This window comes from Lactuca saligna, chromosome 6 (genome assembly GCF_052625555.1).
Source record: "Lactuca saligna cultivar CGN05327 chromosome 6, ASM5262555v1, whole genome shotgun sequence".
NCBI lineage: Eukaryota > Viridiplantae > Streptophyta > Magnoliopsida > Asterales > Asteraceae > Lactuca > Lactuca saligna.
This window is the reverse complement of record NC_136422.1, coordinates 152039689-152111777: the sequence shown is the minus strand read 5'-3', so window position 1 is coordinate 152111777 and position 72089 is coordinate 152039689. Positions and strand designations below refer to the sequence as shown.

The 72089-nt window shown below is 37.3% G+C and overlaps 2 protein-coding genes across 2 annotated transcripts; both read left to right on the top strand.

The window, feature by feature from the left end:
- The first annotated feature begins 24040 nt into the window (after positions 1-24040).
- On the top strand, positions 24041-24932 carry LOC145003024 (uncharacterized). Its single transcript, XM_078962187.1, has 2 exons — positions 24041-24271; positions 24375-24932. The coding sequence occupies exons 1-2, from the start codon at positions 24041-24043 to the stop codon at positions 24930-24932; spliced, it is 789 nt and encodes a 262-aa protein (XP_078818313.1).
- Positions 24933-24944: 12 nt separating this feature from the next.
- On the top strand, positions 24945-26536 carry LOC145003023 (uncharacterized). The gene is made up of 2 exons (XM_078962186.1): positions 24945-25091; positions 25217-26536. Exons 1-2 carry the CDS (start codon positions 24945-24947, stop codon positions 26534-26536), a joined length of 1467 nt encoding a protein of 488 aa, XP_078818312.1.
- The last annotated feature ends 45553 nt before the right edge of the window (positions 26537-72089 follow it).

The window sequence follows — 72089 nt, the reverse complement described above, 5'->3', positions numbered from 1 at the left end:
TTTTACAAAACTGCCTATCATTTCAAACACCAATCCGGATCAGTCTGTGATTATGGACTTTTTCACCCAAATTTGAGGTCATTAAAAATCTTGATAAAAATTATGAGTAAACTAGACACATTTTTCGAACTCTCAGAATTTACGGATCTAGTTTTCGACTTCGTATGATTTTTCTATGATTTTTCTAAAACAGTGCTGAAAGACTAAGAATTAATTAACAGCTTCTAACTATCAAAACACTTTGTAACATGTTGAGCAAAGTGTTAAATCATTGATAACTTCATATTTTACATGTATTTCTTGTCATGATATATTTATATAATAGGAAATTACTTGCTGAATTTATAAGAATCCCCCATCATAATCAATAGTACAAAACAAAGCAAGTTAATCATAGTTATATCGTACTATACGTTTGCCTTACATAGAGTGGGATTCTTAAACACCACAAAGAAATATAGTAAACTATAATAGGTATAGTTAGGGTACATATACATTTCAAACATTTTAATAAACTATAATAGGTATAGTTTATGATCATTTACATAACATACTTGTACAAAAAGGGGGGTACAAATACAAAGTGCCGATTTTCATACAAAAAGGGGTACAAATACAAAGTGCCGGGTTTATATGCAAAAAGGGGTACAAATACAAAGTGCCAGTTTTTATATAAAAAGGGGTACAAATACAAAGTGCCGGGTCTTTATACAAAAAGGGGTACAAATACAAAGTGTCGGTTTTTATATAAAAAGGGGTACAAATACAAAGTGTCGGGTCTTTATACAAAAAAGGGGTACCGATACAAAGTACCAGGTTCACTTAAGATAGTTATTATGATATTAAAACTATATTGCATCTAGAACTGTTAGACTTCAACTATAATCGCTGAGCGTACATGTTTGAGTCTTATAAGAATTTTATCTCGATTGGCCTAGAATTAGTGATGCCTGCCTCATCTCCTGTTCCTTGTTTGGTTGTGGACCTAGGGCAGACCCACTATATTCAACCTTTTATCTAATTTAAACCTTATATAACTTATATACGCTGGACGATTATAGAGGAACTCTACGGGTCATTCTAGGGTTCATTAATGCATCATAAAAGAATATTTCTATTCACACTTAACTAAGAAAATATTGGATTTTCTGCAAATCAAATTATATCGATTTTACAAGGAAAAACGGTTTCTACTTCAAACAAAACTCTTATGAACTCACCAACTTAATTGTTGACACTTTTCAAAACTACTTGTATTCTCAGGAAATCAGTGAAACAGGAAAACTTCATCGCTTTGAGGATGGGACGTTAAACCGTCAACAATTTATTTTTGTCATCATAATGTAATTGCTTTTGAAACATGTAAACATATACTTTGGTGTAACTTTTTCAATTATATATATGGTGGTTGTATTTACTTTGAGCACTATTATATTCGTTGTTGTGATACTGTACATGAAGTCCTCCACCCCCGGACGTTTCCGCCATCCTTGGTTTGGGGGTGTGACATGTCACTCTCCGTCTCCCAGGTGAGATTCGGCCCATTCGTGTGTTTCCATCGGACAAGCACTAACTCGACCATCTTGCGTTGCAACTTCTTAGTCTTTCGGTCAACAATTGCCTCTGGTTCTTCAATCAACCTTTTGTTCTCATCGATTCTCAACTCCGAAAGTGGAATAATGTCGGGAACTTCCCCCGTGAACTTCCGTAAATAACACAAATGAAAAGTGTTATGAATTCCATTTGGTTCTTCTGGTAGTTCGAGCTTGTAAGCTTGGTTCCCAATCCTCTGAAGAACTTTAAACGGTCCAATAAACCTTGGACTTAATTTTCCCCTTTTTCCAAATCTTATAAGTCCCTTCCACGGCGAGACTCTAAGCAAAACCGAATCCCCAACTTCAAAAGTCATCGGTCTTCGCTTTTTGTCAGCATAGGTCTTTTGAAGATCCTGAGCCACTAACATTCTTTCCCTAATTATTTTCAACTTTTCAGCAGTTTGATGAACCAACTCCGGTCCCATAAACTGCTTTTCCCCAGCCTCAAGCCAACAAGACGGCGTACGACACTTTTGTCCATACAAAGCTTGGTAAGGTTCCATCTTAATGCTCGAGTGAAAACTATTGTTATAGGAAAATTCTACCAATGGTAAATGTTCATCCCAATTACCTAGGAATTCCAAGGTATATGCTCTCGGCATATCTTCAAGTGTTTGTATTGTTCTTTCACTCTGACCATCAGTCTGTGGATGGTAAGCTATACTTAAACATAACTTGGTACCAATTTCCTCTTGTAGACTTTTCCAAAACCTTGAGGTGACACGATTATCACGATCCGACACAATTATTAGCGAAATACCGTGAAGTCTCACAATTTCCTTCACATAAGAATTCGCAAGCTTTTCCATAGACCATTTCTCCCTGGCTTCTATGAAATGCTCACTCTTAGTGAATCGATCGACGACCACCCAAATCATGTCGTGACCATTCTTTGTTCTAGGCAGTTTAGTGAAAAAATCCATAGCAATGTCTTCCCACTTACCCATAGGTATAGGTAAAGCTTCTAAACTCTCATACAGTTTCTGATGTTGTGTCTTGACTCTCGCACAAGTCAGACACTCGGCCACATACTTTGTAACATCAAGCTTCATCGTCGGCCACCAGTAGTAGGGTTTTAGGTCCCTATACATTTTAGTGCTACCGGGATGAATCGAGTACATGGTTTTGTGAGCTTCTTCCATCAGAAGATCCCTGACTCCTCCTGTCTTAGGTATCCAAATCCAATCTTCAAACACCTTCAGTCCATGACTGTTTACACCGAACACCAATGTTTTGCCCAAACGTTCCTCCTTTCTGTCATTCTTTTCGGAAGCTTCCTCTTGAGCTTTCTTTATACTTTCCACAATGGTCGAGACAACTTCAATTCTCAACGCTCTTGGCCTTTTCCTTTCAAGATTGACTTTCCGACTGAGAGCATCAGCAACAATATTAGCTTTACCGGGATGGTAAAGTATCTCACAGTCGTAGTCCTTGAGTAATTCCAGCCAGCGTCGTTGCCTCATATTCAATTCCTTCTGATTAAAGAGATATTGGAGACTCTTATGATCAGTTTAAAGTTTGAACTTCGTGCCATAGAGGTAATGCCTCCATATCTTCAGAGCAAAAACTACCGCTGCCAACTCCAAATCATGAGTCGGGTAGTTCTTTTCATGCTCCTTCAACTGTCGAGACGCATATGCTATCATCTTTTCTCTTTGGGTTAAAACACAACCCAATCCAACACCAGACGCATCGCTATAAACAGCGAAGTCTTCGACTCCATCGGGTAGAGAAAGTATCGGTGCCTCGCATAGCTTCTTCTTTAGCTTCTCGAATGCTTCTTTATGCTTATCACTCTAAGCATAAGTAGCTCCTTTGTGGGTCAAAGCTGTCAATGGAGTAGCAATTGAAGAAAAGCCTTGGATAAACCTTCGGTAATATCTGGCTAAAAAGCTACGGATCTCTGTGGGACTTTTCGATTGTTCCCACTTCATTACAGCTTCAATCTTTGCTGGATCAACCATTATCCCTTCTTGGTTGACCACGTGACCCAAGAATTGGACTTCCCGAATCCAAAAATCACATTTGGAGAACTTAGCATACAGCTTCTCCTTCTTCAAGACTTCTAACACTTCTCGTAAATGTCTACCATGCTCCTCCTGGATTTCAAAAAAATCAGAATGTTGTCTATGAACACTATCATAGATTTATCAAGGAACGGATTACAAACTCTGTTCATTAAATCCATGAATGCTGCCGGAGCATTGGTTAGTCCAAACGACATAACCAAGAACTCGTAGTGTCCATATCTAGTTCTGAATTCGGTCTTCTCAATATCTTGCTCTCTTACTTTTAGCTGATGATATCCTGACCTTAGATCGATCTTCGAGAAATAGCTCGAACCTTGCAATTGATCAAACAGGTCATCAATTCTTGGCAACGGATATCTATTCTTTATTGTTGCCTTGTTCAGCTCTCGGTAATCAATGCACATTCTCATACTTCCATCTTTCTTCTTCACGAATAGCACCGGAGCTCCTTAGGGTGATGAACTAGGTCTAATGAAACCTTTGTCCAATAACTCCTGAAGTTGCATCATCAATTCTTTCATCTCCGTCGGTGCTAATCGATAAGGTGCTTTTGCAATTGGCATTGTTCCTGGTAACAAGTCTATTATGAACTCTACTTGTCTATCCGGTGGTAATCCAGAAAGATCTTCGGGAAATACTTCCGGATAATCACACACCACTGGAATACTCTGCATCACCTTCTTTTCCTTCTTAGCCTCAATCACGAATGCTAAATATGATGTACATCCCTTGGTCAAACACTTTCTGGCTTTCATTAGGGAAATGATTCCAGAATTCACTCGACGTTTGTCCCCATACACCATAAACGAATCTTTTCCAAGCGGGTTTACTTTAACTATCTTCTTCTTACACAATATCTCGGCATCATTGGCACTAAGCCAATCCATTCCCAACACGATATCGAAACCATTAAGTTCGATAGGTAATAATTCTTCGTGAAACTTATTCCCATTAAGGTCGATTAAGATGTTTTTCATACGATGGCTAACAGTTACAAACTTGCCACTAGCAACTTCGACTAATAAAGCATTATATAGTCGATCAACAGGCAAAGCTAGTTTTCTACCAAATTCATGCGATATAAAGGAGTAGTTGGCTCCAGAATCAAATAAAATTTGGGCAGGCAATGTGTTTACGAGAAAGGTACCTGAAGCGACATCAGCTTCATCCTTAGCAGCTTCCAGTGTCATCTGGAATGCTCTCGCCTTCGGCTTTGGTGGAATGTTGGGCTTAGTTGCCTCCTTTTTCTTCGGACAGTCTTTCAAAATGTGTCCCTCTTCATTACAACCAAAACACATCTTTTTGTTGTTCGAACATTCATTGGCAAAATGTCCAACCTTTCCACACTTGTAGCAGGTTACATCCTCGCTACATTTCCCAAAGTGCTTTTTCTTACACTTATCACACCACTTCGCTTCACCTCCTTTTCCTCCACCAAACTTTTTCGAATCAGATTTCGAAAATTTGCTTTTCTTACCGGAACCAGATGTTCCCTCAAACTTCCTCTTCTCACCAACTTCAACCTTGTCGGTGGTTCTCCCCTTGATCATGTTCTCAACAGACTTGGCAGCCCAGATAGCTGCCTCTACAGTAGGTGCTTGATGAACTGGCACTGCGTACTCCCATGGGAGTCCCTTCGCATACCGGTCCACCTTTGTCAGCTCGTCGGGAATGATACGCAAGGAAAACTCCATCTTATCGGTGAAGTTAATGGTGTATTCATCAACTGACATGCTGCCTTTCGTCAATGTCAGAAACTTGTTCTCTAGTTCCAATAGATTTTGAGCCGAGCAGAACTTGCGCTTGAACTGCACCAAGAACTCTGCCCATGACAATTGTAGTGGCTCATTAGGGCTCAAAGTCTTCCCTAGAGTATTCCACCAACGAACGGCTCCACCTCGGAATTGACGCACTGCATAGATAGTCTGCAACTTGCCTCTGCAGCCACAAGCCATGAAGGCCAACTCCATTTCAGAGATCTAATCCATCACTCCTATCGGGTCCTCCTTTCCATTGAAGGTCGATGGTTTGCAAGTTAGGAAGTCCTTATACTTGCATCCCATTCCATCATTCCTTCCATCATGGTTATCTTGCCTAACTATCGGTGGGTTGGCTTGACCAACTGATCCACTAAAGTTTCCACCTTCCGAGTGCCCTTCATTTAATTCGGGCTCTTCCACACGAATTGACAATTCTTCACGATTTTGTTGAAGCAACCGTCTAGTTTCATCCATCTGACGATCCAACATTGTTTGAATCATCATTTGCACACCAACCATGGTTATTGGCTCAGGTGCTGGTGCTACGACAGGTCTTTGTTCAATCACTGGTGGTTGATTCCTGTTTTCATCCGCATTTCGAACTCCACTTCTTGTCCTCACCATTTTTGATGTACACACCGAATAAGGTGAAATTAGATCCTCATTCACGATAGATATTCAGATCATCCTTATCACTCCGAAATGTTTACATGCTAGTTCTAATATCGTAGATGTACGCTTAGAATCCTATACACATAAAGTTTCTAGATCCGGTCGGCAACAGACCATAGATCCGAACAAATAATATCATATATGGCAACATATAACATTTAGCACATAAAGCATTTTAGGCAACTTTCCTAAAATAAACTAGTGCTCGTGTCTCAAATATAACAAACACACATCTCAAAATTTCACTTAGCATTCTAAGTTTAAGTCTAGAAATCCTACAAATTCCTAGTTCGCTTAAACTAATGCTCTGATACCAACTGTGACATCCCCAAAATCTCGGCCAGAAAAGATCGATTTTCATTTATGCTTTTAAAATAATTTCAGAGTAAATCCTTTTGATTTGAAAGAGTTGCGGAATTTGTTCCCAAAAACAAAACATGATAAAACAATGTTTACAAAAGCATTTCATAAAAGAAATGTATTTTCATTATATAATCAAAACTCGGGATGTCATGTTCCGATACAGACCATAAAGCATAAACGATAACATTACAAGTCATTCAACAAATATATACATATGCATACTCGTAAACAAAAACAACTTGATGGTTCATCCATCTTACGCCCTCGCGCCACTTCCTGTAATACAAATAAAACTGAGTGGGTCAGGCTTGGGAGCCTGGTGAGCATATAGGGTTTTCAACCCACAATAAATAATCAAATTAATTATTATCAACCAACAATAACCCAATTACCCATTCCCGTTATTCTCACTTTATGTCCCTAAAATAACTAACACAAGGGACCTAGTCTAAGAATATTTGATCGGGGTGACAACACATGCTTTAGGGGTTCCTCAACAATATAAGTCAAATAAGGCAACCATGAGGGGGATGGAATACAGCGAATGAACACCCAAGTTCATTAACACCTACAGGTTATGAGCCTGCTAGCATTCCACTGGACTGTCTAGAAAAGTCCGTGGTCGTCATCTAAATTCCGCTAGATGACTGGATCAAAACAACATCGAGGCCTCTCATCTGTTTTTTACACACCAACTATCTACCCATGTTCTACCCAACATATTAGTAGATAAAACATACATTTTTATACATATTTTCAAAACCTGTATAACATGCTCAATCAATACATTTTCCACATAACAGATGAGGCACACACACATAACACGTATTTCATATAGAAATAATCAGATCTGTAAGATAGAAGAAAGTGAATATACATTCACACACATAACAACCAAATATACACATAACACGTATCTCGTATAAAATACTTAATAATTATGCGTTAGTAGAAAGTAACCACACACTCACTTGATCAGAAGATGATCGGACAACACTACGGCTCGTAGAAGTAGAAATCCTCAGCAGATCTGGAAGATCTCTACAAAAATCGAACTTCTCGCGGGTAGAGCTTCGGCTCGGGAACCGCACTTCTCGGGATCTTCGGGATCTCGGGACTTGCTTCGGGACTCGGGAATATTACCGGGGCTTCGGGGTGGCTTCGTGGGTTAAAATGCAGAGCTTCGACACGAAATGGAGGAGAAATGAGCAAATAAGCCCGGACCCCTCGCATCCTATTTATAGGAGGCCGAGGCCTCGCGGTACGCGGGGCGTATTGCTCCGAAATCGTCACTGCATGCGTCATCCGAAGTCCTCGAGTGCGAGTGTCGACATCCTTCGCTTTACGCGGGGTGTACACGGGTACGCGGTGCGTACTTCGGATGAGTCCGGTGACTCGCTTTCGGATAATACCGAATTTAATAATTAAATTTAATTATTAATTATTTAATAAACTTTGAAAATTCATATCTTCTTCATACGAACTCCGTTTTCGACGTTCTTTATATCCACGCGAAGGTGAGACTACGCTCTACAACTTTCGTTTAGACTCAGTCGGCTAATTTTGACTTTATTTTTATTATTTATTTTTAATAGGCCGGGACAGAAAATTTCGTTATAAATTCATAATTTCTTCGTTTGACGTCCGTTCTCGCCTAACTTTTTATCGCTTTGATACTAACAACGAGATCTTCGATTCTCGTTTAGATCACTAAGGCTAAATATCGCTCTAACGTAAATTTCGCCTTTTACGTCATTCAGCGGTGTCGGTTTTGTCGCGAAACTTCGACAGGTCATAACTTCTTCGTTATAATTCGGATTTCGGCATTCTTTATATCTTCGGAAACCTTGTTTCAACTACTACAACATTATCTAAAGATATCAAGTTCATTATACACTTAAATTTTGACGCTTATTTTTATTCTTAATTAATCAAACCACATAATTAAGCAATTAAGCACAAAACACATAATACTCAAATAATACACTTCTATTATTTCAAAACGGGTTACAAAGGTTAACCTAGACTATTACATTGCTAAAAATGGCAAGCCCAGAAATACAGGCGTTACATATTGCTATGTTGTTTTTCCACGAGGTGGTACGCTTACATGGTGTTCCTTCCACCATCACTTTTGATCGCGACACTAAATTTTTAAGTCATGTTTAGAGGACATTATGGCGTCTGTTTCAAGCTGCTCTTCAGTTTAGTACCTCTTTTCATCCGCAAACAGATGGTCAGACAAAAGTTGTTAACAAAACTCTAGGTAATTTGATTAGATGTCTTTATGGGGATCGGCTAAAGCAATGGGATCAACTTTTAGCACCTGCTGGGTTCGCTTTTAATAACATGATCAATAGATCCACGGGAAAATTCTCCGTTCCAAATCGTTTACCAGCCCCCCCCCCCCCCCCAAGCATGATGTTGATCTTATTGCACTTTCGAAGCTTCCAGGCCATAGTCTTGCTGCCGAAAATTTTGCTCAGGAAATGGAAGCCATACAATTTGAAGTTAAGAATAAACTTGCCACTTCTAATGCTACATATAAGTATGCGCGTGACAAGAGTAGAAGAGAAAAGATTTTTCATGCGGGAGATTTAGTAATGGTGCACTTACGCAAGGAACGTTTTCCGGTTGGTACATACAACAAGTTGAAAATGAAGAAGACTGGACCTTGCAAAGTCCTAATGCGCATCAATAACAATGCTTATGTTATTGACTTACGTGATGATCTTTCCATCTCCCCTACCTTTAATGTCTCCGATTTATCCGTATTTCGTCCTGATGATCCTTTATATCCTACCCTGAACTCGAGGTCGAGTTTCGTTCAACCTGGGGAGAATGATGAGGTGGCTATGGTCTAGTTGGACCACATCAACGAAGAGAAAGGGTAGAGTCCAAGTAATTGGATAATTAGTTTCTTTAATGTTGAGTCTTTTTCTTTCCTTATTTATTTGTTTGTTTCCTTGTTTCAAAAGTCTTAGACTTCTACTAGGTTTATGTTTAAGAGTCTTTAAATATTTGCACCTTTATTTGTAATGTGGTTGTTCTATTTTGATTAATAAAGACTATCTTCTTCAAAATCGAGCATCTCACGTTCGATACACGTAAAGTATCACAAGTTTACAAAAATGTTTGACAATACACTTGACAAATTGTCTATTACTGTAGTTCAATCTACATCAAGACTGTATCAAAAATTTCTGAGCCTTGGCTTCATCCGTGATCATCGAAGAATATTCATTTGAAAGAACAAGAAATGAAGATTGTTCTTTTAACATTCAATCTTTTAACCCCAGAAGCAAGGTGAAGACGTTCTTGAAGATTATGTGACAGATTGCATTGAAGTCTCCTCAATCAATTTGTTGCTATCTATGTACCCGCTGAAGTAATCCAGAAGTTTCGTTCTATGTTCTCTTTGAAGATTCTCAAGCTGAAAGTGCAGATTTTCAAGAATCTTTTCCAGAAGCCTGTACACTCAATGTGCGTTCAAAGTCAAATTCTGAAGAATTGCCCATCCGTTCAAGATGAATTCATTTACCTAGAATATTCAGTTGTTTATCTTGAAGTTGTGAAGAAATAGAAGACAAAAAGCTGAAGCCAAGCTCCAAATGAAGATTAACAAGAAAAGCCAACTATATTTTTACGGGGAGTTTGTTGGGTCAAAGAAAAGAAAGCTATAAACCAATGGGGAGATTGTTGGGTCAAAAATATTGTTTATACTTTGCTTTTCTAAGTGTTTATTATTTTTTTTGGGCCGAAAATATTAATTGGTTTATTTGTAGCTTGGACCGAAAACCCATGTGTTTTCGATCTAGCATTGGGTTTGGGCCTTAAGTTTGCGGTCCATATATATATATATATATATATATATATATATATATATATATATATATATATATATATATATATGGGTAAGGAGTAAAAGAAGGAGGGTGCTAAGTGTGTGTAGATCAAGGTGTTCTAGAGAGAGAAAGTAGAGAGAAGAAGAGTGTATATGTGTGAATCTTGTGTTGGAACATCATTCTAATCATATAAACATTGAAGATTCATCTTATTCTTCCTCTATCCTTCTTCTTCATTTGATCTTGCATCATCCAATTGATTGAGATTCTACACCATCAATTGGATTTGATTGATACATCAAACAAATTTGGGACTTACAAATAAGGAGATCAATAAATTGCATGTATAACCAGACTGTCTAACAGATGTTGTTAGAATTAGAGGATATTTTATTGATAGGGAACAAAATATGTATCTCTTATAATTTCCTGATTTATGGAAACCAACCTAAGTATGTATGAGGTTAAATAACGCTCTTTGCAATAATGCTAATGAAAAAGGATACCTGTCATTTTAGTTTAAATGATCATACCGTTCAATTTAGAAAATTTAGTATGAAAAGACATTACAATATCCATATTTAAAGTTAGATTACATTTGTGGCTAATAACTGGGAACTTGCATCCGATGCAAACTAGCTGTGTTTACATGATTTTCAAACAATTCCATGTAGGTCTCAGTTAGTTCGAAACCATTATCAGTCAATTCGACTCGATCTTCTATTATTGGAGTTGTCCTACGCGTTTCTTCGACGATTTCCATTGCTTTCATAAATTGTCGTATATCTTCCGACTTGATAATAGGAAGCATTTGCATGTTATACAATGCTACTTTTCTCCGGCCCTCAGTCGGTGAAGGGAGTAATGAGATTTCTAGTATTATCATTCGTTGTTTAGCACGTTGATAATCATAAACCATTTCTAATGCAGTTGTATCAACAAGACGTCGTTGCTCGTCTTCAAGGCATGGTATAACATACTCTATAGACTCCTCATGATTGTTCGAGTTGGTGAATGTTGGAGACTGAAAATAGAATATACATAAATTATATTAATATATTATTTAAAAAGTAATGTGCATAAAAGTATTTAATAATAATAAAAAACAATTCCTAAAACATATCCTAACAAAAAAAAACATAATTGCAATTAGTCTATTATAACACGTTTGTCTGAACTTGCTCCAGTGCTATCTTTCGAGTCCTATCTGCTTTCAATTTATGTTTTAACACCCTTTTTTGATTTCTTTCTTAATTTTATGGGTGCCTTTCTTGGTTTATTTTTTTTTATCTTATTTTGAAACTCAACATCGTCTTTTTTATCTGCAAAAAAAAAAAAAAAAAAAATCAAGAACATTTTAATACATTACCGTAAAATAAATTAGAATTATAAAATTATTGTTTTCGATTTCACCTTTATCAGACGCAATTCCGAAAGCTCCTATAAATTGAATATAACTTTGTCATTCGTAAAACCCATTTTTTTAACATCCACAGTAACTCGTTTTTGGACTACCATGGGTTAATAAACAATACTTAGGAAAAAATTGGAGTATTTCGGATCATCATTCTAGAATAGATCACGAGGTTCCAGACAACGTTCATCGTATTCCGGACCTACATTACCAATCCAGAACCCCTACAATACCTAATTCCGGAATAAAACAACCGATTAAAAACACATTACAAAGTACTTACATAACATTCATACACGTACAACGAGAAAAAGATAAAAAAAAGGATAATCTGAATATTCCAAAGTGTTCCAGAGTTGTTTCTCGTGTTCCGGACCATTCCAGACCATTTCGGAATACGTAAATCGTTTCAGAAAATCAAATGCAAAGTAACTAAAAGTGTAGAACTTATTTGGGTTGACGAATCCATACTGAAAAATTGGTCTGAAATGGGGGTAGATCGTGCTTCGGATCTATTAATTTAGGAACGCATATTCTAGATTTTTTCTGCGTGTGACCAATATATATATATATATATATATATATATATATATATATATATATATATATATATATATATATATATATATATATATATATATATATATATATATATATATATATATATATATATATATATATATATATATATATATATATATATATAGGATCAAATGAGAACAAAAAAAGGTTGCGAACGCGAGAACAAAATATATTCATTTGCAATTCCGTGTATTTATTTGTGGAGAAATGATAATTTTTTACGCATTTAATTTCAATTGAAGAGAAAAAGCATATTCATGTTGATTATACGTAAAAATTTATCATTTCTCCACAAATGAATACACGGAATCAGAAATGAATATACTTGTTTTCGCGCTCTCAACCTTTTAGGTGTTCTCATTTGATTCTCTCTCTCTCTCTCTCTCTCTCTCTATATATATATATATATATATATATATATATATATATATAGTATTAGGCTTGCGCCAAGGTCGGGTCTGAAATGACTCATTCCATTCCAAAAGATTATTATTTTTTTAAAAAAAAACTTGATTATATTTAAAAAAAAAACCCAAAAAAATTGGTTAGATTACTCAATACGTTATTGTTGATGTTGTTGTTTTTTTTTAAACCTAACACAGCATAATTTTGTGAAATAGAAATTGTTGTGTGGGTTTACTTGTGACGTCATATGATTGGATGATGGTTTCCATAAACCACCAGTTTTATGCATATGTCTAGTCTCATTGTCCTTGATGCACATCACTGCATCAGCACATGCAATGGCTTTAAATTCCTCCTTTTAATATGGAATGATTCAATGTAGCATGGTTATGATTAGGATAGGTAGAATATTAGATGTATTAACATATTCTAAGTAATCATTCACCAATAATACTTTAAAATTTTAAACAATGAGGCAGAAATAAAGCAACGTAACGTGAACATATACTGTTGAGTAAAAATAATAATATTACTTTCATAGTCTCCCAACTTATAAATTGGATTTCTTTATAAACGATGGTTTTCAAGTTTTTTAGAATAGCTAATAGACATTTCTTTCCTCCATAAATTACTTAAACCTTAACCTTTTAGGAGATGATCTTCTTTTCAAACAGATACGGATGCTGATAAATCGACGATTTTGTAGTTATAAGTGATATCTAAATATCAATTGAAATTATCTGAAAAAGTTGTACTTGTTTTAAATATCTTATGGTGTAAAACGGGTTTATGTGACGATGGTATATAAATGAAAGTAGCTTTATTTCTAAGACAATCAATTAGCATATAAAACTAATCATGGATCATCCGTCGAGTCAAACAAAAATGTATAAAGGAGTCGTCACAAGTCGACACGTTTCGTATTAATTTCTACTAAAAAAATATCAAAAAGTAAATTTACACTTTTGGTAAATATGGTGGCACTCGTCTACTGATTTAGGTTGAACGGTAGGGCCTACAACGTCGTTAAGAACGGTGGAACACCGTCCTCCATAGGCATCAAATCAAGCCGCATTAATATTGTTCAATCTCGTCGAAACATATATAAATTTTAGAAGTAATTTAGTACTTCTAAAAAAACATTGCCCAACACAAGAAGAAACTCAAAACGGTCATTTTATTTTTCTCATTTTTATTCGCATTATTCTTTTTTTATTAATATTTATACAGTTTCACTTAGACACCTTATAATCATTTATATAAAAAGTCAACCTATAATCAACTTCTTGTAATCATCTTTTTCGGAAAATAATGCAATTTCAACCGATAAAAATATTTCAAACATTAATTAGGGTTGTCTAAATGGTAAAATAAGATGTACTTTTAGCCAACCCCTTTTAATATTTCTTCAACCAAACAAAATAGAGTAAAATCTAAACACTTTTTGAGGTTGATGGTTGAAATATCGTGTGAAACATAAATCAATTTTAGGAGTAATTTATTATTAAATTTGTCATTAAAAAAAAAAAACATTGTCCAACACGAGAAAAAACTCAAATGGTCAATTGACAGGTGAGGGTCATTCATTTAAAAAAATTATTATTTTTTTACATATAAATAATATACATTCTTCTCATTTTATTTTATTCATTTTTATTCACACTGTTCCTTTTTTCTTTATGTTTTATACAATTTCAATATTTCTTCTACCAAACAAAATAGAGCAAAATCTAAACACTCTCCACCGAACTCAAACTCACAATTGAACATAACATCTTTTATCGGATTCGTCGGATACAAGAGTTGTATTAACCTATTAACCACCCAAAATTTGTATAACTTATCAACAAATTTATTTCAATCTCACCCCATCTCGTTGCAATTTCCTTCCTCACGCTACTTCCAATAAAATGTTTTTTTTGGACAAGACCAAAATTTACAACAAAACTCATTTGGTACTTCATTTTCGATACTAAATATCCAAACGCAAACAACCATGCAGTCACCACCCACCCGACCATCAATAGAAATCGTTATCGAAAGGGAAGCCGAAAGTAGCAAGGGAAGGAAAGGGAAAGGGAAAACAAACACCACAGAAAGTCAAGAAATTCTACAATGGTGGACATGGATGATTAGTACTCTTTAGTGGTAGCGTGGTGTGAGACATTGAAAAATTATAAATGAAATGGTAAGAAGAAAAATCTTTTTTGCGAAGCGAGGCTCATTAAATTTCAGGCTTTCTTGAAAAAGAATTGTACCTTAATGTTGATATGTTACGGAGTAAATGACAAAAATTGAATAACAGATGCACCAAATTCAATCAGATATACAGTAAGTTATATTCGGAAAAGAAGAGTGTTTGCAATGACTTCAATTTGTTTAAATTCGCAACAACGCAATATCGAGTTAAGATGTGTCATACGTTTGAGTTTGAAAGACCACAGGAGATGCTTAGAAAAGATCCAAAATGAATCAATGTCCAACATCAGAGGATGTGCAATCTAAGACATCTCGAAACTCAAGTTTAGTTGATGTTTCCGATGCATGGACTTACATCGACATCAACGCCGACACCAATTAGATTCCATCCGACATTGAAGAGATATCCCTTCCACAAAGACTGGTAGGACACATCAAAGTTAAGCGCACGACAAAAAATACAGAGGAAGTCGACAGAAAGCAAAACATATGGAGGAAATTGAAACGAAATTTCAAGAATACATAATATTGGAACAAGGAAAAAATGTTCTGAGACATGATCATGTAAGTCCCTAATCTGCTTGTGTATCAATCAGATCCGTTTGATGGTGCGGAATCCCAATCAAATGGATGATGTCAGATCAAATAGAAGAGAAGGAGAAGAAGAAGAATTTGAATCTTGTATGTATTGATATGAATGGAGATCCAGATACAAGAGATTCGCACACACTAACACACACTCTTCTCTCTAGACCGTGCACTATCTTATGTTCATCAATCTCTACTTCTCACTCCTAACACCTATATATATACAAGGGGAACATGGGCCGGAGAACATGGGCCGTAAATGGGTTTACGGCCGTAAACACTGACCGTAAACACTTAAATGGCCATAAACACTAAGTTGTTTACGGTCCAAGACACAAAAATATAATTTTTCTAGAAAAGTAAAGTATAAACCATATTTTTGACCCAACAATCTCCCCTTTGATTTATAACTTTCTTTTCTTAAATGACCCAACAAGCTCCCCCTAAAAAGTAGCTGACATTTCTTGTTCATCTTCATTGTAAGCTTGGCTTCAGCATTTATCTTCAAATTCTTCACAACTTCAAGATGAACTTGATGAATTTTCAATGAATGAATTCATCTTGAGCACTCGAGCTTTTCTTCAAGATTTGACTTTGAACGCACCTTGGGTGAGGAGGCTTGATGTACTGATTCTAAAAGAAAGCGCTTTCAGCTTGAGAATCTTCAGAGAGAACAATGGAGAGAAATAATCTACTAGATCACTTTAGCAGGTTTAAGGTAGCAACAGATTGATTGAGGAGGCTTCAATGAAATCTGTCACATAATCTTCAAGAACAACTTCACCTTGCTTCTGGGGTTGAAGGATTGAATGTCGAAAGAATAATCTTCATTTACACCTGAAATCAGTTTTCAAGACAAAACAAAACTAAAAGAAAACTTAGCACACAAATTAAAACATAAACAAACATATTTTTGGATTTTTTTTTTTAATTTTTGTTTGATTTTTTAAAAAAAAAAATAATTTTTTTAATTCTCCCCCTAAATTTTTGCATAAAGGAAAATTATGAACAAATTTAACAAAAAAAAAAAAAAACTATTTGGGATCAAAGCTGTTGGGCAGTCCTATTCCACTTGTCGGTACCCTTATCTTCACGTCTTTGTCTGATCGATCGCCAGTATTGTGGTCCACTTAAGCACGAAACATTTGTGACTAAATTTGGACAATTTACCAATGACATGACACACACACACACACACACACACATATATATATATATATATATATATAATTTTTATTATCATTACCAGTCCTAATTCTTAAATAAAATTTTCTTATGACCATTTAACTGACTACAACTAGGGATATTGTTGTCCACTTAAATTGAGCAGCAAGATCTACAGACAATCTGTATATGTTCATTTTTAATTATACTAGAACGTGTTTCCCACTCCCTGACATGCCCGAGCCATCAAGGACTTCCAAAATACTCCTTACACTAGGTGAGCAGACAATTATTCAGAGAGAAGATAAATTTAGAATGCATATGTTGTACATCCAGGTCGGATCTCTTCCAATCACGCAAAGGATGAAACATATGACTAACTGAAGTTTTAGAGGGATTGAGAAGAGAACGTTGCATATATTGTGTACCAGGTCGGATTATAAGTCATGAAAAGGAGACAATATGTGGCTAACAGATAGAAAGAATTGCATAGAGAAAAGATGCAGAAAGATAGAATTGCATATGTTACAGTCTAGATCGGATCTCTCGATCACACAGAGGAGGCAACATATGAATAACAGACAAAATGCAAGAAAATAACCTTCTACAGACCTAGCTTATCAGAATTCCCCAGTCACCCCATCAAAACCGGAATTAAGGACAGAATCCGCACATCAAGGAAAAGTTAATCCACAGTTCTAGATACGGGTTATTTTAATGTGACCGGTAGAATCCCATGTATATCTCCCTGCTCAACCTATCCGAACATCGTGATGTCAAGCTAAACGGATCTAACTAAGTCAATGTTTGTCAAGTACATGAACTCATTAACTTCAACTCTCCCTAGTCAAGTCCATTTAAAATCTTTCGTGCCTACCAGCGCATTGAGCGTAGAGCGTAGACGATTCAATTTAGGTACGTTACGCAGATTCAGATTGTACGTTATCACTTGCTAATATCATTTCCCAAACTTACTTACTAATGAAAAAATATTAAGAAAATGAAAAATTGTCTTTAAAAACGAATCACAGTAAGATAAATTCAGGAGTATAGAGAAGAAAACGCAAACCGTAATTAATCAATTGAATTTGCATCCAGAAGGTCTGAGAACAACACGCATAATCTCAGAACAGATCCAAAAATTCTTCATGTCATTAAGCACAAACCCCATGTGATCCCTTCCTTTCTTCCCTTCCCGCAAAGGACACATACTCTCAAACAAAATTATGAGTGTTTTAGAGTTGAGAGATGCCTCCTATCATGTGCCTGAGATAGTCACTACCAACAAACCAAATTCTGATGATATGCCTCCATAGCTGCTCCAACACAGAGCAGGATCAGTTGGTCTTTGGAACGCAGTCCATTTTGAAACTGGGTCGACCTTTGTCGTCTACGCAAAATACTTTCTCCCATGACATATCCTGTTTATCACAAACAGAAGATGAAGAAATATTAGAGTCATTAGTTGATTTGGGATATTGAGCCTTCGGAACCCACTTGTAGTTGGGTTTAACCCATTTCTTTTTCAATCTGATGGGTGGCTTAGTACTTTCTTTTGATCTTGATGTCGGCCGTTGAGATGAATTTGACCTAACCGGTCTAGGCTTCACAGGAGCATCTCTTGAGCTTGGCTTCTAGGCCGACATTCCCTTCTTGTCCTTGGGATTTTGATTCTTGGCCTTGTTGGTTTGTTTTTTGGCCTTCTGCACATTCCAGTCACCATAATCTGAACGTGACCTTGAGTGAGTTCCTTTTTAAAATCTCCCACTTGGTGCATTCTGCCATCCTTGTGCGTAGTAGGGAACATATGCGCGATTAGGACAATTTCTGGAAATGTGTCCAGGTGTTCCACAGTGAAAGCATGTCTTTTTCTTCACTATGAAGTTGTTTCTTCCTGCCCCTGGTGGCGTATCCTTGCCTTGTCTCTTGTTGATCCCACATGCACACTTGCAACAAGCACTCTGTTGCGTTGGAATTGAAGGCCTGTATTTCTAAACAGCAGGTTTGTTAGGAGTAACAAAATTCGAAGCAACATATTTCGAGTTCAAGGAGTCATTGGTTTGTTCACTAGTGTTCTCCTTGTTCTCATCTTCTGCTACTTTACCTGCACATGAGGTAGAAACATTAGTATTTTCAACCTGAATACCTCCTAACACAAATCCAGCTGGTTTTCCATATTGAAGATGTGCCTCCCTGTCAATTTCTTCCTGTGTCATAGGAATGGATGTGTAGTTATGATTGAAATGTGGAGGAACACTATCATACCCTAGACCCTTGTTTTGATTATCTTTGAGTTTTGATTGGGTTTCAAATAAGGACTCGACTGTCTGACTTGACGCAATATAATTTTTGAAAATAACATCTGTTTTTCCACACTTAATTTTCAAAGTGTCAAGTTCTTCAGTTACAGCAGCAAGTTGTCTCTTTATATAGTCATAATTTTCACACTTGTTGCTATACTCTTCCTGAAGCTTCCTAAAGTCTTTGATTTTTGCTTCTAATTCAGCCTTCAGGGGTTTCTGTCCTTTCCTATGTTGATATCCTTTGTATTTTAGGTTCTCGACTTCCCTTTTTAGCAATCATTATGTTCACGGAGAATTTTAATCATATCTTCACTAGATAGTGTACATGAAACTTCATTGACCGGGATGTTTGCGGAACTCATTGATTTTCGACAATTCAAAGCGTCAAGTTCTTCAAATATATCAGCAAGACTAAGACGATTGAGATCTTTTGTCTTCTTGATGACAACTGTGACATCCCCAAAATCACGGCCAGAAAAGACCGATTTTCATTTATGCTTTTTAAAATAATTTCAGAGTACATCCTTTTGATTTGAAAGAGTTGCGGAATTTGTTCCCAAAAACAAAACATGATAAAACAATGTTTACCAAAGCATTTCATAAAAGACATGTATTTTCATTATATAATCAAAACTCGGGGTGTCATGTTCCGATACAGACCAATAAGCATAAACGATAACATTACAAGCCATTCAACAAATATATACATATGCAGACTTGTAAACAAAACAACTTGATGGTTCATCCATCTTACGCCCTTGCGCCACTTCCTGTAATACAAATAAAACTGAGTAGTAGGGGTGAGCATAATAACCGAAAAACCGAACCATAACCAAATTAACCAATATAACCGAACCATAATAACCGAACCGTTTTAAAAACCGTTGGTTCGGTTTCTAATTTTTGTTAACCGATAACAAATGGTCCGGTTATGGTTTTATAGGTTAACCGAACCATGATTAACCGAACCGCTAAGTTTATATTTTAATACATAAAAATTATAGATTATATATAAAATAATATAGTCAAACTTATTTAAGACCCATTAAAATTTCAAAATATAATTTATTAATCCTCACTAATCAGGAGATGAACGTGCAATCAAACTATCAAATGATGATCACGCAGATTGTGCTGACAAACACAATTTTCCAATCATGCATGAGTGAGTTTATTGATTAGACTCGAGGGTATGGGATGGATGTTTCCCTTACTTTTTGTGGGCCACACCACCATTTCCCTCACCTAAACCCAATGAATGGGTGAGAAACTTCCCTCATTATTTTTTATTTATTTATTTTTAAATATATTTCATACATATATTATACTCATTTTGTAGGGAATTAAAAACCATGAATTTTGATATATATTTTTAGTAGGTATATAATTTTATAAATATTAAAAAAATTAAAAAAACTGTCCAATAGCATGAAGAGAGAGAGTACGGCACCCCCTCCCCCCACCTCTTTCCCGCGGGTTACTTCCCTCACCCAAAGGATGGTGTTCTAGAGTGAGGGAAGCTTCCCTCACCCCTTTGCCGCTTCCATTCCGTCCAACCTTAATGTTGTAATTCCTAATTGGCTAATTCTATAATTTGTAAACATTATTCACAATTAGTTTAATTTTCACACTCATAATCCTAATCGGAGGTTTCTCACGCCGTTAATCCTAATCAAAGATTGTTTTGACTTTATAGTTCTATTCGAAGGATTTTTTTAATTTATAATCAAAACTTCTAGGTAAGTTAAGTTTTGGTTCTTCTCCACTTCGTGATATTTTAAGAATGTATTTTTTTTTTTAAAATTGTCTTTTTTTATTTATTGTTTTTGACTTGATCACGTTGAATGTATATAAGTGATTGCTTTTTTTTATCCAGATAACACGTAATATAAATGTTTAGCTATTTTATTTTATAGTTTTTGATTTAATTGCATTGAACGTGTATGGATATTTGACTTTATTTTAATGTTAATATCAATTATCAATATATGAAGTTATTAATGTTAATTTTTTAATGTTTTATACTTTTTATTGAATGTTTTTGATTTTGAATGTGACTATGTGTTATCTCACTTTGAGTATCAAAGGTACACATTTTATTCTATTACTATAAGCTAAGTTACAAACATTGGCGTCAATGATTTTTTGTATTCTCTTTTCATTTTTTTGTGCTACTATACTTTCGCATTTATATTATTTTGAACGTTATGGTTAACCAATATTAACCATTAACCGGAAAAAATCATTAACCATAACCAATATTAACCATACACAATGGTTATCAAAATGTATTAACCAATCATAATGGTTATGGTTCGATTTTGACCAATAACCGAACCAAACCGCCCCATACACACCCCTACTGAGTAGGTCAGGCTTGGGGGCCTGGTGAGCATATAGGGTTTTCAACCCCCAATAAATAAATTATATTTAATTTCACCAACTAATCACTATCCCGATTACCCATTCCCGTTATCCTCACTTTACGTCCCTAAAACAACATCTATCTCAAGGGACCTAATCTAGGATTTTCATCGGGACGGACATTACTGCTAAGGGGTTTCTTCAACAATAGATATCCTAAAGGCAACTATGAGGGGGATAGAGTACACCAGTGAACACATCGTTCACAACACCTATAGGTTATGAACCTGCTAGCGTTCCACGAGACTGTCTAGAAGGAGTCTGTGGTAGTTATCCATACTCCGCTGAATAACTAGGTCAATAACAACAACATCAAGGCCTCTCATCTGTTTATTACACACCAACTATCTACCCATGTTCTATCCAACATATTAGTAGATAAAAATATATATTTTTATACATAGTTTAAAACCTGTATAGCATTTTCATCCAATACATATTTCACATAACAGATGAGGCATACCCACATAACACGTATTTCATAGAAAACAAATCAGATCTATGAGATTGAAGAGAGTGAATATACATTCACGTACATAACAACAAAACTATACACATAACACGTATTTCGTATAAAACACTTCATAATTATGCGTTAGAAGAAAGTAACTACACACTCACTTGATCAGAAGATGATCGGACAACACTACGGCTTGTAGAAGTAGTAATCCTCAGCAGATCTGGAAGATCTCTACAAAAGTCGAACTTCTCACGGGCAGAGCTTCGGCTCGGAAACCGCACTTCTCGGGATCTTCGGGATCTCGGGACTCGAGAATATTACCGGGGCTTCAGGGGTAAAAATGCAGAGCTTCGGCACAAAATGGAGGAGAAATGAGCAAGTATGCCTGGACCCCTCGCATCCTATTTATAGGAAGCTGGAACCTCCCAGTACGCGGGGCGTGATGCTCCGAAGTCGTCATGGCGTTTGTCATCCGAAGTGTCGACACTCTTCGCTGTACGCGGGGCGTACTCCGAATGATTCCGGTGACTCGTCTTCGTATAATACCGAATTTAATAATTAAATTTAATTATCAATTATTTAATAAACTTCGAAAATTCATATCTTCTTCATACGAACTCCGTTTTTGACATTCTTTATATCCACGCGAAGGTAAGACTACGCTCTACAACTTTTGTTTAGACTCCATCGGCTAATTTTGACTTTATTTTTATTATTTATTTTTAATAGGCCGGGACAGAAAATTTCGTTATAAATTCATAACTTCTTCGTTTGACGTCCGTTCTCGCCTAACTTTTTATCGCTTTGATATTAACAACGAGATCTTCGATTCTCGTTTAGATCACTAAGGCTAACTATCGCTCTAACGTAAATTTCACTTTTCACGTCATTCAACGTTGCCGGTTCTGTCGCGAAACTTCGACAGGTCATAACTTCCTCGTTATAACTCGGATTTCGGCATTCTTTATATCTTCGGAAACCTTGTTTCAACTACTACAACATTATCTAAAGATATCAAGTTTATTTTACACTTAAATTTTGACGCTTGTTTTTATTCTTAATTAATCAAACCATATAATTAAGCAATTAAACACAAAACTCATAATACTCAAATAATACACTTATATTATTTCAAAACGGGTTACAAAGGCAAGGGCGGTCCTAGCTAGGTGCCCGGTGTGGCACCGGCAACACCTAGCTTCCGCGTATGAAGTAGAATTTTTTTTTTTATTTTTATTTTTATCTATTGTGACACTACGTAAAAAAAATCGTGCACCTACTAAAAAAATTGTGCAAGTACATAAAAAAATATTTTCACTCTTTCGGGAATTACCGAACGAAAAAAAATAATAACGAGCCAAATGTTTTATTCAATTGTAGTTAGTCCAATTGTCTAAAGCCCTAAAACCCAAACGAAACTTAATTTGATAAATTAGCAATTGGGTTAATTGCTTTTAAAAAAGATAGCCCAATAATCCTAATTGTGAAATTATAATCCATCAATTGGTTGAAAGGAAAAAAAAAACACGATCGAAGAAATAAGAATAGAGGGACGCACGAAGGGAAGGCCGAAGCAGGAGGCTGTAGGCACGCACGAGTCACGACAGTATCGACTTTCTTTTGGCCCAAAATTCAATTGATCAATCGACCTTGAGGGCTGAGGCTTGATCGATTTCAATGGTTTCATGGATCAAAATTCACAATACTTGATGTCTTGATCGATTTCACAATGAAGCAAGTAAGTTTTACCAATTACCAATTCATTAAGATATTTGAAATTGATGTGTTTTTGAAGTTAGTGATTGATTTGAGTGAAATTGATTTGTTTTGTTGAAGTTATATTGTTTGCTTAGGTTATATTGCTATGTTTTTTTATTGAATTGATTGTTTGATTATGTGAAATTGATATGTTTTATTGAATTTATTGTTTGATTAGGTTAAAGCAACTTGTTTTATTGAATTGATTGTTTGATTAGATGAAATTGATATGTTTTATTTAATTTATTGTTTGATTAGGTGAAACCAACTTGTTTTATTGAAGTCATTGTTTGATTAGGTGTAATTGTTATGTTTTTATTGAATTTATTGTTTGATTAGGTGAAAGCAAGTTGTTTTATTGAAGTCATTGTTATGTTTTTATAGGTTAAACTAAGTGGTTTTTTTTACCAAAAGACAAAGACCTAATCCTAATGAAAGTCGTGAAGAATGTTCCCAAATACCAATCACCAATCAATCAATGCCTTCCGTTTCTAATCCTAATGCAACTCCACAAACACCAATCACCAATCAATCAATCCCTTCGGTTTCTAATGCAACTCCACAAACACAATGCTCTAACCAACCTAATGATAATGTTGACTTGAAGGATCTTCCAAATGACCTGGCGGATAGGCCATTGATTACAAGTTACAAACCAAATATAAGAGATGATGTAAGAAGAACATATTTGCTTCAAGGACCGTGTCAAGTAAGGGCACATAAGTTTCCTAAAAAAAATTGGTGATAGATTTAGAAGATTCGTTCCTTCATGGTTTGATGACTTTGATTGGTTGGAATATAGTGTGAAAAAGGATAGTGCATATTGTTTATATTGTTATTTGTGTGGGGACCTCATGGGACAAAAAGGAGGGAGAGATGCATTTGTTTCTCAAGGTTTTGATACTTGGAATAAAAAAGATGCATTTCGGACTCATGTGGGTGGTATTGATAGTTTTCACAACAAAGCAAAAGAAAAGTGTGAGTTTTTAATGAGGGAAAAACAAGCTATCAATGTACTCTTTAGGAGGCAAACCGAAGCAGAGGATCATAAATATAAAGCTCGATTACGTGTTTCTGTTATTGTTGTTAGACTTTTATTGAAAACCGGTTTACCGTTTCGTGGTCATGACGAGTCGGTTAACTCGGAAAATAGAGGGCTATACATTGAAGTGTTAAAAGCCATTCGAGAGACTAGTGAAGATATTTTCAACAATACTTTAGAAAATGCTCCAAAAAACAATCAACTAATTTCCCCTAAAATTCAAAAAGAACTTGTGCAATGTGTTGCACAAGAAGTACTTTTGAGTATTCGTGAAGAGATTGGTCAACATGTTTTTGCTTTACTAGTTGATGAATCTAGTGATGTTTAAAAAAAGGAACAAATGGCTATTGTTTTGCGTTATGTCGATACTCTTGGCTTTGTGAAAGAAAGATTCATAGGTCTAGTGCACGTGAAGGATACGTCTTCTTTGACACTCAAAAACGCCATAAATGAAGTACTTAGAAGTAATAAGTTGAGTTTTAGTCAGGTAATTTATTCTTTAGTTTTTTTGTTATCTCAATTTAATATATATATATATATATATATATATATATATATATATATATATATATATATATATATATATATATATATTGTTTTAAATTTTAATAGATAAGAGGACAAGGTTATGATGGGGCTAGCAATATGCGAGGGGAATTCAATGGTTTGAAAGCTTTGATATTACAAGAGAATGACACGGCTTTTTATGTACATTGCTTTGCACACCAACTTCAATTAGTAGTTGTGGCTGTAGCAAAGAAGCATGATGGTGTTAGTGACTTTTTTGAGCAAATTTCGTTGGTGGTTAATGTAGTTTGTGCATCGTGTAAAAGAAAAGACTTACTACGAGAGCAAGCAAGAGAAAGGGTGCAAAAAGGCTTGTGTAGTGGTGAACTTGAAACCGGAAGAGGGCTAAATCGAGAGACTACACTTGTTCGAGCGGGAGAAAAAAGATGGGGTTCACATTTCAACACACTCACAAGTTTGATGAAGTTATTTACGGATGTTCTTGTAGTTTTAGATTTTGTGAAAGAGGAGGGAGGGTCATTGGCAAACCGTCAACAAGCATCTAGAATCTTAGCATATTTTAAATCATATGAGTTCGTGTTTTACTTACATATGATGTATGACATTTTACACGTCACGGGTACATTGTCAAAGCAACTTCAAAGAAAAGATCTAGACATTTTAGAAGCGGCTTCGATGGTTAGAGGGACAATGGAGGCATTGCAATCTTTTAGAAACATAGGGTTTGCTAGCATTTTGCCAAAAGTATCCTCTTTTTGTGAAACACACGAAATTGATACTTTGGATATGGAAGAGTTGTATATTGGTGCGAGAAACCGTAGGACTACAAAGACTAATAGGTTTCATTTTGAGGTTGAAATCTTCAACACGGTGGTAGATATGCAACTTACAGAATATCGGGATCGATTTAGTGAAACAAGCACCCAATTACTAGAATACATAGGTGCTTTGAGCCCTTGTGATTCATTTGCACAATTTGACAAATCAAAGTTATTAAAGTTGGGTAAGTTATACAAGTATGACTTTGATGATTCAGATATGATAGACCTTGAAGGACAACTTGAGATATTTTATCACTCTTGCATCAAAGATGAGCGCTTCGCTAGTTTGAAAGGAATTTCCGACCTTTCTCGTTTGATGGTTAATACGGGGAAGCATCGATCTTATCCTTTGGTTTATAAGCTATTGAAGTTGGCTTTGATATTACCTGTAGCGACCGCAAGTGTAGAAAGATGTCTTTCAAAGATGAAGCTCTTGAAGACCGACTTGCGTAACAAAATTGGCGATGAATTTTTGAACGACGCATTGCTGTGTAATGTCGAGACCGAAGCACTTGCGAAAGTTGATAATGAAAAAGTAATGGAGCGGTTTCAAAAGATGTCTGCACGAAGAGGACAAATTTAAATTCTACTATATCGTTGTTATATTATGTTTAACTAGAAAAAAAAATTGTATTAGATGAATAGATGTTTTATATTATGTTTGACCGGAATTTTTTTATTTTTTTTTTAATGTTTTATACTATGTCTGATGGGAAAAAAAAATTGCGCAACCCCTATCACTAATTTCTGCGTCCGCCCGTGTACAAATGTTAACCTAGACTATTACATTGCTAAAAATGGGAAGCCCGGAAACACACGCGTTACAACAGCCACGTCCATATCCCACGATTTGGGAAGTGAATACAGTAGCTTTTTGTTTATCTCCGACTTAGTCAAGAAGATCCCAACTATATTCATCTTAGTAGTGAGAGTGGTGAATCGCTGCAGCTGAGCCTCCAGGGTTTCTCTAGGGATATAATCGAACATGTTGAAATTTTGTCTTAACATATCCTGAGGACTTTCTTTCATGTTTTCAACTCCCTCGTAGACCTTTAAATCCATTAAAAAGCACAACTAGAAGCCAAAATCAAACTTAAAAGTCAAACCCTTTGATTATAAACCTCAAAAGTCAACCTTAAAAGTCAAATTTAAAAAGTTAAACTCAAAAGTCAACCTTAAAAGTCAAATTTAAAAAGTTAAACTCAAAAGTCAAACTTAAAAGTCAAACCGAAAAACTAAATTTGAAAATTTAAAAGTTAAATGAAAAAGTCAAATATCAAACTTGAAAGTCAAAGTCAAATTTTAAGGTGAAAAGTAAAAAAAAATAAAAGTCAAAATCAAAATATAATTTTATTTATTAATTTTTTATTATATATATATATATATATATATATATATATATATATATATATATATATATAATTTTAAAAAAAAAACTAAAAGAAATTGAATTTTGGGTTAAAAGTGTCAAATTTTGAAAGTTGAAACCGAGAATAACGGGTTATGAATTAAATTTCGAAAGATTGTAACAAGGGATCAGGTAGCCGAGTTGGATAAGGCGTTGTGTTTATGACCGTGAGGTCTTGAGATCGAACCTTAGCACTTAAAAATCCACCTCCTATTTCTTTTAAATGCGAAGCGACGACACCTCAAAATCAGCCTCCAATTTTTTTTAAATGTGATGCGAGGTTGCTGCTAGCAAGGCCGGAAACACTACTAGGCCGAAAACTCGGACCGCATGCTCCTGGGCCGTAAACTCCCGGGCCATAAACTTCGGAAACTCTAGCCGCCATCCCCTCGCTGGTTACGACCGAAAACACCGAGTTTTGCCCCTTTTTGCTCCAAAACTCGATCAAAAATCCGTTTTTATGAAAAACGCAAAGAACAAACCCCCTTTCTTTTTTAGAGATGTATCCAATAACGCAAGGAATATTTCGAAAATAAGATTAAATTAGCTCCAGATCTGGCAAAATTGACTGATACAATCCAAGCTCTGATACCAATTGTAAGTCCCTAATCTGCTTGTGTATTAATCAGATCCGTTTGATGGTGCGGAATCCCAATCAAACGGATGATGTCAGATCAAATAGAAGAGAAAGAGAAGAAGAATAATATGAATCTTGTATGTATTGATATGAATGGAGATCCGGATACAACAGCTTCACACACACTAACACACACTCTTCTCTCTAGACCGTGCACTCTCTTCTGTTCATCAATCTCTACTCATCACCCCTAACACCTATACATATACAAGGGTAACATGGGCTGTAAATGGGTTTACGGCCGTAAACACTGACTGTAAACACTTAAATGGCCGTAAACACTAAGCTGTTTACGGTCCAAGACACAAAAATACAATTTTTCTAGAAAAGTAAAGTATAAACCATATTTTTGACCCAACTGAGCACATGTAAATACTTTGACAGCAAGAAACCGCTGAGCGAGAAGAACTGATAAATGACTTGACAATTCTTAAGACAAACATCGAAGGTTTGGCTCCCGAAGATCTTGAAGTGGTAGCGTTAAAGGCGTAGACTTGCAAAAAAAATAAGGGTAGTGTAATGCCCCGTTTATTTAAATAAATTAGTAAATATAAGCTCCAGACTCATTTGTGAAGAATTTTAAAAGTTAAGGGTTAAAAGTGTAAGTTCGGGATTAAATTGAAAAGGATTTCGGAGGTCAGGGTGCGTTTGGTAATTTATGGATTTAAATTGAAAGGGATTTCCAAAGCCAGGGTTAAATGGGTAAATTATGGACTCATTTTGAGAGAAAATAGGATTGGAGGGGCTGATCTTGTTAATATCAAAATAAGTTAGAGAGGCACATAGTATATATCCTTACGAGAACTCTATCCCTAAAGAAAAGGTTGCAGCCACCAACCTCTAAGCACTGATCACCATTTCCCTTCCCTTTCTTTAACTTGCAGCGCCGCCACCACTCTCCTTCTCCATTCTCCGACGCTGCCACTCCGTCACCGCTATGTGCGTTGTTGTTGAGAGCTTCTGCATTCTAGTCGCCGATAGCCGCCACTCTATCGCCATGCTGGTCAACGATGAAACCAGGAGCCGCCATGTTGAAGACCGCCATGCTGCTCCGGTGTGGTTGAGGACTATGACCATCGACGGGCATCGTGGTCGTTGTTGTGTTACGCGCATCGTCTCCTTACTGCAGACGTTCTCCCGTCTTCGTTTTATTTAGGCCGCTGCTGCCACCAAGCAACCTTCCAATTGCTCCGGTCGTCACCCATCACCGCCTGTCGTTGCAAGGGATTAGGTGCGATCGAGTTGCTGTTTCAGAATCTAATAAAGGTTGGTACGTCTCTTCTGATGGGTGCTAGCCATGAAGAACCACCATGGCAGCCGGCCATGGTGGTTGTCGCCGTCAACTATGCTGCTTCCGAACCTCTGTGGGCCACCAAGGGGGTGGCTGGAGTTGCTTGCAAGATTATAGCGTGGGTGGGTGTATTTTCCGTTGGGTTTGTGTGGTGTGTTTTATTTGGCCTGAAAAAAGCCACCGCCCCCACGAGCCACCACCAGCCACCACTAGGGTGGTTGTGTGTGTATGCTAGTTAGTGTGTGTGTGTGTGTGTCTTTATCTTTGGATTAAGCATTGTAATTGTAATTTCCAAAAGAATAATGAAAAGAAACTCAAACCACCACCGTGAGCCGCCATTTACCGCCACTACCCGAGGTGGTAGTGGGTGTTGCCCCACAAGCAAAACCCTAATGAACCTAGCCAAAACCCTAATGGGCTTAAGGATTAGTTTTGGGCCTATTGGGTCATGTGTGAGTGGAAAACCCTAACTGTGAGTATTTGGGCCTTGGACTTATTTGGACCCACTTTTGAGCCATTTGGATTGGATTGTGTAATAAGCCCAATTATCACATATCACTTATCTAGTAGAGTAAAGGACTTAATGGATTGAGTCCTTATTGGGTTAAGTGAGAAACATTTAACCCTAATTATCATTTTATGTGAAACCCTAGTTTCACTTGGACCTTGAGTTGGGCTTTCTATTGGGTTTTGATGATTGGGATGATAATGGGCCATCCAAGAACAAGCAATTAGGCTTAGAATAATTTAATGGGCCTAGAGTAAGACCCATGTGAGGGTTTGGGCCCAATTTGGAAAATTGGGCCATAGTTTGGGCCTTGATGGTTATATGTTATGGGGCCATTAAAATGCCAAATTTTGGACTGGACTAAATGGTTGCCTTTGATCAAGACCATGTAGAGACTTGGGTCTAATTGGGAAATTTAATTGTAGATTGGCCATAGTTAGGCCTTGGTCTATTATTAGACTTTTGGGCCTTTTATTGGGCCTTGAGTTTGAATGGGATAAAGCAGTCTTTTACCCCAAGGATGGACTTATCGATATATGTGTTGGAACCCAATTATTAATTGGGTGTTATTTTGATATTGACAGACCGGGAATCTTTCATCCAACAGCTATGGTTTTATCAGCGGGACTTCAGCATGTGAGATGAGTTTCCTTCCAGTAGGAGTGGGTCTACGGCCACAATGTCGGCCCATTTAGATGATAGTCGTTCCGGACTGTGGTCCAATGTCGGGGTAGTCCCGAGAAGTAGTTTTGTATGCTTGATGTCTTTGTGATTCATGCATGTATATGTGATTATGTTATATGTTTACGATCATGTTTATGCTATGTTCAATTTATTTTGGACTTCAGTCTGATGCAGCGAGCAAGGCCCTAGTTATTCCGGACTTCGTTATGCTGCAGCGGGCGAGGCCCTAGTTAGTCCGGACTTCGGTCCGATGTAGCGGGCAAGACCCTAGTTATTCCGGACTTCGGTCTGATGCAGTGGGCAAGGCCCTAGTTATTCCTGACTTCGGTCCGATGCAGTGGGCGAGGCCCTAGTTAGTCCGGACTTCGGTCCGATGCAGTGGGTGAGGCCCTAGTTATTTCGGACTACGGTCCGATGTAGTGAGCGAGGCCCTAGTTAATCTGGACTTCGGTCCGATGCAGTGGGCAAGGCCCGATATTTGCTTTATATGTTATTTTATGGTATGTGGTAGTTTGGGGGAGCTCACTAAGCTTCGTGCTTACAGTTTTAGTTTTGATTTCAAGTACTCAGTTTTCAAAAGAGGAGCTCGGGAAGATTGCAGTACACACACCATCTATTCAGCTTGGGATGTTTATACTCTGATATTTTGACAATTGTTACGATATTTTGAGATACACTATTTATGGTTTTTATATGATGTTCGATGACTATGGTTTTATTATTAAATTAAAACGGAATTTTTAAACTGTATTTTTGGGATGTTACAGTTAGAATTTCAATTTTTAGGATCATTGTATGTTTTTAATTTATCGTACCTTTTTCTTTGTGTCCTGTAATGCTTTTGTTTTCAATTTAAATGATAAGTTTTTATTTAAATAGTAGGTTTTTATAAAATTATATTTACTTTTATATTTATTTAAAAAAAGAATCTCGAAAAAAAAAGAAAAAAAAAGATGACATGGAAATTATTTTGGTGTAAAGCTTACCATTTAAGGTGGCAAAAAAAAGTGTTATAACATGAACTCATACCTTTCATACCTATTTTAAGTGATTACATAAACAGTTATTGATTTAAATAATGAGTTTTATAAGTCACTTTCTACTTATTTAAGAAGTTTTCAATAAGTTGTTTCATTATTACACATAAAATAAAAGTTTACCAACCATTAAAAATAATTTGTCAAACTTATTTCGTTATAATGTCAGATAAACTAATTCAAACATTTCTTTTTCAAACTCTAATTTCACACGAGATAAGTTAATAAACACCTTTACAAATAAATATAAGTTGTTTATATAAGCAATCCCAACCATCCTTTTAGTTTAAATTTTCAAAAGGTAATACATATTGTTTTTATGGTTTTGATAGTGTTTTTTTTTTGCCTAACACTATTATCTTTCTCTATTAACCACCAACACAATGATCAATCTATTGTTATTTTGTATATTTTTTGTTACTTTGTCATTTTATGAACCGGAGAGACCATTACTTTGTCATTTTATAAACAACTCTAGTTCTCATCTCCTTCATCCTTGACTTCTTCTTCTCGACATTCACTTCCTTCTCCCACGCCCATCCCCACCACCACTCTCTCTCTCACACACACACACACACACACACATATATATATATATATATATATATATATATATATATATATATATATATATATAGTAATCTAATAATGAGGTTATTCAAATTAATGTGCTTCAAGATATGTCATGTCTTTGAACTGTATTTATTTGAAACTTACATATCTCTTCACATTCACATAAATAATAACTATCATTAAAGTGTTTTACTAACTTATTATAGTTAATGATACTAATGACACAAATTGAATAATATTGAGATATACATGCCATATTCGTAGAAATTCCATAAATGCCACCACGTTGTAGAAATGATAGCATCCAACACCATTCTTCTAGATGTAGACATCTCGATTGAGGACACAAAGTTTTCGAAGTCAGTGACCATAGTCAAGGAAGAGAAATCTAAATCGCACCATTTACCTAAAAAAGCAAACACGTCTTTCGCCAGATGACACCTTAAAAAAGTATGATTAACCTCTTTCATTTCCTTATTACAAATTAGGGAAGGAAAACTAGGAATGTCAATACCTCGCACTAGAAGATTATCTTTAGAAGGAAGACGATTCAAAAGTAATCTCCAACGGAAAATGTTAACTTAGGAAGCAACGAATTCCATAAAGCATGAGGATTACAGTGACACAATAAAGAATCATCATCAATGAACAACATCATTTCCTTAATTATGAACTCCCCTCCCATGCCTAACTCCCACGTCCAACTATCTTTACGTTGATCAAAAACTACATTTCCCACTAAAGCCTCCAATTCCGAAAGTTGAGCGGTATGAGCACCCACTACCAACTCCCTTTTCCAATTACAAGTCCAACTACCATCCTGCCGTCTATCAACAATAAACAATGAACATTGGAATCTAAAGCAAATAACCTAGGGAACTTCATTTGTAAAGTAGAATTCCCTACCCATTCGTCTATCCAAAACTTAGTTTGAGCACCATCTCTGATCTTATTTTTTAGGGTATTAAGAGTGATAATTTGATTATTATGCTGCTTAAGAACCGAAGCCACAATATAAGACCACACCCCTTTAATACCCAACCTGTTCGAGCCAGCTACAAAACCACCAGTCTGACCATGGATGGACTTAATAACCCTAACCAACAAAAAAACCAGGATTAGTCATGAAAAGCCATCGCCACTTAAGCAATAAAGCTTCATTAAGTGCCGAAATACTTCCAATGCCTAACACTCCAACATTTTTAGTAGCCAAAACAATAAACAACTTGAACCACGAGATTCTTTTAGAATCAACATCAAACCCCCAGAAAAACGAGGCTCTAGCTGATTCAAGATAATCAGCAACTCTAATACCCACAGATTCGGGCTAGTCAATTAAGATATAATAAGCGTTACAAATGATTTTTTAATAGAAGATTATCAATGATAAATAATCTTAACCAAAGTTATAGTTAAGGTTAACAATTGTAACATATTTGACATAATAAAGAAGAATTATATGAATATTAAGTGTTTCATTATTATTATTATAATATATTAAAATAGGAAAAATCAATCGAATCGTTCGTAAATCATAACAATAAGTGCGCCAAAACATATATATTATTATATATTTTGAAAGTACACGTCTTCCCGGTCCCACAAATATAAATTTCATAGAAATCTGACTCCGTATGATTTAGATATGATTTTTATAATATATAAAAGTCACTCGCGCAAAAATGAATGTATGACGTTAAAAACTACGAAGAGAATGATTGGATTTTAGCTAAAGTCACCAAAAAGAAAATCGTAGTATTTTTTAAAATAAGAATTTTTGAGAAAAAAGAGTGCAAAAAACAAAGTCCGTATGAAAGAATTATGATTTTAGCAAAATCGTTTAATTTTATAAAAATATGGACGAAAAATAAAGTCAAAATTAGCCGACAGAGTCTAAATGAAAGTTGTAGATCTCGTCGATAGCTATGCGTAGGTATAAAGAACGTCAAATTTGGAGTTCGTATGAACGAATTATAATTTATAATAAAATATTTACATATTAAAATAAAGTATAAATCATATATACGTACACACACACACACACATATATATATATACACACACATATACACACACACATACATACATATGTATATACCATAAGAAAGGTATCAACGATGTGGTCGTTATAAGACTACTGTTGAGTACTTTCGACATTAGTTTAGTACAAATATCATTAAATCTATTTAAAATAGTATTATAAATGAGTGTTTAGTCGTTTAAATAACTATAAGCTCATTTAAGTAACTATAGATAGTGGTTTTTGAAAGTTCAATTGCTATAAATAAGAGGCTCTAGGCTCTCATATTTCTTGCATTATTCTCTTGATTCAAGAGTCTTTTTCTTCTTATCCCCGAGCATATCGGTTCCTCATGATTTGACTTCTCTTTCTGTAGTTTTAGTATAGCAAGGTGAGTGCAGAAGCGCTACAATAATCTTTTTAGAAGAAAAGATTCAGCGACAAAGTTCTGCCCGCGCAGAGTCCGATTTCTCGCTAAACCACCCGTAAGTGACTTACGCTTACCGTACTTTAAGTATAACTTATGTTTAAGTTCATTATCATTATTTTGAACTAATAAACAATCTATGTGCTAAGTATTATAAATTACACAAAGTGTTATTATAGTACCTTTTAACTGCTCACGGTATGGGGAATCTGGTTTGAAGGGCTGCATAGGTTGTTGGATTTCAGAACAACTTAAATGTCAAAATGGTCCTACTCTCCGGTGTTTCATGTCTGGCCCTGTCTGTGTTGGATTAATGTCTAAGTCCATAACTATAATTGGTAAGACTTGACCCTACCCGACATGGTCCATTTAGGTTGCATGGCATCGGGACAATTGGATAGACAAGATGAGGAAAAAGGATACTAGTGACTTATATTAATATATTATAAGTTCTAATATATTAATATATAATCATATTATTTAATTAGTATTGATCAAGAATTAATTTATAATAAATTAAATGATCAAAAGGAACTAATTAAATATGGACTCTTAGATATATATGTGTGATGAGCCAAGTTCATTTAGGTTGGGCTAAGCTTTCATGGATAGTCCATGGAGTGTTTAACCCATGGATCATATGAAATGAAGGGTCATGGGTTTAACCCTAATATCCACATTATATAAATATGTTCTTTGTTGGTGAAATGGACTAGTGTATGTACACAAAAGGGCAATGGCTGATTTCACTAGTGAGAACCAAAGTATCCTTATTCTGAAGGTTATTCCAAGTATTCATGGTGTTGTGTGAACCATTTGAGGTGTCACACTTGGGGCACTAGGCACTCAAGCTTCATGAAGACAAGTTACATAAAAACGGTATGTATTCTATCTATTTTATTACCCAAGTATCAAAGATTGTATGCTAGATAGGGTAATACCTTGGAATATTCATATTTACATGTATAATAGAGAAAACATAGATCCAAGGTATTTAGGGTTGTATGTACACTTAGGAGTGTTAGAATGCTCATAACCTTATAGTGGTATCAGAGCCAATTCTTGTTTTCTTGTTATACTTACTAAATTGCTGAAAAATTGAAGATTTGTGCTATCTGGGCAGGGGACTCGATGAGTCCATGAAAGGACTCGACGAGAAGTACAAAATCATCCAACTCGCCGAGTTGGTTCATGTACTCGACGAGTTGGACCCCCTGACAGCATATCTTCGAGTTTTAAAGCTGGAATTACTCTAGAATCATTACCTTAAGTTGTTTTGGACTTTTAAAACCTGTTTTTAAAGTGGTAATGATAATAGTAAACCAATTTCAAGGTTAAAATCAAAATTTCAAGATTTATGTAATTTTTGAAATTGTTGATATGGATTGTTCATGCTTATGAGTTTTGGTAGATCATAGGAATTATTTACAAAAGTGTTTGTTAGTTAATTCTTGATCTAAATGTATTTTTAATGGAGTCCATAATTTGTCTTCAAGTTATGGATTACCAAAAGTTTTTTTTGTGTTACCTTGTTTTATGACTGAATTTAGATCAATGAAGAAATTATGTTATAGTTGGTTTTAATCCAAATTGATCTAAAAGAAGTTCATAAAATGTGTTTTTGTAACTTGTCGTCAAGTTATTTGAAAAGTCAAATTTATGAATCTTAAAACTCATAAAAGTTGTCACAGGTTACAAAATGAAAAGTCTTTTTCCTCATTAAATTGTTTTATGACTCCATAACTTGTCCTCAAGTTATGGATGTCCAAGAGTCTCTTCATTAAAAGTTATTTAAAAACTTTAATTAAACTCAGAAGTTATGAGAATCCAAGAGTTTTGAATAGTTTCAAAATTTGCCCTCAAGTTTTGGAATTTGAAAAGTTTTCCCTTATAAATACTTTAATTCCAAGTTAAGCCCTTAGAATTTTAAAAGTTAAAATTCAACCCTTATACTTTATAATATTATAAGTTAATAATATATATATATATATATATATATATATATATATGTATAAGAGCAAGTCGTCATACCATTAGTAGGCCTCATTCACGAAGTCAATCTATAAGGGGGGGGGGGGGTATAAGGTTACTGCCTATAAAATGGCAGTTTAATGGGTGTCCACTCTCACCCACCGCTTTCTTGACTGGTGGAGGGTCGTTATCCGAACAGGTTGGACAACGAATATAATTATCCCTTCATTAAAAGTATTAATGGTAAATATAAAGTAACTAAAACGTTTTTATAATTCCTAATCTTAGTTACTTTAGGAAAATGTGGATAAGGTGTTAATCCATGAAATTACACTTTGCACTTTGTTTAAGTCGGTTAGTGGAGCGTGTGTGGTTAACCAGCATACTAACTCGTATTTAACAAGGTAGGCAAAGGGTAACTTAATGTTTATCATAGTGTCGATGGAGCGCGTGTGGTTAACCAACACATTGATTGAGGGGTAAACACTTAAGAGTACCAAGTAATTTGCATGATTACTTCACACCTTGTTTTGTGATCCTCGACATCCCAGTCACAAATACTGAAGGGCACACTCGAGATTGAAACATGCCATTGAACAGTTCAATGAATCTCAAAAGATCTAGGAGTTTCAAATCCAAGTAAAACCTAATTAAATTCTTTCGTTTTCATGGTGGAAATTGGTGAATCGTCATTCACCTACCTTCAAATATTTTATAGCTTGGATTACGGCATCCCTCTTCTAAGTTATAAAATATTGTGTTGGGTCCTAGCCTTAATATTTCATACTAGGTGTTATATTAAGGACTTTAAATCAACTATCTTGAAATCTCCCAAAAGATGTCTACTTCAGACATCTATGATCTTCCCAAATCTCCTGGAACTTCACTTCCTCCATCTCATCCAATTATTCTCCCTAACCCACAAGTTCAAGGTCACTCAAGCCCTATTGGCAAGCAAGGTCTATGTGTGACCGCATCTTGGAGATGAAGTCACATATTGACAAGCATGGAGAGTTGGGTGTCAAAGTCTTAAGAAAGTTGGATGTTCAATCACTTTCTAAGTCACATAAGTGAGTTACCTTTAGGACTACTATGAAATAGACTATGACATAACCCTAAATGATCTTATCTATTTGCTTGGTACTGCTGAATCAACAATGATTTGGAGCTTTGGTAAAGCAAATTTGATTAGTATATCAACTTTCCAAACCTTCAATGGAAATTGACAATGGTTGCATTAGATACCCAGTAAAAGCCTTCTCTTCCCAATGAAAGGGATTGGCCATAGTCAACTCGGTTGACCAAATGGTAAAGAGAAAGACTAAGTCTGAGATTGTGTCATGTACCATTCCCAAAAGGTCCATATGTGTAACGACCCAATTTTTTTACGTCCGAAAATTTCATTTTAAAATATTACTTTAGACAACATTAATAAATAAAACATTGTTTGATCACACCATAACACATCGCAACCATGTTCTAAAAGGTCAAACCATACATCCCATCAAAATATCAGAGTACAATCCCAGTAAATCTCGTAAATGCGGAAACCGAAGAGTGTGTGTATGACGTGCCGCTACCGCGCCGGCTCTTTCCCCTTCGGTGCAGAGGTACCTGAAAACAAAACTGTAAACGTAAGCACAAAGCTTAGTGAGTTCCCCCAACGTACCGCATACCATACAAACACATAACATACGTACTGCCAAGCTATTCTGGGGTGCATGACTACCCGGTACGGCCATTCTGGGGTGCCGACCTACCCATACGGCCATTCTGGGGTGCCGTCTTACCCGTGTCAAGCCATTCTGGGGTGCTGACTACCCATCGGTCCTAACAACCGATCCTCGGGGACTGGTCCCCTCCCGCTACCTCTATCGCATAACATAACACACCAACATACAAGCATACCATCACATACAGTCAGATAATTCCGGGGTGTCTGACTACCCAGCGGTCCTAACAACCGAACTCTACTACTATTGCATATAACGTATCATGATAGCATATAACATAACAGGTAGTAGCAAACCTAGATGATTTCACAAAGACAATCATCTATCATACGTCTCCTACTGGTGGGCCGGCATTGTGGCCTTAGACCCACCGCTACTGGAAGGTAACTCACATCAAAGTAGCTGCTGAACTGATCGGGAACTAACTGACTGCTGCTGCTCCGGGAGTCCTCCGGCTGCAATTCCCACAACATACTCAATCAAACACTGCTAACTGACCTTTAGGTAAAATGACCATTTTACCCCCGGTCTAGCTCTAAGCCAATGCTAGAGTCAACTTTCAGTTGGCCCGACTCGCCGAGTGGATCTCCACTCGCCGAGTCCCTAGCAAACTATTGTCCTGGGTCCCTGGTTCTACTCGTCGAGTTGGGCTATGACTCGACGAGTTCATCTTCTAACTGTCATTCAACTCCTTCATCCTACTCGCCGAGTTGTATGAACAACTCGTCGAGTTCATCTTCATCCGAAGGACATTTTATGCTAAGACTCGCCGAGTTGTCTGAACAACTCGCCGAGTCTGTTCTTGATCTATGAAGATTGCCTTGGACTCGCCGAGTCAGGGCATTGACTCACCGAGTCCTAACATGGGTGAGTTCAGCTCCCAACTCACCGAGTCACCCCCTGTGACTCACGGCTCAACTCGATACATCATGAAGGGACCAAATCGGTGACTCGCGACCAGACTCGCCGAGTCGCCAATACGACTTGCCGCCATGCATCCACCAAATACACTGATTTACTCGATTTCAGTCCATGCCATTCATAGATCTGGACTTCTAGGACACAAATCACACGTAAAGTTTCCAACTTCACGTGTGGATATTCACTAATGTGGATTTTAGGGTGCAAAATGCCTCAAAAGGGTAGATCTAGGATGAACAAGTCACATGGGGCCATAAAGCTAACAGATCTGAGCTCCTGGAGCTCAATCTTGCCTAGATCTAAAGGTTAATCCCCTTATTACGAATCATTAAGCACAAACAAGCTTGAAGAATTGCTCAAGAGTGTCTCAAATGAAATCTTAAGCATAGAAACAGGGGAAAAACGAGATATACCTCAAGGAAAATGTTGAAATGACACAAAGATGGCTGATCTCCTTCTCCTCTTCTTGATCTACTCCTCTTTCTCCTCAAAACCTTCAAGAACACACCAAGAACACTTCAATCTCTCAAGGAAATAAGGGAAAACGATGTTGGGGGAGTTCTGGGGGTGAATGGGGACGAGTTGGGGCGGAATGAGGGTTTAAATAGGGTGCAAAGTTATGTTAAAGGGCATTGGTTGTGAAGCATCCAAATTTACCTGAAAGATCATAAGGCTGGTACAATCAATAGGTTTGACTCTACTTCAGGTAAAGTCCACTATCTAAATCGATTAAGTTTCTATTATGAGATTCTTATTACATGATGTGACTAGGTCACATGTTGATTGTAACACCCCCCTCTGGCACGTATCACAATATTGTCCGCTTTGGGCCACTCAGCACGAGGACTTCCCAGGGGGTCACCCATCCTGGTACTACTCCCGCCCGAGCACGCTTAACTGTAGAGTTCTTATGGGATCTGCTGCCCTCACGTCTTTAAAACACGTTGTGATAGGAAAGATATCCACACCCCTTATAAGGAATGCTTAGTTCTCCTTCCCAGCTGATGTGGGATCAGATCTAACCCACTTTCACCCCCCATTATAGGGTTCGACGTCCCTATCGAACACATCGACCCGTGCCCTAGCTCTGATACCATTTGTAACACCCCCCTCTGGCACGTATCACAATATTGTCCGCTTTAGGCCACTCGACACGAGGACTTCCTAGGGGGTCACCCATCCTGGTACTACTCCCGCCGGAGCACGCTTAACTGCAGAGTTCTTATGGGATCTGCTGCCCTCACGGCTTTAAAACGCGTTGTGATAGGAAAGGTATCCACACCCCTTATAAGGAATGTTTAGTTCTCCTTCCCAGCCGATGTGGGATCAGATCTAACCCACTTCCAAAGTGGGTTAGATCTGATCCCACATTGGCTGGGAAGGAGAACTAAGCATTCCTTATAAGGGGTGTGGATACCTTTCCTATCACAACGCGTTTTAAAGCCGTGAGGGCAGCAGATCCCATAAGAACTCTGCAGTTAAGCGTGCTCGAGCGGGAGTTGTACCAGGATGGGTGACCCCCTGGGAAGTCCTCATGCCGAGTGGCCCAAAGCGGACAATATTGTGATACGTGTCAGAGGGGGGTGTTACAAATGGTATCAGAGCCAGGGGACGGGTCGATGTGTTCGACGGGGACGTCGAACCCTATAATGGGGGGTGAAAGTGGGTTAGATCTGATCCCACATCGGCTAGGAAGGAGAACTAAGCATTCCTTATAAGGGGTGTGGATACCTTCCCTATCACAACGTGTTTTAAAGCCGTGAGGGCATCAGATCCCATAAGAACTCTGCAGTTAAGCGTGCTCGGGCGGGAGTAGTACCAGGATGGGTGACCCCCTGGGAAGTCCTCGTGCCGAGTGGCCGAAAGCGGACAATATTGTGATACGTGCCAGAGGGGGATGTTAGATTGATGTTTTAAGAATCAAAGGAAAATTGAAGGAAACTTAAAGAAAAGGTATGTTGAATCTGACCGCGAAGACGGATTTCTATCGCTTGATTAAAGATCGGCTTCTTGAGCTACTCTTAGGAGTTATGATAGATTGCTAGGGAACATGAATTTGATTCTTTCATTTGTGGTAGTGTCTAAATTTACCAAATAAAGAAAGATTCTCATCACCCAACGTTTCAGTTGGATAGAAACTTGGAAATCATACAAGTTGTACAGTATGATGAATGAGAACTTTCAGCTTTAGAAAATTAAGACTAGTTCCTTGTTCACATTTATATGTGAGTCAAGTGAAGGACTAAGTGATCGAGTATACATTCTTGAGCACTGATCAAGTCCACCACAAAAGATCTATAAGACTACTCATCATGTTTTACTAAAGTTTAGTAAATATGGTTACACTTACAAGTTTAAGTGTAATTCTGATACATTGAAAAAGTTTCGATGTATGGCAGAACGAATAAGAAGAATCAAATTAGGCAGAAGGATAAAAGTTTCTCAAATCTGAAAAGATGGGTGAGTACTTTAGTATCATGTTATATGATAATCTTAATGATTAAGAGACCTTATCACAATTTATCCTCTAAGTGCATTCTGATAGCTAAGAAGAAGAGTTATGACTTGTTGAAGTGGTCAAATCAAGAAGATGATTAATACCTCATTCCAAAAACAATTCTTAGAGTCATACTCCAAGATTGTAACTTGATTGACATATCTTAAAGAAAGTTTTCTTAACACTAGTCAAATCTAAGAGTAAAAGTATCCTACTCTTGTACATTTGAAATTGGTAAGTTGTGATGTTTTGGATAAAACAAAGACCAACTAAAGCCAATTATGTGAAGTAAGTGTCTTGATTAGAATCCACACTATCTCTTGAATATTTGACAAGAAAGTCTTATAGGTCAAGAAGACAGTGGGAGTCTAAAATATCCTGAAATAGTTTCAAGAACTAATCGAGAATAAAACCTGTATTTCATCACTAGCACACGACTAGAGGTTTATAACCTATCGTGTTGACATTTATGTGCCTATTCCAGTTAGAGTTGGCTATACATCTGAGTTATACAAGTTCTTAGTTGTTTTCATAACTACTTGGAAGCAATGGCAGGCCCTTATACTGCCAGGTGGCAAGAAGTTAAGATTGTACAAGTTCATTCTATGTGAGTTTGGATTTGTCACTAACCTGTTCTTGTGGGTATGGTTTTGACAAATTCATGTGGATAAGAACATATACACCATAAAATTTGAGAGTCATAAGGTTTCTCTCCGATTCATGAAAATGATGGTGAGAAAACACTTCCACCAAGTAGATTTTAAGTAGATAGCAACTGTGATATTTGCATTCTCAAAGTCGTTAGTGGAGCGTGCATGGTTAACCGACACACTAACATGAACTTATGAGAAATGGAAAAGGTCTAAACAATTGAGACTATGATTACGACATCCCTTTTCATAGTTCTAAAATTATTTAGACACACCTGTAAACTATCTAATAGAAGGTGTATGATTTTGATAAAGTCTTATCAAAGCAATCTAGCATCTGAAATCTGAACTTTGGTAAGGAAGTCAATACAATATTGATTTCTAGAAGTCCATCTATTTTCTGGATACATGTCAAAGCTAGTGGAAGCATAAGTGTTATGCTAATAATCATCATGTTAGTGGGAGCATGATAATTATGATAAGTATTGCAAGTTAACAATGTTAATTATAGAAAACAAAAATTTCAATTCGTGAGGTTGCAAGGGTTGAAAAAGTTGTTTTGCTATAATTAAGGGAGAGGAAATTATACTTCATTTCAATTCAAAAAGGCTTAGATTGAGTTTTTAATCATCTTTAGTCAATGATATATATGAATTTTGTGTTGGAATGGCTCAACATAAGGAAATTCTATATATGAGTCTATTATTTGCGTTCTAAAATTCGATTATGCTTACGACATCCCTTTTCATAATCTGAATTATGATAACTTGGCAAATAGGAATATTGTAGCAAAAGACTGGTCTATAATCATGTCTTTATGTGAGACATCATGAATCGTGTCCCATTTGCTTTGGGTACAAGATCGATTAGATGTGCTATAATATTTGTCCTTCCTAAATTTTCCAAATGCTTGGGGCATTAAGAGGGAAAAAGGTCTAGAATTGGATATGACTAAAATGATTAAGCAATTGTCGAGGACAATCTAAGGTTTACCAAAGATTGGTTGCTTAGGGACAGTTGGAAGTATAGTGTTAATTTTTGGAAGGACCATATTGACATATTCTGAAAAGAGGCAACTCCGGTTCAGAAATGATAGTCAAAATAGGAATATGGAAATGTTTCCATAGGTGGAAGTTATTCAATTTGTGTAAGATTAGAAAAACTTAATGCAAGAAGGATGTTTCCATTGAGTTGATCTCCATTGAAATACTTTGTAATGTCTGTTGACAAGTCTTTGTGACTTTGTGCATAATCATTACAAGAGGATCAATGCATATAAGTTTAAAATCCAACAGATTTCGATAAATGATAGGAATTTGGAATTCTTACATTTTCGATAAGGATTTGGGAGTGTGAAAATAGAATCATTGACATTATGTTCAATTAGTTTATTTCATAAAGTAAGGATCATAGACAAACATAGAATGCATACTTAGTGTATGGCAAAGCTATTGTTTTGAAAAACATAGTGTACATGCTTGGAGCATGGGACAACTAATGTTTTTAATTCAAGTATAAAGTTGATAAAACCGAAACAATGAATAATGAGTAATCAGTATGGTGATAAATAAAATGTGTTTTTTATATTCATAGGTTTTGATACCATATCAAATTCAATTATTCTTGTGTTTCATTTTGCATGTTTTGTCTTCCAGAATAAACTAGGTCATTCTTCCCAAATGACTAAGTTATTCAAACCATCCACAGTCAATCATATGTTGGAAGTAGATATGAATCAATATTTTCATGGGGTGGCTGGTAGAGGTCTAAGATGTTGGACAAAGTGGTGCTACAACACTCATGAGTGCTCATAAGTTCTGAGTATTGGATTCAACCCGTGCTCATTGGAATCACTTCATGGATTTTATCACGAGTGATCATGAGACGATAATATCTTATATTCTTCAGACCTAGAGATATGAGTTGTTACTATGAGTTAATTATACATTGATTGCACGAAACCGCATTGGTAACTCGATGTCATAAAACGTGCCTTTGTGTATGATTCAACAAGTAGTAGAACAAGTCATATGAGTCAAAGTTTATCCATTACTTTTAGCTTCGGGATAAAAGCGATATATGTGGGCCCCTCGATGATTTAATGATGACACATGTGAGTGCTTGGCCAAGGCAGGACTGATTTGATATGTTCAATCAGTCAGTCGTCATAAATTGGAAATCCGGAAACAACAAATGGACAGAGTGAATGATTTATAATCCATGTCTCAGTCCATATGATATCTAGAATGGAGGAATATATGATCTCTTATCTAATGGACAAGTCATTGACAAGATCAGAGTTCAGTTAACACGTCAGAATTCGACAGAAGCTTTTGAGAACTACGATTGCTAGTCGGGTTTTGAAGTCATACTCAATAATAGTTTTAGACTTATCCAAGTGGGAGACTGTTGGATTAATGTCTAAGTCCATAACTATAATTGGTAAGACTTGGCCCGACCCGACATGGTCCATTTGGGTTGCATGGCATCGGGACTAGTGTATGTACAGAAAAGGGCAATGGCTGATTTCACTAGTGAGAACCAAAGTATCCTTATTCTCAAGGTTATTCCAAGTGTTCATGGTGTTGTGTGAACCATTTGAGGTGTCATACTTGGGGCACTAGGAACTCAAGCTTCATGAAGACAAGTTACATCAAAAAGGTATGTATTCTATCTATTTTATTACCCAAGTATCTAAGATTGTATGCTAGATAGGGTAATACCTTGGAATATTCATATTTTCATGTATAATAGAGAAAACATAGATCCAAGGTATTTAGGGTTGCATGTACACTTAGGAGTGTTAGAATGCTCATAACCTTACAGTCTGTACATACTAGTTGAAAAGTATTGTTTAACACTTATATAATACAAGAAAAACAATATTGCTCGTAGACCTTGAGTTAATGATAAATCTAGACTAATAATTAGTCATAATAAATATTAAACTAAAATATAGTAATAACGATACTAGGGAATGGGAATTTATGTTGGATACGAATCTCCATCTATAGTAAAATATTTAGAACCATCAACTGGAGATTTATTTACAGCTAGATTTGACGATTATCATTTTGATGAATTAATTTTTCCAACATTAGGGGGAAAATAAAGAAGCTGGAGAATAAAATTTCATGGAATGAATTATCACTTTCAGTTTTAGATCCTCGTTCAAGTCAATGTGAACTTGAAGGGAAAAAGATAATTCATTTACAAAATATAGCAAATCAATTGTCATATGCATTTACTGGCCCTAAGAGAGTAACAAAGTCTCATGTATCAACTATAAATGCTCCAGTTAGAATTGATATCCCAGAAGGAAAAAATGCAACTACAAATGAATCAAAGGTACGCATGAAGCGTGGAAGACCAACCGGTTCCAAAGATAAAAATCCTTGAAAACGAAAGGAAGCAATTATAATTGATGGTCCAAAAGAGAAAACAGAATCTTTTGAAAAGATTAATAAAGCTCCAAAAGAGCTCAATGACATAACAAAAGAAATCGGGGTATCTGAAAATTATGACAATGAAGAGATCTCAATAAATTATGTCATGACAGGAATAAGATGGAACCGAAATAAGATAGACGTCGACGATAATTTTTCATATCATGTTACGCGCGAGATTATGAAAGAAAATGAGGATCTTGAACCTAAATCTATAGATAAATGTAGAAATAGAAAAGATTGACCAAAATGGAAATATACGATCAACAAAGAGCTTAATTCTTTTACTCAACGAAAAGTTTTTGGACCTGTAGTCTGTACACCAAACAGAGTAAGACCAGTGGGACACAAATGGGTATTTGTGCGCAAAAGAAACGAGAAGAATGAAGTTGTGAAATATAAAGCAAGACTTGTTGCATAAGGTTTTACCCAAAGGCCCAAAATTAATTATGAAGAAACATACTCTCCTGTGGTTGATGCAATTACATTACGTTATCTAATAAGCCTGGCAACACATGAAAAACTGGAGATGTGTCTGATAGATGTAGTTACCGCCTATTTATATGGTTCACTTGAGAATGATATTTATGTGAAAATCCCAGAAAGGTTTAAGGTGCCAGAAGCACAAACTCCTAATTCTTGTGAAGTATATTCGGTAAAATTAAATAAATCTTTGTATGGATTGAAACAATCTGGTCGTATGTGGTTCAATTGTTTAAGTACATTTCTTTTAAAAGACGCTATAAAAATGATCCATTAAACCCATGTGTATTCATAAAAAGATTTGGATCTAAATTTGTGATAATTGTTGTTTACGTGGATGATTTGAACATAATTGCAACTCCTGTAGAATTGGAAAATGTCACTTCTTATTTGAAAGAAAATTTTGAAATGAAAGATCTTGGTAAAACGAAATTTTGTTTGGGTCTTCAAATTGAGCACACCAAAAATGGACTTTTTGTACATCAATCTAGTTATCTAGAAAAGGTGCTTAAAAGGTTTTATATGGATAACTCACATCCATTGAGTACCCCGATGGTAGTAAGGCATTTAGATGCCAAAAAGGACAAATTTCGTCCTTATGAAAAACATGAAAAACTTATTGGTCCCGAAGTACCATATCTTACTGCTATTGGTGCACTAATGTATCTTGCTAATAATACGAGACCTGATATATCTTTTGCTGTAAACTTATTAGCAAGATATAGTTCTTTCCCAACAAGAAGACATTGGAATGGAGTCAAACACATTCTTCGATATCTTCGAGGTACAATGGATATGAGCTTATATTATTCAAATTCGTCAAATGCGGAGTGAATTGGTTATGCATATGTTGGATATTTGTCTAATCCACACAAAGCTCGATCCCAAACAAGTTATTTATTCACTTGTGGAGGTACCGCAATTTCTTGGTGTTCTGTTAAACAAACTTTAGTTGTTTCTTCTTCTAACCATGCATAAATTATAGCAATTCATGAGGCAAGTCGTGAATGTATTTGGTTAAGAAATTTAAGTCACCACATTCGTGAGAATTATGGTCTAACTTCTAACAGGGACGTTCCAACCATAGTATATGAAGATAATGCGGCTTGTATAGCCTAATTTAAGGAAGGGTTTATCAAAAGAGACAGAACCAAACATATATCACCAAAGTTTTTTTACTCATGATCTTCAAAAAGAATGTCGCATCAACATCCAGAAAATTCAATCAAGTAACAACTTGGCTGATTTGTTCACTAAAGCGCTCCCTACATCCAAATTTGAAAGTATGGTATGAAATATTGGAATGCGACACTTTAAGGAAATCAAGTGATGTGACGATCAGGGGGAGTTGGAAACATATTGTACTTTTTTCCTTAGCTATGTTTTTCCCACTGGATTTTCTTAGCAATGTTTTTAACGAGACAATTGTTCCAAATATCTATTATTAATCATGTACTGTTTTTCCTTAATAAATGTTTTTTTCCCATGAGGTTTTACCTATTAAGGTTTTAACGAGGCATGATACAATCATCATTCAAGGGGGAGTGTTATGAAATATTAGTTTGTGAAAACCATTGGATTCTCTATTTCTTCCATAACTCCCCATCATTATTTAGCATTAGTAACAATCATTTCAATGTGTTTTATGAATCTAATAATACACTATATGTATTAGAAACTTGATGATTTCATCATAAGTATTAGAATAAAAGTTCTTTCTACTCTCATATTTTTCTTTACTTTATAATTTATCTTGTTATTTGATTATATTTTATATAATTATTCATTATTCATATAGTTTGCGATTTTATGGCCTTTTATATATATATATATATATATATATATATATATATATATATATATATATATATATAAAATAGAAATGATAGTGTTTTCTCTCATAACAACCCATATTTTTTGAGAAACGATCTTAATCAATGCAACGTCTTTTATATTTTATGTAATACTTTATTTTCTGAGTAATATAATAAACTGATTTTAGAATTTATAATTTTAAATACTATTATCACATGTTTTGATGGAGAATTATGACTAATGCTTACATATTTTTGTTAGTGAGAAATATATTAGATTTTTTTTGGTATTGTCTATTAATATCTAGAAATTTAGGCACAGATTAATTGATCGTTTTAAATATACTATTTATTTATCACTTATTCAATGAGACTTTCAACTTTCAAAAAAATTCAACATTTTTATACGTATTTATCAACCATTATCATGTAAAGTTCACCACTCCCCTCATCTATAATATTTTATTTTGTTTAGATTTATAATATGCTAACGTATTAAGTTCATGTTAAGTTTAGTTTTTGTATTAAAAAAAATTAATATTATAAAATATAAAAGAGAAATGGTAACCGTAAAATGTGATATGACGTGAGGGAAGAGAGTAGGCCGGTGATGTAGGGTTATATTGCCAATGCTTCTACTTCATATCTTCTTTTATGTGTACGAATTATTGGAAGCCAATCACTTATGCATACTTTTTTTTATCATATATTATTTTTAATTTAAATTTTAATATCTATATTTTCTTCAGCCATTAACACCCTTACCAAGTTCCAAGTCTAAAAACAAGCATCCATAACCTTTTTCTATAAAATAATGCCATAACTTTTTTCTATAAATTAATAAGCATGGCTTAAAAGAAGTTTCATTTTTTTACTCTATTTTTGTTTGATTGTTTTTGAATTGTTTTCATAATAAAAATCGATGCACAGGACAATAGACCAAAAATGCAATAAATTTATACGCAAACGTCGATTTATAAATACACACAGATTTACACGTACCCACACAAAGATCTATATAACACACAAGTTCTAAAACACAAATATACTTGTATCACCAACATACATAGATCCAAAAAAAATCTTAGAAAGTGGTGTTTAATGGAGGTGAGTAGGAAACCAGAGTGAAACATGATGTTTTTCACATAGATCTCAAAATCATTTTTCATACACGGTCCGGAAATCATCTATCTCTCATACACAATCATTATTCGTTTTGCTCATAATGAGGCGTATGTGACTACAAACTCAAAACTACAAAGATCTAAAAACTCATCTCTTTGTTTTATTAAAAACTCAAATCTACAAGACTCACCACAAAAAGTCATATATACACAGATCTTAAAACTCAACTCTTTATGTCTTTTTGCTTTTACTTTACGAAAACAATAAGAGCGACAGGAGTGGGAATTTAGCAATGTCAACAGCTAAGTTACGGCGTCGCTATGGGTTTACCTTCTTTCTGAAGAAGAAAATTTAGGGTTATAGAGGAGGAAAGGCTCTCGGGTAGTAGAAGGTTGGTAAAGTGAGGTTGTGACTCTTCGCGGTCGCAACGGATAGCCAGAATAGAGATAACAAATGTAACACCGTAAATCTTCAAATAAAATTTTCATTTAAAATCGCATAATTCTCATAACACATTTCACAAAAATCTCATTTATTTAATTTACAAATTGCAACTCCACAATTGTTTGATTAAAAATCTAGGATCTTCGGACACAACTCTTTCACTGGTGTGTACAATCAAACCGACGCCTTCCCGCGATCTTGATAAGAACTTGAAAAACATAACACATAACACATAACACGATAAATACGAAGCTTAGTGAGTTCCCCAAAATACCACATACAACACTTTAGCCACTCGAGGCTATAACTCTGTAAGACCATCCGGTCTATGTATCTCAGTGGGATCCTCTAGTCTCACGGCTCGTTGGACCCTCTGGTCCGGACTTAGTGAGGACCCTCCGGGCTCACAGCTCGTTGGACCCTCTGGTCCGGTCTAAGTAACACATAACATAGCATATATATCACATAGACAAAATGCATAACTCAAGTAAGCACATAAGACCCTCTGGTCACACATAAGTACCTGTGACATCCCCATTTTCACGGCAAAAAAAGACCGATTTTGCTTTATAAAAATCAGAGTACCCCTTTTAATAAAAATGTTGCGGAATTTGTTCCTAGTAAAACATGATAAATACGTTATCAAAGCATTTCCGAAGAAAAATATTTTTATTCATTTTAAAAAATTTGGGATGTCATCGTCAATACAGAAACATAAGCATAAACATAACTTACATTCATTATCACTAGTGATTTATATCTCCTTAATCTCTCAGTGTAATGGGACTTCATATCAACACCTGTGATAAAAATAAACTGAGTGAGTCAGGTTGGGAAACCTGGTAAGTACATAGGGTTTTCAACCCACAATAATATAATTATTATGTTTAATCATGAAACAGTTAACACAATTACCCATTCCCATTATCTTCTTACTCTTAAGAATCTACCCTAAGAATAAGCTATTTCTCATTCATTCATTCCTAAGGATTATCATAAGGAATAAGTACGAAGTCCATCGTTGTCAATGACACAACTGTTAAGCACAGCTGCTAGTTCTATCATTTAGGTGCAACTACCAAAATTGTGACATTCTCTATGAGGCGCAGCTGCCGGTATTGTACTTCGGGCACAACTGCTAGAGATATCTCGTTTATTGACAGTATCGTTTTCAAGAGTCCACTCGCAATACATGTCAATGGGTTTTTAGAGTACACCGGTGAACACATCGTTCACAACACCTACAGGTTGTGAGCCTGCTAGTGTTCCACTGGACTGTCTAGAATAGTATGTGGTTGTCATCCATGCTCTGCTAGATGATGGGGTCAGCATTTGGGAACAAGGCTTCTCACATCATCCACCTCTCACCCTTACCTCATGGTCTATATCACCTCTCAACTCATCATCCAACTCATATTTCATCTACCCATGTTTTACCCAACATATTATGCAGATATAAATACATATACAATTTAAATCATATAAAACTTGTATAAAATCGTTCATCCAACATCGATAGAAAGTATACAGGTACTATGCACACATAACACGTAGTTTATATAAAATACTTCATATCTATGTGTAAGATGAAATGGACCATGCACTCACTTGAAAATGTGGTAACTCGGCACTCGGACAGCACTTCGTTACTCTTAACACAATTTCCTTTGACAAAACCTAGTATGATTACCACTAGAGTTTAGTCTAATATTCACCGAGACTAAATATATTTCTTGCTATTATTACTATTATATAAGAATGAAACAATATTTCTCAACCACTATACACAGACAGGGGCTAGACATAAAACACCGGAGGGCAGGACCATTTTGGCATATAGCACTTTTGAAATCCAACAACCCTATGCGGCCCTTTAAACCAGATTCCCTGTACCGCGAGTGGTTAAAAAGATATTATAACAACACTTATATAACTCATAATACCTGCTCAAATACTTATTATAAGGTCCTAATAACATTACTATATTGAAACATAAGATATACTAACGATAGGGTAGGCGTAGCTCACTTACAGCGAGTTTTTTGCAAAACCGGGCTTCGCTGGAGCAGCGTTCTCGAGCCGATTTCTCATTCAGGCGTCTAAGGTCAGATCTACCACACCAGACTCTAGATCTAGTCCTTAAAGGAACAAAAGTCGCGTAAAGTCTCGACCATTACGCTCATGCATGGCATATATGCCCCAAAATTCCAATACCAAGTCTTACAAACGGTTAGGTGCTCAAAGTCTAGTCTCTAGCTCAAGAAAGTTCAGGTCTTTGGGCTCTCAAGACCCTCTACACTTCAGATCTAGGGTTTCAACCTCAAATCATACACAAAAGGCTCAATGGCTCTAAGCAATGGAAGAAAACCCTAGAAAACTCCCATATCAAGATCTCCCCAAAAGTTGAGCAAGTTAGCACATTTACCTCAAGCAAACACTGTTGAATCTGTGGATCCAAAGCCTCCTCTTGTCCCAACCTCAATACTCATATTTTCTCCTTCAATGAATGCACCAACAACCACCAACTTAGCTCCTCACTCACTTTCTAGCTCTAATGGCAATTAGCGTTTTCTCTCAGGGGTGTAGGGTAACCGGTGAGGCGAAAATGGGGGCATAAGTTCCCTTATATAGGCCCTAAACTCAGGAAATTAGGGTTTCTCTACCCAACACCTACTTGGCGAGTCAGCTCTTTGACTAGCCGAGTCCTTTCATTAATTCCACGCGGGCAACTCGACCCTACTCGGCGAGTTGGACTCACAACTCGTCGAGTCACTCCATAAATTCCTAAAATTTAAACACACAATAATATACCTGAAAGTCCCGATGTTACATGAAAGTCCGGAAGTTACAATTCTTCCCCACTTGAATTAGATTTCTCCCTTGAAATCACTTCTCAACGTCACATAGATCAAACCCAAAAACCCGAAAAGCACCACTGAAACGATCTCATACCACACAAATATCTTTCCCCATGGACACCTGAATTCAAACAGGAACTCCCAAATCCAGAATAAGACAGACCCTTTTGCCGCTACGATACTCCTTCTGACTCTCCAAAATCTGGAAACTCTAGTGGCCTGTCTCGCTGCTAGACTGCCCTCTCAATCTATCACGATGTTATTCGCTCCTCGAATAACAGACCCCGATAACTCACTGCCCATATGATTCTCTCGTTGCGACTTGATAGAAAAAGTCAAATCCAAAAAATTGGCTACCGATCACTCATACCAGACATACTAAACGATCCATAACATACTCCAAGGAACGAAAGGGTCACATTACACCAGAAACCCATCCATTTTACTGCCCTCGAAACCCATCTGAACAAAAACTCTCAACACCATGTCCTCAGACACAAGAAAATGATCATGCTTGCTCAGAATTATCCTCTGACATCTAACAATCATAAGCCCCAGCTCCCTCTTAGATATCCCTCTCAACACTGAGCACCAGGTCAGCTCCCAATCCCATAGTTGAACCTCCAAAGGTTACCGCTTACATGCCCCAAAACATCTCACTGACTTCCTTCTAACAACTATCTCAACCCATTATGACACACAAGTCACGAAGTTCACTTTACCCCAAGCGAATACTACAATCCCAACGGAAATTGTCTCACCTCGACCTCTGTCATCATATACTCATTAGTTTCATGTGTCTCGCGGTCCTTCTCATACAAATGAACTGATCCACTCAGGTCTAAGACATCAGATGACACACAATACCCGTCAAAATGAAACCCATCTTTGAATCCAGAATCTCACTCGCTTACTCAATACACCACCAAAGCCAAACTAAAACTCGAGAGTCTGGTCGGACACAAAATTGGAACCACTCGTCCCAATGAAGCACTCAACTCATGACCCATGACCCGCAACCCATGCGTACATCACTCCTCCCATTTCTCTCGATTGTGTTAACCACAAAATATAACGATCCTCGACAAAAATGGATACCCCAGTCTCGCCCTTGGTCCGACCACCAGGTTCCCGAAACTCAAAGAATAAGGCTACCCAAGCCTAAAAACTCTTATGCGTCATGCTCTGACTAGTGAATAATACGGCTCCCCATATTATCATAACATTCCCTCACACTAACTCGTGAAGGCTACAGCTCCCCGCAAGCCTATGACACTATCTTACTGACTCATGAATACTACGGCTCCCCGCAGTATCACAACAGTCTCTCGCTGACTGGTGAACACTACGGCTCCCTGTAGTATCACAACACTCTCTTGCAGATTGGTGAACACTACGGCTCCCCGTAGTATCACAACACACACTCTCTCTCTCTCACTGACTCGCCATGGGCTCACTCCATGGTTTTCCCCGAATAATCCGAAGTGATTACTCCCAATCGGATCCACTCACCCTCTTACCCCCTTAATCTCCTCCTTAATTCATCACCCCACTGAGTTCACTAACGAATACTCCATGTCTCAATATAGATAGGCACACCCACCCACCCAGGTTAAGAATCACCACTCCTGACGACAACTTCGTGACCAACACTTTTCTCGCTGCAATTCACATTCTTGGATACTCCCATTTGATGAAAATTTACCGAAGGGCTCCCACTGGAACCATATTCGCTTGATACTCCACTTTCCATTTCATATCTGAAGTCTCAAAATAATTCGAAATTCAGGGCATTCTACTCGGATACCTCGGTACATCATCACCAAACCTCACGATGTCTTGCCTCAACTACTGATCTCCTACTTATGACATCATACTCAGATACAACAATGCATCCTTACAGAATCTCATAACTGATCCTCCTCTCACACAACTCAAAACTTCAGAATATTCCAATTCTCAATTGAAACACGGAGGAATTGTCAATGATTCAGAACACGTTGACGACCATCCGAAACTCCCTCCTCTATTTTTTGCAGCCCATGCAAGAATACACATACTAACCCTGAAGTTGGTTGCCCAATCAACTTCTACCCTTCCCAGAGTGCATATAACAATCCGTACATTGAACTAGAAATTCTCAATCACCGAAACTATCCTTACGAGCCACCCACCTCAAATTTACCATTACAACCTCGAAGAATTCCTAACCACCACAAGGTCTCCGCTAAATGGCCGCTTGTCATGGAGACACTCATCTTTTCCTGAATACGTACAACATGCATTATCTTGCTCTGCACCTCGCCTCGACCACCAATAACTCTAGTCTCATTTATCCGAACCGTAGGTCACTATAACCGGTCCTCTAACCTCTCTTGAGCAAATCTCTAATACTTTCAATAAGATACCCGGTTCTCCCCCACTCAGCTTTCGACCCATCACCATTTGGCACATCAACAATTTATTCCACATCCTGTTCCACCAGGTACATCACACTTACTCTTGAAAAGTACCACATAACACTCGATGATCTTCCTGATAGAGGCCAAGCAACTCCAAACATCTCGAATCTCAGTTAAAATCCTTGAAAACTTTCCAACGCGCCATCCAAAATCTCATACTGACACACTACCGGGCATCTCAACTGTCCCATAGTAGCCATGACTCTCAGTCTAAAAATAATGAACTATTACACTCCTTATCTTCGACTTCCCAACCAACGTCCCATCATGAGAATTTTCATGAGTGCAAAGACCTCACCCCCACACTCGATATCCATCATAGACAATGAGTGTCACCGCCATAATTCACACTTCTTGATCACCTGAAAATGCTACTTACATATGCCCTACTTTCCTAAAATAGGGTATATCCTTGTTCTTGACCATCTCAGTCCCCAATGATGACCCTCTCATGATATAATATTACCTTGCGGCATACATACTACCCAGATACTCAGGTAAAAGATCGCAACCAACGCTACCCCACAGGGTTTACCTCCAAGCTCAGAAACCGGAAGCTCAATATCACTTTTGCTTCTCACCAAAAATAGCACAAATCTGGTCACAGAAAGTGGCATCTCCACTATCGGCCGATTGCTCAACTCCGACCGTAATCCTCCATAAAGCACCATCTCCACTAATCCCTGAGTCTTGCGACTCCAACTTTCATCTCACCAAAAATCTCTTGGAACTAACTCAATTTCCCTCTCAAGATATGCTCCATTAAAACCCGTTCAACATGGACCTCTGGCCCCACACTCTATCACATCTGACCTCAGTCTAATCAATCTCAACGGGATAACTGGTAAAACCAGAAGCACTAACCGCCACGTATCATGGTACTCGAACCATGTGACCACCTCTCGATATGCTATGAATCATGGTACCCGAACCATGTTATCTCCTCTTAATATGCTACTTAGAACCTCTGGAATTCTCCTTGTTTTGAGTATGGGTCCTCTGCTTTCAGTTGTACGGGCCAATACTACCTACCATATTTACCCATACTTTCCACATAGACCGTTCCATATTTTCTAAGTAGTTGCTCAACATTCTCAATCACCAATCCCATCATGCGTGTTCGCTCCCCAGTAAAACACTCTCCTCTATTAGCGTACTCATCCGACTAAGGTCACTCCTATGTGTTGGGTTTTGAGCATTCTAACACTCCTATGGTGTACATGCAACCCTATAAACCTTGGATCTATGTTTTTCTCTATTATACATGCAAATATTAAATATTCCAAGGTTTCACCGTAACTAGCATATTATGAAGCACCTATACTACAAAGTTGTAGTTAGATGACATACCTTTTGATGTAGTTTGATGTCTTCAAGCTTTAAGAGCTTAGCCCCAATAGTGTGGAAGCCTCAAGTGGAATCACAAATCACCAAAACACCTTGGAAGAACTTGAGAGAATATGTATGAACACTAAAATCGGCCCACTCTTATGTCCTCACACACAAGTGCCATTTCTTGTGCCAAAGGCCTCTTTATATAGTATGGAGGATTAGGATTACTTTCATGTAAACCCTAATACCCATGACCTTTCATTTCATAGGATCCATGGGTTAAAACTCCATGGACTATCCATGATAGCTTAGCCCAACCTAAATGAACTTGGCCCATTCCATATATATATATATATATATATATATATATATATATATATATATATATATATATATATATATATATATACATATATACGTCCATATTTAATTAGTTCCTTTTGATCACTTAATTAATTCTAAATTAATTTTTGATCAATACTAATTAAATAATATGATTCCATATAATGTATTAGAAATTATAATATATTAATAAATCATAACTTATATTCTCCCAAGATTATCCATATAAATTGTTCGGGTGAAGTGCAACCCAAATGGACCATGCCGGGTCGGGTCAAGTACATACCAATTATAGTTATGGACTTAGACATTAATCCAACAGTCTCCCACTTGGATAAGTCTAAAACTATTATTGAGTATGACTTCAAAACCTAACTGGCAATCGTAGCTCATAAAGCCGTTGTCGAACTCTGACCTTGTCAATGAACTCCGACCTTTGTTAAAGACTTGTCCATTATATAAGGGATCATATATTCCTCCATTCTAAATATCATATGGACTGAGACATGAATTATAATCATTATCTCTGTCCATTTGTTGTTTCTCGATTTCCCATTTATGATGACTGACTGATTGAACAAATCAAATCACTATTGGCTTGGCCAAGCACTCTCATGTGTCATCGCTAAATCATCGAGGGGCCCACATATATCTCTTTTATCCCGAAGGTAAAAGGAATGGATAAAGTTTGACTCATATGGCTTGTTCTACTACTTGTTGAATCATACACAAAAGCACGTTTTATAATATCGAGTTACCGAATGCGTTTTCGTGCAATCAATGTACAACCAACTCATACTAACAACTCATATCTCTAGGTTTGGAGAATATAACATATTATCGTCTCATGATCACTCGTGATAGGATCCATGAAGTGATTCAAATGAGTGCGGGTTGAATCTAATACTTAGAACTTATGAACACTCATGAGTGTCGTAGCACAACTTTGTCCACCAACTTGGACCTCTACAAGCCAACCCGTGACAGTCTTGATTCGTATCTACTTCCAACATATGACCGACTGTGGATGGTTTGAATAACTTAGTCATTTTGAAAGAATAAACTAGTTATTATGGAAGTCCAAACATGCAAAGTAAAACACAAGAATAAATGAATCTAATATGGTATCAAAACCTATGAATATAAATAAAACACTTTCTATTTATCACCATACTGATTACTCATTATTCATTGTTTCAGTTTTATTAACTTTATACTTGAATTAAAACACTAGGTGTCCCATGCTCCAAGCATGTACACTATGTTTTCTAAACAATAGCTTTGCCATACACCAAGTATGAACTTTATGTTTGTCTATGATCCTTTTCTTTGTGAACTTAGATCAATTGAACATAATTTCAATGATTCTCTTTTCACACTCCCAAATCCTTGTCCTAAATGTAAGAATTCCAAATTCCTATCATTTATCGAAATCTGTTTAGATTTTAAACTTATATGCACTGTTCCTCTTGTAAAGATTATGCACAAAGCCACAAAGGCTTGGCAACAATCATTATAGAGTATTTCAATGGAGAGCAATTCCATGGAAACAATGTCTCAAATTCAAAGCGCATTGCTTTGACATGCTTCTTGCATTAAGTTTCTTTAACCTTACATAGATTGCTTCCACCTATGAAGACAAATCTATATTCCCATTTTGACTACCACTTATGAACAAGAGTTGCCTCTTTTCAGATTATGTCAATATGGTCCTTCCAATATTAACAATATACTTCCAACTATCCTTGAGCAACCAATCTTTGGTAAACCTTAGATTGTCCTTGAAAATTGCTTAATCACTTTAGTCATATCCAATTCTAGACATTTTTCCCCTTAATGCCCAAGGCATTTGGAAAATTCATAAAGGATAAATATTATAGCACATGTAATCGATCTTGTACCCAAAGTAAATGGGACACGATTCATGATGTTTCACATAAAGACATGGTTCTAGACCAGTCTTTTGCCATAATAATTTTTGTTTGCCATACTCTCAAAAATTTGACTATGAAAAGGGATGCCGTAATCATAATCGAATTTTGAGAACGCAATATATAGAATTTTATTAAGTTGAACCAATCCAACATGAAATTCATCTATATATATATATATATATATATATATATATATATATATATATATATATATATATATATATATATATATATTATTGACTAAAGGTGATTAAAACCTCAATATAAGCTCTTATAAACTCAATCTAAGCTTTTTAGAATTAAAATGAAGTATAATTTCCTCTCCCTTAATTATAGCCAAACAACTTTTCCAACCCCTGCAACCTCACAGATTGAAACTTTTGTTTTCTATAATTAACATTGCTGACTTGCAATATTATCATAATTATCATGCTCCCACTAATATGATGATTATTAGCAGAACACTTATACTCACACTAGCTTTGACATGTATCCAGAAAACAGTTGGACCTCTAGAAGTCAATACTTTATTGACATTCTTACTAAAGTTCAGATTTCTGATACTAGATTGCTTTGATAAGACTTTATCAAAATCATACACCTTATCTTAGATAGCTCACAGGTGTGTCTAAACAATTTTAGAACTATGAAAAGGGATGTCATAATCATAGTCTCAATTGTTTAGAATTTTTTCCATTTCTTATAAGTCAATGTTAGTGTGTCGGTTAACCATGCACGCTTCACTAACGACTTTGAGAACTACAAATATCACAATTGCTATCTACTTAAAATCTAATTAGTGAAAGAATATCCTCACCATCATTTTCATGAATCGGAGAGAAACCTTATGACACTTAGATTTTATGGTGTATGTGTTCTTATCCGTGTGAACTTGTCAAACCATAATCACAAGACTATGTTAGTCACGAATCCTAACTCATATGGATTAAACTTGTTTAATCTTAACTTCTTGCCACCTGGCAGCTCAAGGGCTTGCCATTGCTTCCAAGTAGCTATGAAAACAATTGAGAACATGTGGAACTCAAATGTATAGCCAACTTAACTGGAATTGGCACAAAAATGTCAACACGATAGGTTATAAACCTCTAGTTGTGTACTAGTGATGAAATACATGTTTTTATTCTTGATTAGTTCTTGAAACTATATCATGATCTTTTAGACTCCCACTGTCTTCTTGACCTATAAGACTTTCTTGCCAAATATTCAAGAAGTAGTGTGGATTCTTAATCAAGATAAACACTTCACACAATTGGCCTTAGTTGGTCTTTTTTTTCTCCAAAACATCACAACTAACCAATTTCAAATGTAAGAGTATTACATTTGACAAGTGTTTTAAAGTTTCTTTAAGACATCTCACTCAAGTTACAATCTTAGAGTATAACTTTAAGCATTGTTTTTAGAACTAAGTATGAATCATCTTCTTGATTTAACCACTTCAACAATTCATAACTCCTCTTCTTAACTATCACAATGCACTTAGATGATGAATTGTGATAAGGTCTCAAAATCATTAAGATGATCTTAAAACATGATACTAAAGTACTTTCCCATCTTTTCAGATTTGAGAAAATTTTATCCTTCTGCCTAATTTGATTCTTGATATTCGTTTTGTCATACATTGAAACTTTTCCAATGTCTTAGAATTATACTTAAGCTTGTAAGTATAATCATATTTACTAAACCTTAGTAAATCATGACGAATAGTCTTATCCATCTTTTGTGGTGAACTTTGGCTAGTGCACAAGAATGTGTACTTGATCCCTTAGTCCTTCTCTTGAGTCACATATACATGTGAACACAGAACTAGTATTAATTTTCCAAAGTTGAAAATTATCATACATCACACTAAACACCTTGTATGATTCCAAGTTTCGGTCCAATTGAAACTTGGGTGATGAGAATCATTCCTTATTTGGTAAATTTAGACACTACCACAAATGAAAGAATCAAATTCATATTTCCAATATTACTATAAACATACAAACATCAAGTTTTCATGAATGTCATTGTAAGGAGATAAAATAAAGTAAAACAAACTTTAATTTATATTAAAATGCGGAAAAAAATTTCCTTACAATGTAACTTAAAATGAAAACTATGCTATTACATGTTTCCTATCAATCTATCATAACTCCTAAGAAGTAGCTCAGGAATTCAATCTTCAACCAAGCGAAGGAAATCCATCTTCGCGATCAAATTCAACATACTCTTTCTTTAAGTTTCCTTCCCTTTTCTTGATCCTGCTAAATATTAAAATGCAACCGAGTCACATTTTGGTGTTAAGAATCATCAATTGGGAACTTAACACTGTTAGATAGTGGACTTACCTGAATCATAGTCAAACTTTTGATTCTTCTTTATTTTAGGTAGCTTGGGCATCTTCGCTTCCAATGCCCCTTTTCTTCACAATGAGAACATATAGACTCTTTGGGAATGGTACACAGGCTATTCCAGATGTAGACTTTCTCTTTACCTTCCGATCAACCAGTTTGACCAAGGTCGATCACTTTCCATTAGGAAGAGAAAGTTTTTCTGAACTTCCAATGTCACCATTGTCCATGTTCATGGAAGGTTTAAGAAATATACCTTCCATCCATATTTGCTTGACTATTGTACCAAATCATTTCTGATTCAGCATCAATAAGCAAATAAGAAAGATCCATTAGGGTCATGTCATGATCTATCACATAGTAGTCTTTCTATATGACTCAGGAAGTGACTGAAAGACCCGGTCAATAGCCACCTTCCTTGGGACAACGACACCCAACATTCTCAAAACCTGTCACTGTGTGACTTCATTCCTTAGACATGAGTGCACACAAGACTTCCAATTTTATGTTCTATTGTGAGTAGGGATTGAGTGATCTTGAAATTTTCAAGTCCTTAAACTTGTGGGTCAGGGAGAATAATTGGAGGAGGTGGAGGAAGAGAAGTATGACTTCCATGAGCCAAACTCGGGAAGTCATATTCATTAGGAAAGCTTGATTTGGGAAGATCATTGTTGTCTAAACCAGACATCAACAATGGGAGAAATTCAAGTAAAGTTGATTTAAATCCTTAACATAACACCCAATATGAAATATTAAGGCTAGGACCCAACATACTATTTTATAACTTGAAAGAGGGATGCCGTAATCCAAGCTATAAAATATTTGAAGGTAGGTGAATGACGATTCACCAATTTCCACCAAGATAAACGAAATGTATTATTAGGTTTTAATTGGTTTTGAAACTCCTAGATTCTTTTGAGATTCATTGAACTTTTCAATGACATGTTTCAATCTCGAGTGTGCCCTTCAGGTTTTGTGAATGGGAAGCCGAGGATCAGAAAACAAGGTGTGAAGTAACCATGAAAATATACTTGGTACCCTTAATATTTACCCCTCAATCGATGTGCCGGTTAACCACACACGCTCCACCGATACTATGATAAATATTAAGTTACCCATTGCCTACCTTGTTAAATCCAGGTTAGTGTGCCGGTTAACCACACACGCTCCACTAACGGCTTAAACAAATTGCAAAGTGTAATTTCATGGATTAGCACCTTATTCACATTTTCCTAAGTAACTAAGATTGGGAATTTATAAATGTTTAGTTACTTAGTATTTATCATTAATACTTTTAATAAAGAGAGAATTATAGTCCTTGTCGTACCCGTTCGGCTAACGACCCTCCAGTGGTCAACGAAGCGGTGGGTGAGAGTGGATACCCATTAAACTGCCATTTTATATGCATTAACCTTATACCCCCCTTATAGACCGACTTCGTGAATGAGGCATACTAATGGTAAGACGACTTTTTGTTCTTATACATATATAAATATTATTAAACTTATAATATTATAAAGTATAAGGGTTGAATTTTAACTTTTTTAAAATTCTAGGAATTGGAACTAAAGTTTTAATTGTGACTTTACATGTTCCATAACTTGAGGGAAAGTTTTGTGAATTTCCAAAACTTTTCATTTCTCATAACTTATGAGTTAATTGCTTATTAAAATGACTGACTTTTCATCTTATGTAACCATTGTGTTCTTTTAATGGATTAAATGACTTGTGACTTTTGGTTATCCATAACTTGAGGAAAAGTTATGGACTCCATTAAAACACATAATAATCAAGATTTAAACTACCAAGAAGGTTACAAATAATTCTTATGATTATATAAGCTCATCAGTTTAAGAACATGCATATCAACAATTTCAAGAATCATAAAATTAACCATATAAAACTTTAAATCTTGATAACAAATCTGAAATTGGTTTACCATAATCATTACCACATCAAAAAATAGTTTTTATAAGTCCAAAACAGTTTAAGATAATGATTCTAGACCAATTCCAGCACCAAAACTCGAAGATATGCTGTGAGGGGGTCCAACTTGCCGAGTGCATGAACCAACTCGACGAGTGGTTACATTTTTCCTTGGACTCATCGAGCCCATGAGTGAACTCGGCGAGTCCATCATCCAGACAGCAAGATAACTTTGATTTTTCAGCAATTGGATCAAGTATATAAGAAAACAAGCCTAGGCTCTGATACAATTGTTGGGTTTTGAGCATTCTAACACTCCTATGGTGTACATGCAACCCTATAAACCTTGGATCTATGTTTTTCTCTATTATACATGCAAATATTAAATATTCCAAGGTTTCATCCTAACTAGCATATTATGAAGCACCTATACTAGAAAGTTCTAGTTAGATGACATACCTTTTGATGTAGCTTGATGTCTTCAAGCTTTAAGAGCTTAGCCCCAATAGTGTGGAAGCCTCAAGTGGAATCACAGATCACTAAAACACCTTGGAAGAACTTGAGAGAATATGTATGCACACTAAAATCGGCCCAATCCCAAATCACCGCAAACCTTGGAAACTTGAGAGAATAGTAACACATAAGTAGAAATCGGCCACACCTTTTATTACATACACACAAGTGCCATTTCTTGTGCCAAAGGCCTCTTTATATAGTATGGAGGATTAGGGTTACATTCATGTAAACCCTAATACCCATGACCTTTCATTTCATAGGATCCATTGGTGAAAACTCCATGGACTTTCCATGATAGCTTTGCCCAACCTAAATGAACTTGGCCCATTCCATATATATATATATATATATATATATATATATATATATATATATATATATATATATATATAAGAGTCTATATTTAATTAGTAGTTCCTTTTGATCACTTAATTAATTCTTGATCAATACTAATTAAATAATATGATTCCATATAAAATATTAATAAATCATAACTTATACTATTCTCACAAGATTATCCATATAAATTGTTCGGGTGAAGTGCAACCCAAATGGACCATGCCGGGTCGAGTCAAGTACATACCAATTATAGTTATGGACTTAGACATTAATCCAACACTATGCTCTTCCTAGGTTCTCACACTTCTCTGCCATCAGCTGCTAAAGAACTCCTTATGATGCTAGCCATCTACCTCCTGAATGTCGTCATATTCACTTAGTAGCTGACTCCCATCATCGAGAGTTCCACAAAGCACGAAGCAAGCAACATTCGAGCATCGATGTAACATCCAAATTTTTTTAACCAATTTAAACTTTTCAAAAACAACCCATATTCATTAATTCATTACAAAAAGGTTTTCAATTCATTTATTATCAGAGTATTTCCCAGAACCACATCATAAATACATAAAACACGGGGGGTGGTACAATCACGCCTTTGCCTTTCCACGATCTCCTGAAGTACCTGAAACAATACACTGAAAACTGTAATCTCGAAAGCTTAGTGAGTTACCCCAAAAATACCAACCACATATACCATACACATAACATATCATATCATAAACAGAACAGCCATGCATTTCGGGTCTACAGTGTGACTGGTCCGCCGCACTGGGCCTTCAGTCCACCTGATCCACCCTCCGAGTCTAGCAACATGGTTGGTCCCCCCGCACCGGACCTTCAACCGACATGGTCCACTCTCTGAGTCTACAATATGACTGGTCCGCCTGCACCGGGCCTTCAGTCGGCCTTGTCCACTCTCTGAGCCTCGGTACGTCTGGTCTGCCCTCATGGGGCCTACAGTCTATCCGGACCGCTCGTTGGGCCTTCAAGATATCCGGTCCACCCTAGGTATGTTGGCCTACAGCACAAAGCAGGACCCGCCTCAACCCAACCCCAATCAATCAACCATGTGCACATAAACATATAATCATATAGCAATTCATCACTAATCAACCGATCTAGTAGATCACATACATAGCACACTCTAACTAGGACACCGACCTAACCGGTCACTAACATAGCATCATCCTATATACCAGGATTCCGACCTTAACCAGGTCTCTAACATATACCATCCTAACTACCAGGATGCAAACATATAGCAAAGCAATAACACAACAACTACCCGGATTTCCATCCGATAAAGGGTCGACCTTGGTGCCTTAGACCCTATCGATATAGTGAGGATAACTCACCTGCAACTGCCGACTTGAAGAAGTAAGACCACGCTGCTTCGACCATAAGCACGAACTCCACCACTAATCATTACCAAATAACCAAAATCAATAAACACCATTAAATACCAACATACCTTTGGAAGTCAAACTGGTCAACCCTTGGTCCAAGTCAAAGTCCTCAGTCAAAGTCAAACTCCCTGACTAACTCTACTTTCCGAGTCAACCCGCTGACTCATCGAGTCCCTATGCTCTGAAAACTTCCATATTGCGACTCAACTCGCCGAGTCATCCCTCGACTCGCCGATTCACCATTTAACCAGAAAAGGTTAGGACTCCACGACCAGACTCGCCGAGTCCAAGAACAGACTCGCCGAGTCCAACGCAATATTCAATAGACTTGCCGAGTTGTACTTCAAACTCGTCAAGTTCCTGCGTATCTTCATGCAACTCGTCGAGTACACCTATGTGACTGGCCAAGTTACTACGCGACTCAAAGCTGATATCAAGTTCGACTCGCCGAGTCATCTCCCAGACTCGCCGAGTCCATGCATAATATCTTCTTTCAGACGATCACATACCAATCCATTGCTTCCAATACATAGATCTGGACTCCTAGGGCCATATTCACACTTAAAGTTTCCAACTTTACGTGCATGCAAGGCTCAACAAGCTCTAATTAAACTATAATGGAAGTTTAAGGCAAGGACACTCTCTATCAAGCCCCAAAGCTATCACTTTCCAGGTTCATGAGTCAAGAGCAATCTAGATCTGTAGTAGCAACCACAAATCTGAGCCCAATACTCTAAAAGAGACTCATATATGACAATTTGGCCCTAAACTTCATCCATGAACCATCTAAGCACAACAAGGTCAAGGCAACAACTGTTTACCTTCAATCAGATGCCAACAAGCAAGGAAATCAAATCCACTTCGCTCCTCTATGATTCCACGAACTATTGCTTCAAGTATCCTTCTTCTCAAAGCTCCAAACACACTTAGATCCTTCTCACTCTCAAATTAGGGATTGGAATCGATGGGGAAAGCTTCTGGACGTCAAAGGGAGTGCAAAAGAGGCTGGGGTGGGTGATAAGGTGCTTTATATAGGGTACAACCCCGTATTAGGATTTTCTTCCTTTCGCACTAACTCACCGAGTCCAGGAGCCGACTCGCCGAATCGGTCACTTAACACCTGACCAGAATCGCGACTCGACTCGCCGAGTCAATCCATCGACTTGCTGAGTCGACCTTTCTTATTTACACTAAGAACCCTGAACTTGCACTTCCGAACTCGGGGTGTTACAATTATCCCCCACTTAAATTAGGCTTCGCCCTCGAAGCCTGCTGCGGCACATAATTCCATATAATACTCCCACAATGCACCTCCTAGTCTCAATCGACCCGGGTTCCTCTGAACACTACTATCAAACCTCTATAAAGTCCAACTCTTCCCTCACAGAGTTACGATAACCGATTTAAGCCGGCCACCGGCTTCTTTCTCGGATAAAAATCCTTATTAACCAATGTTCACCCGTTGATACTTTCATCACTCCATTTCACAACAATCACTTGACTCTTACGAAGCTAAATATCACCTTGAACCACCGGGTCCTGACCCGGTACCAAGCTTCTACCCCTTCCTCGACTGGCATATCCTTTATCGAATTCACTTATGGGACTCATCTCTCTTTCCTTTTCGAAACCAACTCATTTCTTGCTGAGCTAACAGGATGACACATCCTTCAGCTCCTGAGCAACTACCATGAGCTCTCCCTTGCAATCACATACACATGCTGTACCTGATCCCACATCCTCGGCTTGCAAACCCGACACACTGATGATACCTCCAGACATCCCTAGGATGAATTTCCGCTACATACATAACTCCCTGATCACAACCATACAGGAAAATCCAAGGCTCCCTCCTTGCATCCCCTCCGAACTCCCCTGGTTGTACACTACCAGAAATCCTTCCGCAACCTCAACAGACACCCAACTCGGATGTGTTTCCATATCGCTGGTACACTCCCAATACTTACTACCAATAGCTAAAGAACTGTCGATAATCCACTTAGTCCACTTCATCCTCTTTTGGAGTACCCACGCTCCTTCCAGAGCCACATGCCTTTCCTTTCCATGAAATCCACTCAACAACCCTTACCACACCTGCACGTGCCATTGAGCTACTCTTCACTCTACATTATTCATGTAGAGCAACTGCTATTCTCGAACTTCCATATACCCTGAATCTGCTTGCAAGGATTCTCGGGTCCATGCACTGCTTTCCACTAACATGATCAATACTTAGGGCCAGACCATATCAATTATCATCCCCTGGTGACACTTTTCCTCGTTCTCCTCGTACCGATCCCCTAACACATACAGAGTCTTCAGCATAACTGGACCGCCTTACCAAGCCTTCAACCTATCTGGACCACTCTCAGAACCTTTAGCATATCTGGACCGCCCTCTTGAGCCTTCAGTCTGTCTGGACCGTTCCCCGAGCCTTCGGTCTGACTGGTACACCTTCCGGCCTTCAGTCTGTCCGAACTGCTCAAAACTGTCTTACGTCACCCTGAACCATTCTTTCCAGAAATCTCTCCCGTACATACTGTTTTATCCCTCTTGGGGTTTTGAACCCTTACTCCAATCTATATACTCAATTCCCAGCCTAACCCTAGGCCCAACCTTGGTCTGTATCCCGCCCCACTTGTCTGACCTAGTCATACCAGCCCACGCTATTGGTTGACTGAAACACTGCTGAAACCCAATCAACTAATTGACCTCTCATGCTATCGATCTTCCTAAGAATTTTCTAATTCTCCCCACTTAGAGCACTGACTACCAACCACCGGTGACCCAACCGACATCACATACACAATCCTACTCAACAAATTCTCTTATTATTGATCTGATTCTGAAACGAGCAACCTCCATAAAATCACTTTCCGACATCGCACATCTCAAACTCTAAGGGAGTTCGACCCCCAGCTGAGTATCCCTCAAATTGAAGATGCTAAACATGACATTCAGACCCAAAAAGCCTAATTCCCCACCATCAATCCCCAAGGATGATAACCAACTAAGACTCTCAATACCAAAACTCTCGATCATACGATAAACCCGACGAAAAGATGAACGAATACCATACCATGAATCATGCGAACGAGACTAGCAGACATAAAATACTCCATAACAACCATAAGATAACAGGATATTAAGAAGGAAACATACCCCCAACTGTATCCGGCTCTTCCCTGACCTCCTCTGCTATAAGCTGAAAAGCACGTCCCTGAGCCCTCGGTGGCTCTGCTCCACCCTGACCTCCACCCGTAATCCTCAAAGTGGCTGGTGTTGGAGCCTACAGTGGTCCTGCAGTAAGCTGTGGATAATTGGCCCTCATGTGACCAACCTGATGACACTGATAACAAATCCTCATATCCTGAACCGGGGCTGAGTGACGACAATCCCTCACATAATGCCCCACCCTCCCGCACTTGCGGCACGCACCACCGGACCTACAAACACCGGTATGACTCTTCTCGCACTTCCCACAAGTGCGGCTGCCCTGATCTCCCAACCTAGAATCAACGGTCTTGGATCGTTTCGGCGCCGGTTGCGACTGCGTTGAGGCATGCCTCTGCTCTCTCAACTACAACTCAATCTCCAACTCACGCCGCCTGGAAGCCTCCTGCAACTCTAACAAGGTATCACATCTCTGCATGGACACAAACAACCTGATGTCCCTCTTGAACATACTCAGATATCAGGACATCTGAGCCTGCTCTGAAGCAAACTCGGGGAAAAACATCACCCTCTCAGTGAACAGCCTGGTGATCTCCGTCACTGACTTTGTATCCTGCTTCAGCTCCAGGAACTCCTGAGCTAACCTCTCTCTCTCAACACGTGGAACATAACGAGTGCCAAACATCTCCCAGCACTGATCCCATGTAACCGCAGCCCGCTACGCATCAGAATAAGACCCCATAGTCAACCTCCACCAATCCTTCGCCCCAAGCCTCAACAGGTTCAGAGCACACCTCACTCTCTGATAAGCAGGGCATGAACATGTGAAGAAACATCCCTCCACATTTGACAACCATCGCATAGCAACAATTGGATCCTGAACCCCATTAAAAGTAGGGGGCTTCGTATTATCGAAGTCCCGATACTGAAAACCTCTACCGGATCCTCCTCCTACCGCTGCTACAGCCGCTGTAGCCGCCACGGCTGCCGTCTCCGTAAGAGTTGCATAGCGCTCATCAAAGTACTCAATCATAGCGGTCTTGATCAACCCAAACAGTTCTGGCAACTCAGTCCAGAACATAGCAACAATCTCATCATGCAGGATCTCACGAATCCTGGCATCCAACTCGTCCGGATCCTGCCTTGATACGCCTTGTAATCACCATTCTGCAATACACCATGAGATCCTCAGAAACCTCGCATAACCACCCAGAATGACTCTCTAAACAACCACCGAGGGGTTTGTGACTTCCTTGATACGCGTATGGGTCCTGTGCTTTCAGTAGTACGAGCCCATACTACCTTCCACACCTACCCATATTTGTCTCAAGTATCATCACAACGCCCCAAGCACTAACGAACATAACAAGCACTCTATCCTCACTCTTAGAGGAACACTGAAACTCTCATAAAAGGAGACCCTAGGCTAGCATGCATCACAATCAGGCAACTCTATCATGAACTTCCTGAAGATCCCTAGCCTAACACTAGCATGTTGTTCTAACATATCACATAAACAAATAACTTGTATGGTAATTTTGGGGTAACTTACTGGCTCTGGCTGATCGTACCCTCTGCGTCCTCTTTTACTTATTTTTGAAAACCATTTTTAATTTCTCTTTGAAGACTCTCCTTGATTTGAGACTGGATTCACACGAATGTTCCTCAAATTCACTCAAACCAAGGCTCTGATACCAACTTGTAACATCCAAAAAATTTCAACAAATTTAAACTTTTCAAAAACAACCCATATTCATTAATTCATTACAAAAAGGTTTTCAATTCATTTATTATCGAAGTATTTCCCAGAACCACATCATAAATACATAAAACACGAGGGGCGGTACGATCATGCCTTCGCCTTGCCACGATCTCCTGAAGTACCTGAAACAATACACTGAAAAATGTAAGCCCGAAAGCTTAGTGAGTTACCCCCAAAATACCAACCACATATACCATACACATAACATATCATATCTTAAACAGAACAGCCATGAACTTCGGGTCTACGGTGTGACTGGTCCACCGCACCGGGCCTTCAGTCCACCTCATCCACCATCCGAGTCTAGCAACATACATCGAGTTTGCAGTGTGGTTGGTCCGCCCGCACCGGGCCTTCAGTCGGCTTGGTCCACTCTCCAAGCCTCGGCACGTCTGGTCCGCCCTCATGGGGCCAACAGTCTATCCGGACCGCTCGCTGGGCCTTCGGGATATCCGGTCCGCCCTGGGTATGTTGGCCTACAACACAAAACAGGACCCGCCTCAACCCAACCCAATCAATCAACCATGTGCACATAAACATATAATCATATAGCAATTCATCACTAATCAACCGATCTAGTAGATCACATACATAGCACACTCTAACTAGGACACCGACCTAACCGATCACTAACATAGCATCATCCTATATACCCGGATTCCGACCTTAACTAGGTCTCTAACATATACCATCCTAACTACTAGGATGCAAACATATAGCAAAGCAATAACACAACAACGACCCGAATTTCCATCTGATAAAGGGTCGACCTTGGTGCCTTAGACCCTGTCGATATAGTGAGGATAACTCACCTGCAACTGCCGACTTGAAGAAATAAGACCATGCTGCTGCGACCACCAACACGAACTCCACCACTGATCATTACCAAATAACCAAAACCAATAAACACCATTAATTACCAACATAGCCTTGGAAGTCAAACTGGTCAACCCTTGGTCCAAGTCAAAGTCCTCAGTCAAAGTCAAACTCCCCGACTGACTCTACTCGTCGAGTTAACCTGCTGACTCATCGAGTCCCTATGCTCTGAAAACTCCCATATCGCGACTCAAATCACAGAGTCGTCCCTCGACTCGCCGATTCACCGTTCAACCAGAAAAGGTTAGGACTCCATGACCAGACTCGTCGATTCCATGAACAGACTCGCTAAGTCCAAGGCAATCTTCAACAGACTCGCCGAGTTGTTCTTCCAACTCGTCGAGTTCCTGCCTATCTTCATGCAACTCGTCGAGTACACCTATGTGACTCGCCGAGTTACTACGCGACTCAAGGATGATATCAAGTCTGACTCGCCAAGTCATCTCCCATACTCGCCGAGTCCATGCGTAATATCTTCTTTCAGACGATCACAGACCAATCCATTGCTTCCAATACATAGATGTGGACTCCTAGGGCCAGATTCACACTTAAAGTTTCCAACTTTACGTGCATGCAAGGCTCAACAAGCTCTAATCAAACTATAATGGAGGTTTAAGGTAAGGACACTCTCTAGCAAGCCCCAAAGCTATCACTTTTCAGGCTCATGAGTCAAGACCAATCTAGATCTGTAGTAGCAACCACATATCTGAGCCCAATACTCGAAAAAAGACTCATATATGAAAATTTGGCCCTAAACTTCATCCATGAACAATCTAAGCACAACAAGGTCAAAGGCAACAACTTTTTACCTTCAATCTGATGCCAACAAGCAAGGAAATCAGATCCACTTCGCTCCTCTATGATTCCACCAACTCTTGCTTTAAGTATCCTTCTTCTCCAAGCTTCAAACACACTTAGATCCTTCTTACTCTCAAATTAGGGTTTGGAATCGATGGGGAAAGCTTCTAGACGTCAAAGGGAGTGCAAAAGAGGTTGGGGTGGGTTATAATGTGCTTTATATAGGGCACAACCCCCGGATTAGGGTTTTCTTCCTTCAACACTAACTCACCGAGTCCAGCAGCCGACTCACTGAATCGGTCACTTAACACCTGACCAGAATCGCGACTCGACTCGCCAAGTCTATCCATCGACTCGCCAAGTCGAGCTTTCTTATTTACACTAAGAA

Bases quoted from the DNA above. Each gene is read 5' to 3' on its own strand.
- LOC145003024 (XM_078962187.1), top strand. From the start codon at position 24,041: ATGCCTTCCGTTTCTAATCCTAATGCAACTCCACAAACACCAATCACC. The intron at 24,272-24,374 runs GTAAGGGCACAT...AGTGTGAAAAAG, and splicing joins TGCTTCAAGGACCGTGTCAA to GATAGTGCATATTGTTTATA.
- LOC145003023 (XM_078962186.1), top strand. From the start codon at position 24,945: ATGGCTATTGTTTTGCGTTATGTCGATACTCTTGGCTTTGTGAAAGAA. The intron at 25,092-25,216 runs GTAATTTATTCT...AAATTTTAATAG, and splicing joins ATAAGTTGAGTTTTAGTCAG to ATAAGAGGACAAGGTTATGA.